The 70,016-nt window shown below is 38.1% G+C and overlaps 1 protein-coding gene and 1 long non-coding RNA gene across 8 annotated transcripts; both read right to left on the bottom strand.

Moving 5' to 3' along the window:
• Positions 1–43,197: 43,197 nt before the first annotated feature.
• LOC308199237 lies at positions 43,198–48,455 on the bottom strand. Its single transcript, XR_013954527.1, has 3 exons — positions 47,806–48,455; positions 45,475–45,541; positions 43,198–43,515 (listed from the first exon to the last, which is right to left on the bottom strand). It is a non-coding gene; the product is annotated as an uncharacterized lncRNA (long non-coding RNA).
• An 869-nt stretch (positions 48,456–49,324) lies between these two features.
• Positions 49,325–69,049, bottom strand: PTGFR (prostaglandin F receptor). Of its 7 annotated transcripts, none has more exons than XM_080601532.1 (3): positions 68,954–69,049; positions 66,836–67,683; positions 49,325–51,583 (listed from the first exon to the last, which is right to left on the bottom strand). In XM_080601532.1, the coding sequence occupies exons 2-3, from the start codon at positions 67,622–67,624 to the stop codon at positions 51,278–51,280; spliced, it is 1,095 nt and encodes a 364-aa protein (XP_080457658.1). In that variant the 5' UTR covers positions 67,625–67,683; positions 68,954–69,049; the 3' UTR covers positions 49,325–51,277. The 7 variants fall into 7 exon arrangements, with proteins under 7 accessions (XP_080457658.1, XP_080457662.1, XP_080457660.1 ...); XM_080601536.1 differs by having other exon boundaries at positions 67,157–67,683; XM_080601534.1 differs by having other exon boundaries at positions 67,157–67,683; positions 68,823–69,048.
• Positions 69,050–70,016: the final 967 nt, after the last annotated feature.

Genomic DNA, 70,016 nt, shown 5'->3' with positions numbered 1-70,016 from the left:
GCTCCCACCTCCCATGGGAGAATGCAGGAGAGATGGGGCCAGGCAGAGGCTACAAGAAGCACAACCCTGGATCTGACTGGAAGAGACATGGGATGCAGTTTCTGCTCGCTGACGTTTTCAAACATCTAGCATTAGATAGCATATGTATTTTTTATATATGAGAAAGCCAGAAATAATCAAGGACAGAGACTGGGACTAGGTATACATTGCTCTTGGCCAAACTCTATAACCATTAGCTTAGACAATGATGCCAGTCCTCTTGGCAGACCTTATTTGCAATGTGCTGATACAATTACATTTCAGTGCTGCAGCAGCTTGAATGCCACTAGGTACGTGCGTCTATACCACCTCTCCACAGCACAGCTCAGACACTTTTCTCTTCTATTGAAGCCACTCAGTACAAACTATCTTACAGCTCCCTGGGTCAGAGATAATATTACGGATTGTTACCTATAACTTAAGTAACTATTGCTTCACTATTATTATGCATTTCTAAACTGGAACTGTATATATCCTTGATATCCATGGCACTATCCCCACCTGGAGCAGGAATCCTTCCCTTTTAATTCCAAGGATGTTCCATGATTACAGCAAGCATCCCTTTAGCAGGAAAACCACCCCTCTGTTTCAAGCAATTACACTGTAGAAAAAGAAAAATAAAACTAAGAATCCCCAACCCAGGAATGAATACCCCATTGCCATAAGGATTTTTGAGCAAAGATGATTTGACAAGGAATAGTAAAATGTTATGATTCATCTGCCCATGTCTTTATTAACACACCTCACCCTCCTTATGATGTGGTGAGATTGGCTAGATGGCTGGATTTCCAGGTCAGCACCCTAAGGATCAGGGAGCATGCAAGAGGCAGCAAGTCATTGCCTCATCCCTTTGGGCTGGATGGGAACTTCAGAGCAAAAAGCCCTCCAACTTCAGCAAAGGCCTAAGGACCCACAAGGCTTGTTGAAGTGGCTCGGAGCATAGTAGCTTTTATGAATCCCATCCTTGAGCATCTGGAAACAATTTAGGAAACACAAGGTATTGATTCTATGGGATATCAGGGCACACAAGAGTTAGATACCTGAACACCAAACATTAAACATCGTACATCTCATTAGGGACTTAGCCCTCAGTTTTTCTCTGCACAGTCTCCTATCTTACTGAATCACTTTGAGCACAGGTGCATTTAAATCATCAAGGCACTTGGATTTTATAGGGATGAAGAAGCACCTAAAACTCAAGTATCAAAGACAACTAGATGATCTCCTTGGAGAACATGAATCTGTTTTAGCTAGTTCTCAAGATGAGAAACTTGCACAACAATAGTCATGAGTTGTTATTTCAAGGGTTAACCACCATGCAATTTGTACTAGTGGAAATTTCAGACACTTACAAATAGAAAGGAGATAGAGTAGTGCAACACTAAACATAGGTAACCACAGTTTCCACAATAAATACCTATTTTTTTTTTTTTTTAAACATTAGTCTGTCTTTGATTCACAGTCCACAAAAGTCAGATCATTTCCAAACAAGTCTGCTACATTGAATGTGCAGTTTCTAAAAATTGCTGTTATGGCTACATTACTATTGTGCAGCAACTGTTGTTTGCACACCAAATTAGAGATCCATTTCCAAAATCAGGGTCAAATTTACAAACTCACATACAGAGCATTGTATCTTATTGTAACAGGATTTTTTTCTTCCCACTCTCCTGTTTAAAGTAAAGTGAAAATCCATTTTATCTTCAGCAAACCTGAAATATAATTTTAACTAATAAAACCCCCATAAACATAGCCACTTTCATTATGTATGACTGCAACTATCATACATAGATAATAACACTTGGCATGACTGGCAGCAGCAAGGTAACCATGGACACTGTTCTTATGAAGAAGAGATAAACTACTTCCCAGTAATTTGGAGATGCTTCCTCTCAAAGGGGAAAGTGAAATATATATATATATATATATATATTTACAGATACATTCCCTTGTCCAGTGTCATAGTAGTCATAGTAGTAACATTAATGTTGTTATAGTTTAACAGTGGTGCTTGGAAACACCAGTCTGATGTCAGGGCTGCTGAGGTCAGAGCACTACCTGAACAGAAACAGTGGTTCTTGTCATCATAGCCCAGATTTGCAACAACAGCAACAAAAGTCAAACAAGTAGGAGAAATTTCGTTTTAACCTATTTTTCAGATAAAACAAGAGAGGCACAAGATGGCAAATCTTTAACTAGGATAAATCAGTATAGCCTCATGGACTTCCTGTCTCTGGCTTGACTCTTTCTGTGTATCTACTAAGCACAGTAAGGGTCATCAAAAAGCATTGGACAAGTCAGTCCTGCACAAGCTAAAGTACATTCATGTCCTCACTAATCCTTTGCATTAGATATAAGTTTTGAATACATATTACAAATAAGAGTTTCTATAAAGAGTGATCATAGAGCAGAATATTTTATTGACATTTTGATTGTCTATAAAAACCTTACAACGAGTTCTGGAATTCCAGCAAATTGCATCCCTTACAGAACAAATCAGTTTTATCTGTACATTTTCCTAGCCAGATTGCTTTCTGTTCTCTTTGCATGGGTGTCGTAAACTGGTATTTGAGTTGACCCAACTCAAACCAGCTGTTGTTTTTCTTGTTTAAATTATTTTTCTTTCACGCCCTGCTTATGCCCTGTGCGTTTCTCCATACTGACAGCTTTGCCAGAATAAATCTTCGCTGTTCAGCCAAATGTGAAAAGAGCCTGCAAAAAAAGGCTAGCATCCTTTTCTGGTTAGGCATGCCTAGCCTAGACTGCAAAGCCCTGACTAGTGTGTCAGACTGTTTTCACATCTCTAATTCTTTGTTACCAAAAGGTATCTTTGAATTATTAGGTTATATACTTGTAAATAACAATTATATGTGTGTGTATATATATATATATATACACACTGATGCTACAAAACAGACCTGTATGTGGCACTATGTATATACTTTTCCTTAAATGTGTACAGCATCATCTAGTCTCAGGCCCAGACAATTTAAAGGAATCTCCAAGATTTTCTGGCTTACCCACATCTGGACAAATTAAAAATGATACAAAAGTTCCAAAAGTCAATAAACCCGTGGCTCGCTGTGGTCCACAGAGCACTTCCTAGCACTTGTTTTGAAGTGGTATCTCTTGTAGTGGTGCGTGGTGAGAGTTGCAATTTGTGCTTATGCCTGGAAATGAAGATCTGTGGAAGAGTTATGATCTCTACTGCCAAGAGAATGTTTTAATTTCTGGCATTACAGTCTCTTGAAAGTTCCTAACCTAGCCTGAAGATGGAGAGAGAGGGCTATGGTTGATGCACGCTTGCTGGTGTTCCCTAGAGTGCCTGAACTTCATGCAAAACTCAGCACTACAGTTTTCACAGATAAAGCAGGATGCAGACTGATAGTGTGGTCTGGCATATGCATAACTGAACAAATATGCCTAAAGACACATTTTAGTCTTAGCCATACAGCTGTAACTTGGGAATATGTTTTTGAACCTCTGTGTATGTTGACTGGGATGATGCTAGACATGGAACTTCTTAAAGAATATGAACTTCTAAGTCTTGATGCCATTGAATGAAGAAATTGACAAAACAAAGCTATATTCTTCTGCCAAGTGACGTCACCCCACTGTTTTTATAGCCCTGAAAGTCTGCTCAGTATTTCTGAGACTTCTGTCATTTCTAAAGCCAGAGTCAGGTGGCTGAGACACGCATATTAAAATAAGCACCTAACTTTATTTCCCCTTTTCTGATCACTTATAGTTTTGATCACGAATATTGATCCAACAAAGCAATCATCAGAAAAAAGGAAAGAGATTTTTAAAAAACCATTGTAAAGGATTTATATACTAAACCTTCAAATGATTTTTTTTTTTCAAAAGAACTAAGTGATTAAACAAGTATTTATGTTGAGAGAGATAATAAGCTATAAGTATCAGTGTAAGTATTTTTATCCAAAAAAAAAAAAATATATATATATATAAGGAATGACTACACTGTAGGTAAGAGAAAAAAAAATTGAACTCAATGTGTTTACAGGCAAAGCCCATAGATAAGTAAAAAGCCCTGCTTGTTGAACTTTTTTTTTTTGTTATACTCAGAGAAAAAAAAAATACTGGAAAGCACTGCTCTGAACGGAGAACTTAAGGCTTCCCTGAAGTTAACAGAAGTTCTCCTGCTGGAATCAGAAATTCATCTTGCAAACACCAAGATGACTGCATCTTCAGTCAGTCCAGTATTTTGTTACCATTTCACTATATGCATTGGCTTCACAAACACAAGAGGATGACTATGCTTATGTGCTTCTTCTACTATCACAGTTATTGCATAGCTTTGGCTCTGTAAAGATGAATGTTATTTGTCCAGACATTTTGTAATAAAGCATGTGACATAATAAATCATCTCAGATTATATAAGAAAACATTAAATTACATCATAAAGAACATCTGATAAGAAGAAACATCTGGTTTCTTCTTACTGATATTTCTCAGTATACACAGAATGCAGATACTTCCTTTATGTTTTAATTAACACCTCACTACAAGTAGCTGTGTAAGCATAGGTAAGCATAATACCTCAAAAGTCAAGAGGCCCTCGGGAGGATGGCGAGAGAAACCCCATCCATTCAGACCCCATCTCCCTTGCCAAATAGGACGGTACCTGGACAGTAACTTGTTTGATATGGGCAAATCAGCAAACGGGCAAATTAAACACTGACATGACATTGAAATCTGCTCTGAGCTCTTTATGTTTTGCTACCTTTGTGTGCTCATTAGCAAGTGCATCCTTGTCCTTGTCCTCTGCCAGAGCTTTGTTCCCATAAAAAAAACAACTCCTGCTGTAACAGGTCTCAGGAAACAGAGATCACACTCCTTTGTCTTCGAAAACTAATGTTCAAAGTGAAAAATAACAGGAAAGCCAGAAGTAGCAAAAGAAAAACAACACTTCGTGCAAATGCAGTCTGTGGAATTCACTGCCACAGGACATCAGTAACTGAAATATTGCTGATAGTTTCACTGCTTACACAACGTGCAAGCAAAAGCTAATCAGAATTCATGTCATGCGATGTAAGATCTCAGAAAATGAACTTTCTGTATTTTCCATATTGTGATGATATGTGCACCACTCTGTGTGAGACAGCTGCTTACCCTGAAGTGCTCTGCAGCGGTTATCTTCTAAAGATGTCACCAGGTTACCACTTTGAATAGGCGCAATTGTTCCTGCTGCTCTGATCCACTGTTCTCCAAAGACACACCATCAATATAGGTTGTAAATTTCAAATGTTTGTTCCTAAATTTTTGCTTTAATTTCCACTAATATGTTTATGCTCCATCCCAGAACTTACCAGCACTTTGTACTGCACAACTTTAATGCTTTGGGTTTTTGGAAATACATTTCAAAGTATATGGAAGTACCATTGCCAATAATACATTATGAAACATTAATGCAACTATCAGTTTAAGAATCAGGAAAAAAAGATGTGTTTTTTTTTGTTTATTTGTTGTAAGTTTCACTAATTCACTTATATGTACCATTAGAAAGAATAACATCGCTTCCAGCACCTTTTAACAAAATGACTTACAAGTTCATTCTTTTAGTTCTCACTAATTAAAAAAAAAAAGGGGGGGGGTCAAAAATGAGGAAAATGAGGAAAATTATGGTTTACATTTTCTTTATTGTCTTCAAAAGACTTTTGTTTAGGTAATTTTATTCTCTTAAACTGAACTTTAAGATGTGGTTGGTTTTCTCTCTCTGCTCCCATATTTTTTTCCCCGGTTCAGATCATATATTTCCTCCTTCTACTTCAAGTTTGCTTTTTCCTAGGTACAGCTTTGTTCAGCAGCAAGTAGGCAGTCATTCTTGTTTCTTTACTCCCTTTACACCACCACCACCACCACCCTTCTCAATTATATTCAGTATTTTGCAGATATAAATTAAACACCTTAGGTGAGTTGAGACACTATTCATAAGATCCTTCAGCCCACCCCCACCCCAATAACAATAATCAGAGACAAGGTGTCCTTGTTCTTTCCTTGCTACCAGAACATTCAGGATTGACAACTCTATATGGAATTGCTCAGTTAATCACACATGTTCTGGTGGAAATTATTACCTTTATTACAAAGCCGTGTATAGATAGAACTAAATGCTCATCTTTGCAATAAAGAATGTGCTCTTGTGTAAAATAATTACTCCATTATCAGATGTGCTTTAAGTATTGTGAAGTTGCTAGTCATTTTTTCCTATTCTGTGAAGATTATAAAAAAAGAACTTGAATTTCCAAAGTACAGGATTTAAGACTATCAATTATTTCCTTCATGGGTCCCTCCCCTTCCGAAAGCAAGTAATCTCTTCTGAAGAAGGTGTCATTCTTATGACAACAGAGGGATTGCAATATCACACGTTCAGTGAGAACATTAGACCTGATTCAAAGTCCAAAAAATTCGAAGTACGTGAAAAATATCCTATTAACATCAGTAAGCTGTTCATCAGATCCTCTGAATAAAAGCTTCCCCTCACTTAATGTCCTGCTGATAGCTGTCAGGCCCTCGAAAGTTTTGACATTCTGGTTCTAGTTACACCAGCTCTCACTTTTCTGCTCATCTTTACTAGTTAAGTCTATTCAAGTCCTTCCTTCCTTCAGAAGCATGGTTAGTAAAGCTTAATTTTTGGCTATTTACTTTAGTTTGTTAAAATGATAAGCATCATAGGGACCATGCCTACAGTAATACCAAAACAAAGTCTTATCCCTTTTTTGATACGTAAATTTTTGAAACCAAAGAGTTTTCCCCCATGCCTTGCAATCCATGTGATACTAAAACTTGAAAGAAATGACTGTTTTGTAATTATTATTTCCTGCAAAAGACAACCATTAAAATGACTTACAACTCTGAATATTATATGTAGCTGAACTCATTTACGCCTTCAGAAACATCAGGAAGTTCTTTGATTCGATAAACACTTTTGAGAACTGATGGGCTAAACAAGACTTCCCTGCCAGGTGTCCTCTTTTATGAAATAAAGCGTCACAGGAGCAAGTCAAGAAAAAAACAAAATTAAGACACTTATGAGCACCAGGTGTACACAGAAGAGAAATGAATATCACAGGCAAGTACACAAAACAGGAAATCCAGGCAGGAAAATGACAGTTAATAACAGACTTTTCAAGTACAGCAGATAAAGGAAAGAAAAAAGAATAACATATGCAAGATATCAGGCACAGTGTCTTACATCCACTCCCCCACAATCCAATCCAACTACTTACACTTTGTTGCATCCAGAACCATCAGAGTAAAGGTTATTGATTTAGAAATGGAAGCTATACTGGAGTCACAGCTGAAAACGGAGCAGCACTGGAAAATACCCCAGTTCCACTGAGTACTGAATATTTATCCCCTAGAAGAAAAAAAAAAAAGGCCCTATTCAAGACTAGCCCCAAACCCACAAACTGTCCATCCTCTTTGCTAAAAGACAACAAACATCAATAATTCAACCTGCACAACCCAAATTTGAAATGCAATAATTCAACCTGCATAACCCAAATTTGAAATATTTTCTCTGCCTTTGCCCAAAAAGAATTAGAATAAGAGATGCACAGTGATTTCCATTAGGGACTAATTTTTGATTTACTACTATCACACATTTCTCAGTAATACTGCTGCAAGCTTCTCCCACAACCCTCACACTCATAGCAGCACCACAGAAATGCCATCAAAGTTAGGGGAAAATAGGTAACAGCAGCTAAACCCAGTAAAGCTAAGCTATAAAAGCAGCAAAAGCTATAGCATTCATCCCCCCATTTCCACTCCTAAAAGAGGTTGTTGACCTTGCCAGTGTGCTGGATTAGTCCACGCTATCATGGCTGGACTGTTCCCTGTTCTTGGTTTCCTGGTGCTAAGCAGAGGTGCAATGCAATATTTTGGCATGGCACTGCAGTCAGCAGGAAACACTTCCGTGTTTTGGAGCTGGAGTTCTTTCTTTTCTGGCCACATTGGCTATAGCATTTTCTGGATGGTCACCATTACTTTGAAGGACACAATGTATTTTCATCCCAGAAGAATACATTCTGCTCCTCCAGCTCATTAATGCCAATCTCTTCTACAATAAATAAACTCAGTAGCTGGTCTTCACTGGCCTCTCCTGGATGATTTATGTCATCAGCTTGCAATAAGTCATGCTGAAGTTTCCCTGCCCTAGATTCACTCCAACATTGTAACTAGTTTGGTGACTTCTTTCCAGTCTTTCAAATCCATTATTCAGCAACCTGGTGCTGATAGTGCACTTTCAGCCAGGTTGCTTTCATCTTTCATTTTATTAAATGCAAATTGGATTTGAAAATGAAGGCGGACACTGCTGTAATCATACTAGCACATAACAGTGTTATTCAGCTGTCAACAGAATCCAGCCTAAATAGATCATGGCACAAGAAAGAAATTGTATCAATGACTGCTTTGTTTGTATTTAAATATTACATCAAACCTATACTGTCACAGGGGACAAAAAGTGAGCGCAAGTTGCAAACGTAGCATTCTTATTTTACATCCTTTCTCTTTTACCTTTCTCCTGCTCCTTAGCAAATCCAAGGGGATTTCTTATAGAGAGAAATTTGTGCATTGTTTGCCAAAAAGGTAGCAGGATGATAATATACCATACAGCACCAGTGCCACAAGGTCCCCCTTTATATTACTGGTTTAGATAAACTAATTAACTAAAATATGAAGAGCATGCTTTACACATAAATAGCCTTAAATTCCAAGGGGTTAAAAATATATCAATAGAAAATACTACACACAGGTACTTGCCATTGATATTGATTTGCCAGTCAATACCTTATTTATAATAGATAACATGATGTGTTTTTATCAAAGTAACTATTAATTATTAATCCATTATATTGACCATTTCTGAACTGTATGTGATCATATCCTTAACATAAAATATGAGCCAGCTGTGGCATAAATTTCATGCACACTCTGTTGATGGAAGCCCTCTCTGACAGATATATCATGGGGCATCAAGCTGTGCTTGTGTTTGCCCCTGACTTCATTCCCTGAACAAGTCACCTCACTTCTCTGTGTGTACTCCTTCCCCACTCTAAGAACACAAAAAAATCGTTAAGTTGAAAATGTACCTATTATCAGGTGTTTTTCTAAAATTCAATTCCTAGAATTGTGTGATCATGTAAAAGATTTAATTTAACAAGCAGGCACTATGTGTCTTACTCACTTGTTTAACTCTATTTTTGATTTTAAAAAATGCTAGGTTATAATAAAATTCCTTCTAGTTTACAGGAGCGTATGGGAAAATATTTCTTTCTACTCAGTGATATTTTAAACTTTAAAATATCAGTGAGTGCTAACCAATTTTTTTTAAATTACTTCAATAAGGCCTGTTTTCTGAATTGGTTGTTATTTTTTCCTATCCTTGCTAACATTTTAATATTAAGGAACATGTCAATACCCACTATTTTTTGTTATTAATATGTAAATATGCTGAGGCTTTACTTACACAGGGCAGTAGATAGGTGGTTAACTGTATTTTATTTTATTTTGGAAAGGAGTGGTTATTCCCTACAAGGAGGAGGTAGTGCAGCTGCAATCCCTCCAAAGAACAAACTCAGCTCTCTGAAATGTCTTGGCACAAGACATAACATTTAGCACAGTCATAGATGGGGAGGAAAAAAAAAAAAAAACTTGTATTTTTCTGTAAGTGATCGCATTTTAATAACAAGTGACAATGCAGTAAATAAAACCTCTGCAGACATAAAACTCTGAGGTTACTCTGTCCATCTGTTCCTTTTGCCTTTAGCTCCAGAAGCCAAATCTTCTTTTGCTAAGCTCAGACATCCTAAGTGGTTCTCTCAGCTGGGTAGTGCTGTCTCCAGCTAAGTCCCCATGTCTGTGTATTTTAGCCATTTTTCTTACTGAGAGTTTAAATGGAAAAGTCAGATTGGGAAAGTGGTAGAACCAGAGCCCTGTACTGAACATCACTGTGTGATGGGAGGGTTGATCATCTGGCCTGAGGTCTGGCAAGATGCACCCAATGCTTTGGGTATGGAGTCAGAATCGTTCCTGACAGGTCTCATTTATTCCGTACTTCTGCACAAGCACCAAGTCTGTTGTCAAGCATCTAAATGTCTAATTTCAATTGCAGCAAGCAGCTTTCTCACCCACTGAAGAGCTCTAATTTTGTGCACTCACCACTTACTGCAAATGCTGTCAGAAATGGAAATGAGCAAGTGGGAGAAATACTTAAATCTTGCCACTCTTTTAGTGAAATTAAAAAAGCGGAAAGGAGTAAATAATCCTGTTGATGCAATCAACCTTTTGTCTTGCCTCTATCCTAGCCAAGACAGAAAACTCAGCTGTGCAGCCCAATCATGCCAGTCCCTCGTACCCAAAGGGTTTCAGAGGTGATCACTCCCCTACGCCAGGCCACTGATTCCTCCGTTCCCCTGCATGAGTTCCCTGAGATAACTGAAATCAGGTTTCCTCCCTCTGCTGGAGAAAAGTTCAGTGAGATTATAGAAATATTCAGCATGAAGCCAAGTCCTGCAAATTGCCCTTGGACTCCAGTTACTTTAAACCTCCAGGAGATGAAGAACTTTATCAAAATGCCCACACAAGTTCTCACACACACCCACACTGACAGTACTGGGGGAGTTGGACTCCAGTGTTCAGCAGTTCAAGGATCTTCTGTGTTTCAGGTGGAAAGTGAGGAAGTAATAGTGCTCTGTATATGTGTATGCATATATTTATATATATTCACATGTGCTTTCATTTGAAAAAAGAAAAAAAAGTCTTATTAATTTGAGCAAATTCTAACCTGAAATTCTTCAGGATTTCTGTGTGCTGTGTTCACTAATTATATACATATATAGTATGCTTTCTGCCAGACTCTATATTCCACATCACAGAGAGCCTCAGAGAATTTCAGCATCACAAGAAAAACTTATGAATATCTCTAATAAGGATTCTAATACTTGTATACTCTGGCAGATGGAGGTAAAACATCTTTCCTTTTCAAAATAATTCTCAAATACACTTCAATGACACAAATCACTCAACTCACGATCCCTTAATTGTGCCAAGGATTTCTTCACTCATACTGCAATATTTGGGGCTGACCTAATGAGCAATACTTACTTTCCCAGCTTATTTACATCAGACAGAGCTCTGCTGTGATTTAAATCATGAGTCTGCAGCAGAGGGCACTATGAAAGCACCATATGCCACAGTCCTGCACAGAAAGAGCTGGAAAGGGTGAAGGGACATCCCATCCAGGGGGCATGGGTTGCTTATCTCATTTCCCCTCCTGGAAAAGTGACAGTAGGAAAGGTGGTTCCTCCTCTGAGCAGTCATCCAGGAGGGATGCTGCTTTATCACACCATGTTCCTAACAACTACTGAGTCTTTACTGCACAGCTGCTGTTGATGAGACCTTGTTCCAAGTGAGACGTCTCATGAGCTGGTTAACAATTAGCAAAGGGAGGCCATCTCTCTGGACACTGCAGCTGGCAGCACTGCTGAGAAGATGAACAGAGAGCAATGAAACTGGGAGTTGGGAATCAAAGCACATGCTACTAGCAAAAGACACATGCCTATACCACAGGTGATCAACCCGTGGATAGACTTGGTCCATAAAGTCTTCTTGGGACTTTGCTGGCTTAACTTTCAAAAAAGTCCCAGGGACAGACAACACTGTTAAAATATGGGTTTTGTAATCACTGATTTTCATTTAGAATCTGAAGGCATCTCCCCCCTACTTTACTTTTCTGCACTATCAGATATTCCTGAACACCCTACAAAGAGGCTAGGCCTACAGTGCTGAGACATTAACAGCAGTGCTCTTCAGCCAGCATCTATCAACAGCTCCTTGCAGGAGGAACAAACCCTGTCTCTCTCCCTCTGCACAAGTACTTTACTTTTAAAGAACAATTTTAGAAAGCAAGTGAACCATTGAAGAACCATTAAAAGAATTAAGTTATCCATAAGCAGCATTAAAATGACACAATAAGAAACACTCAATATTATTAGAAAAGTCAGTTATGTGCGGACAGAGGCTGGCTGACAAATGAGAAAAATGTTTGTTTGTTGGAAATGATCTACCACTGTCCTACAGCCAATTGTACCAGATGGTGGGGCTGTTTTTTTGGAAATATACCTCTTCTAGAACCAAAAAAGCCCAGTTAGTCGCCCATGGTCCTATAAACTAAGCAAAGCTGTGTCTGGACAGTGCTGTTGGCTGATGGTTTGCATTAAGGAAGCACTAAATGAAAGTTCTTGGGTTCTTCAGGAAATATCTGGAGTTATGAGGAAGCATCACCACCACCACCACCACTCCCCCAAAAAGGGAAATGGAGTAATTCTGAATGTGGATCACAATACAGAAAAGATCATATTCAACTTTCCATGTCTGTGATGGAAAATACATTTGATTTGCATAGGCAGGCTTTGCTTTTAATTCAATGGCTTTGGTCTTTTTCCAGAACAGCAGCAGAAAGATAAAGAGCTACACAACATAGAAAACTACCTTGCAGAGAGTAGGTCCGTTGGATGATAACCATGGAAAGGATGTTGATTCTTGGTTTGAAGTACTATTTAACAATAGCTAATAGTGTTCTTAACTCTGGTACCGTGATGGTATTTAATCCATGGATTTCAAAGAGCTTTTCTACAATATAGAGGATGAAAGAACTTTCCAAAACAAATAGGCATTAAATATTCATCCAGGGAAAACTCTGACTGCAGTTATTAGTCTGCAAAAGCCCTCCCAACCCGCAGAACTCATCATGATCCTCATAGCACTTTCATGGCATCACAGCTAATCCTGCTGTCTGTCACACAAGGATTAATGACCCAGTTAATGACCAGCAGCAGAGCAGCTCCATTCTGAACAACAGACCAGGATAAGCTTCCAACAACAGCAATCTAGCTGACAGTATCTTCAGGTACAGAATAAATTTCTGGGAATATTTTTTTCTGCACACACAGAGAATAAACTTTCTCTGACCACAAGATGGCCCTCATAGTATGTTTTTCTGTGCTAAAGCATAAAAAGTTTTTGCTGTTTTATTATTCATATCTTGTAATGTTCTGGCTTCGTGGGTTTTTGTTTGTTTGTTTGAAGTAACCTTTATTTTAGCATAGGTACCTTTTGTTAGCAGAAGACAAAATGAGAAGCCTGAGTCTGTCAGATTAATTCACAGCCCCTGGGTGAGTGACATTGCCCCAGGCTGAGTTTGTGCCTATGCTGCCTCAGGACATGGGACCTCACGCTCTGGGCCCAGCACTGTCCCAGGTGCACATTATCATTACCCACTGCAACCTCCACACAGCCACACATCCCACAGTGTCACCCTTGCACACTTATGGCCAGTGTGAGAGAGTCAGCTGTGTGTGTTTGGAGAAATGTCTTCCCAGCCCTGTAGGATGCTTTGCAGTTCCTGATTGTTGCTGTTTGCACAAGAATCCTTGGTATGCCTTCTGGAGGCACATTCTACCTGGCATTGCTTCAGCTGATTTTTCCCCTCAACAAAAATCATGCACACGTGCGTGTGCACACACACACACACACACACACAGAGTCATTGCAAATTTCAGTCAAAAACATTTAGAACAGTTGATTGTTTCTAATTTCACACTGGGGGGGTATACTTTAGGATTCCTCTGTTTCCCATTGCCAGAAAACAAGCTGAAGGTCATTCCTTCTTTTCTAGATGCCTAGGGTTTAACAGGGGTCTGCACACTGGGGGCTGAGGATGCCAAATGTTTTGCACAATAAGTCACTGTGAAGTATTTCTAGAGGAATTTATGCCACCGCACTGCCTCTGCTGCTTGGTTGCATGGGCAGGTGTGTCAAACATAAAGCTTTGGCTTTATCTGCTCTTCATTATTTCCCAGCCATCTGTTAAGAGGCAAAATAAATGGGCTTAGTCTCTGGATGCAAAATTAAGCAATAAAGGTGGGAAGAAAATTTTATGTAAAACTATTAACCAAGATTAATACCAGTGTGAGTCTATTTGATTATCTTCGTGAATGACACTGCCCAAACCAGACAATAAAGTAAAAAATGAAATAGAAAAAATAGTGTTACATTGGGAGGAATAAAAATAAAAATAAAAAAATAAAGAGTTGACAAATAATTTTTAAATAGTTTTAAAAAGAAAAGATGCAATTAAATAATTCAGGCTGTCTTGAGACAAGTATCCATAAAAATAGCAGTATCAAGAAACAAATACATGTTCTTTAAAATGTTTTTGTTTTTTTTTTTTTCCCTTAGGGGAAAAAAAACCTTTCAAATTTCAGTTTTTATAAGATGGAATTCAGTTTTCATTGTAAAAGTGGGATGACCTGAAAGAGCAACTTGCTCAGGGAACCTATTACTAGCTCTGTATAAGGCATGATTTTCACCCATTGGTTGAATTCTGATGTTTTTATCACAGGTTTTCTACTGACATGAAGGAAGCTATAGCAACAGAGAACCACAGGGGAGAATCAGAGAAGGAGGAGTCTGGTGAATGTATTCAGAGTTGCTGGTCAGGAGTCCTTGGCTATCTCATATCACCAATGAAAATGCCTGCATCAACTGTGAGGTTATGGCATGTGAAGAGTTAACATTAAAACCTTGGAGGTATCTGCATCTCTCTATGAAAAAAGTAACTTTTTCAATATTCCAGCAGCATCTACACTAATCAGTTATTTCTCTACTCTATGCCTTAAAACTGCAGCCATATAACTTCACTGTAGCCCTAAAACCATTTTCTGTTTCACTGAGTATTAGACTTTTGTTGCTTTGGTAAATCTGTTATTTTACAGTGCTGTCAGAGTTCCTGGCTAGTGGCACACACAAGTTTTGCTCTTGCTTTGGAGCTACCAGACCATCAGAATGGATTATGCACTTTTCTGGGAGCATAATTTGACCACTTATTACTGGTAATGAAACAGAAATAAAGAACATTATTTGGCTTCCAGGGTCAAAAAAAAAAAAATGAATTTGCTAGCAGTTACAGGAAAAACAGCATTCTTTTTCATTTATACATTGAACATGCTTCCCTTTAGTTCCTGGCACACAATTTCAATAGACCCCTGAAGCACATTCAAGATTGAAATTAGCCCTTAATGCAGATCAACCATGGGGAGCAGGGAACACTTTGGTTTCAATATTTCAAAGATACGTTTCCTAAATTTCAATAAATGTCCTTACTCCCTTTCCAGACTAACTTTCAGGGTTCTCACACTAACCTGTTTAGCCTCTCCTCAGACAGTGATTGAAGAAAACATATCTTTTCTCTTGGTGAATATTTGATTCGGCAGGCTTCTTGGACAATTTCCTTTGCCATGCACTTCAGGCAAAACCCTGTGGAGCTCAGGGTGCAAGGATTCATTCAACTGTCTATTATCTAGAACAAGAAAATCTAGACCTATTTAAACACGAAGGCCTTAAGTCTTTAATCAAAAATGTGTGACGTACACTTTTACCCAGAGCAGTGTTGGATACCAGAGCAATCCAGCTGGCACCTTGCTTCCAGCGCCAACATTGTTTTACCATCTGGCACTGAAATTATGCAGAGGTAACAACCTGTTTTGCAGAAGACACCTGTTTTCTGGGAGCACTGGTAATTCAACAGCTTAATTCACAGCAGTCCATAAAAACTTAAAATGAAACTCAGCAAACAGCTTTGTCTAATTCTGGATGGATGGCTGTAGTTTTACCATTTCTTGCATTATTTCTACATAAAACCGTAAGCTGAAACTCGTGGTGGGGCCGCTTGCTCTTGCCCTAAGCCCTCACATAAGCTGTCTTTTCAAAAAGCATTCAAGTAGAGCAGCAAGTCCCCACTTTTATGGGGTGTTTTAGGCACTAGTTTCCCTTTGTGCATGCGTTCCTAACCAATAAGTGTGTGTTACAATGTCAGTCCCAGCAGGCTGGTTTTCCTCCACCTAAAGCATTCTTTTCTTTTTCCAAGTTATACCTTTTTGTGGTAAACTCCCTGATGTCAACCAATGTGTCACCTATCACACATGCTGGAAATCAGCCCTCCTCCCTGCTCAGTATACATTAGCACTATATTCAATTCTACTAGTTTCTAGCTTGGAGATAATACAAAAAAAAGAGTCCATTCACCCCTGCTCCTCAAGGTGCAGAGAGGAAGCACTTGATAAGAACATCTCAGCCCCAAACATTTCAAGGTGACAGGCCAGTTACTGCTTCTTTTTTTCTTTTTTCTCTTTTAAACATTTTAAGGAGGGCTACAGGTCAGATTCACATTAAGGTCTTTTTCTTTGGAAATGCTCCGATTCTCACAGGAAGCACAATGGTTCATACAACTTAATTTTACCTCTAAAAATTAACAAGTAAATGATCATAGAATACCTGAATAGCTTTTCAGTGATCAAACCAAGCCTTTCAGCAGACAGCGTCTAACTTATGCAGCTTTCTTTTGTGTGTGAAAAATCCCATTTTCCTTTGTTCATTTAACTGAAAAAGTCACCAGTTCCAGGTTGTTACTGAGGCTGTTATTATGTGCTTTAGGTTTAGAGCAGTGCTCTTAATCCTGTGAAGTTAACCTACTGCAAAAAGCTTTCCCATTTTCCTAGGAAGCACCAAACAAATTATGAGGACAAAGAAAAACAAATGTTCAACAGGCCAGAGACAGGAATGTCATGGATTTTAAGTTTTTGACTTTCATTGATGTCAAATCTTTTTTAAGAAAAAAATAAGAGAGGCTTATACAATCCAGGTGGCAATATGTTCAGATAGAGTAGAAGAGACCCACAATTAAAGTACTGCTCTGCTCACTTTAGTACTGGAATGTCATTCTTTCCTATGCTGTATAGTTGTCCCCATTAGAGGAACTTTGGCATCTCACTCTGTTCTCTGAAAATTGTGGACTATTCCTAAGACTTTCCATGGAAAATATGCTCAAAACTGATGTGTGTACACATTAAATGAAGCTATATAAGCGCAAAAAATATTCCAAAAAACTAATAATAAGAAAAAGGGGGCAGATATTTTGGCATGCTGAATGCTTTTAATTGAAAATTTGGCAAAAACAAGAACAACAAAAAAAAAAGTACAGTTCCAGATGATTCTGTTCTTCCTAAATCTTGTCTGGGAGTGAGCCAACATGAAAAGGAAATTAGAAAAGCAATGTGACTACATATTTCCCACAATACAGGTCACAATAAAAATGAATGAATTTCCTGACATTAGATGTTCAGTCCCATTCCTTGCTGCACCCTGAATATGTAAATTCCTCCCAGGATGGAAGAGGGGATAAAGAAGATTCCACAGAGCCTTATCCACTGCCAAAAAGAACATAAAAAAAAAAACAAACTCCAAAACAGATATGAGAAAATAAAAAATAAAATGTGTTTTATTTTTGAAACACATCTTGTTAGGGTTCGTTTGGGTTTTTTATTTTTTTTTTGTCAAATGTATCCCTTGGGTTTTGAAGAACAGAGATATCAGTAAAAATTATATATTGTTAACATTATTTAAAAATTAATTTCTGTATCTCAAGTTGTTCTGTCATCTTTTCCTCTATGGCAATATAGAAGTGGTAGATCAACATGATCAGCATTTCTAAGGTGTAGTCATTTGCTAGTTATTCTACAAGAGGCATATGACTACATCTTTCTTAGTTAACATTAGGAGAACTGTATGTATTGAAGTAAATGTACAGTAACTTAACAGAAATAGACATATTTAATGCAAATACACTATATGCAGCTCCCATATATACTGGTATTTATATACCTACAATGTGTTTTAAAATATTTTTAGCTCTGGATAGACTATTCAGCTGGGCTTTATTCCTTTTTCAGGAAGTAAAATAACTTCACTGAAATGTTTACAGACATGCAAAAACTTTATACGTTATAGGGAAAAAAAAATCACGTTCTAGTGGATTTTACTCTTATATACTCTACACTTACAGGGCAGTGTCCCACTATTCAGTCTGTTTGACCGTATTTAAGAGGTTCATTTATGTCAGTCAACAAGAGAGAGAGATCTGGACGCTCTTCAATGAATTAAAGATACAAGATCCTACTGAAACTGAAGTCACTGTTTGAACTGAAGTTCAAACATGAAACAGCATGTATATCTGAAAAGACATGACAAACTCTCTTTCCTTATTGTAAGCCTTTGAATAAAATATCAGCACTCAACTAAAAGATCTGTAGAAGTCTCTTTCCAGCCCATCATGAGCATAGCTTAAAAGCCTGTTGAACAAGCTCTCTGCCCAGCATTTACTGTCTGAAGCTACAAGAATTTTCAACAAAAAGAATGAATAAAAAATATCTAGGGCTAAATCTTACAGTTTCAGATCTTCATTGCTAAACATTTTCATGAAGTTAAATCTTAGCTCTAGTGTAAGCATCGTGAAAACAGCTGTTAGACTACAGAGAGATTCATATTTTGCCATCCCCTATATGAGCTTTTATTGATAAGTACTTAAAAACTGAGTTGTCACAATTATGTGGTATTAGAAGAACACACAGTAGCAGTACTGAACTATTTATTACCAGTGAACTGATTCAATGCTTATCATTCCTTCACATGAAAATGTCCTTGATTTGTGTCCCAATTACTATTTTCTCATCACGCCATTTGAATCTATTCAGCTATGAAAATCCAGCACTTTTCTGAGACTACCCCAACACAGTCTCATCACAGAAATGCCAACTTTGGTAACCATCTGAATGTTGAATATTCATTTGATTAAGCTAACATATATTAGGCCCAAGCCCTGCATCACAGAAATCAAACTGATTTTTACAAGTGACATTAAAATTTTCATCCTGGAAGAAAATCAGAATTTGACTGTGCAAGTCCCTGTGCAACCTAATCTAACGCCAATGTTAGACCTGCTTAAACTGAGGGTTTAAGCCAAATGATTTCCAAGGTTCTTTCGTACTTAAATTATACTGTGAACCCTCAGGGAAAATAAATAATTCAGTAAGTCAGTAGGTAAAATGAAAAACTTTCACGATAACTACAGGATTGTTGAATAATATTACTAGAAACAATATTGTATAGTACAGAGACAGAAATAACAGCTGAAAAAATATTTTGTTGAATAGTAATTCACTTCAAAACTGTGAAGTGAACATCAAGGCACACGATAGCACAGGCTTCAGAAACATAAATCCCCCAACTTCTCTAAGATTTTAAAAACAGCTTGAATGTTCTACTTCAATTCTGTCCTTTCCACAGATATGAGAGAAAGGACTGTTCAAATTATGGGAATGGCTTTAAGTTTTAAACAAAAAATAAAAAAATCAACATTCTTATCCCTTTGAACTCAGGTGATATTAAAAGCACCAGGACACACAAAGCACGTCTTACTCTTAGCTGGACATCTGGATGTGCAAAAACTCAAGGGCTGAGCAGAACAATTCAGAGTTACTATGAAAGTGTAAGGAAAGAGCATGGAAACTTCTGGTTCAAATGCGTCAGACTTGGCAATTTCAATGACAATAAACAGCAATACCATAAAACACATTTCTTCATAGAACAACATCTGAAAGCCTCAAAACAGCAAATATTAAAACATTTCCTAGCCTAAAATATTGAGCTCCAAAGTACAGCGTTAAGGTTAACTTAACCTGTCAGTATAAATGAAACTTTTTTTTCAGGAATTGCCAATGATACTTTTCACTTCCGGGAAAAAAAGGAAATAATAATCTATTGAATTCCTAAGTAATTTCATGCAAAAAGAGAGAAACATAATTTGTAATCACAATCTTTGGCCTCACTTATGGATGAATCTGTATTTATAGACTGCTGCTCTGAATGGAATAGAGAGAAGAGTTAGTTCACTGAAAAATATCATTAGCTGTTGGGGCCAGCTACCGAATACAAGATGTAAAAGTCACCAAGATAGCAAGAGAGAAGTAATCTGTGCCCATCCATGCCATATGATTCACAATTCAGATTATTTTAACACTGTCATTCCTAAAAAAGACCCATGCATTCAAATGTATTTATAAACAGCAGAGTCCCCCTCAAGTTTATGTGGGAAAAGTTATGCACCTTATTTGAATTAAACTGTGGGGAGGAAAAGAGAAAAGAAAAGTAATACCTTTGAAAATTGATTTTTTTTTTTTTTTTTTTTGGGAGAACAATCACATCAGAGCAGGAGACAGCTCTGCCTGTGTCCCACAGCAGCTCACACTGACTTCAGAGGAAAAATTGAGAGATGCTACACTACACAGCCTGTTCTCTAATAATGTTTTCTTCTTCAGGTACTGTGTTTACTGTTACACCAGCTACCAGCAGAAATGAAGGTTTAGACCTCTCCTCCATGCTTGTGTGAAAATCCTGCCATGTTGCTCACTAAGAGTATATCAAAAGTATAAAAAAAAAGTATATCAAAGCAAGCATAGTTGGGTTGGGGAAAGAGGGAGGGTGAAAAGAGAGAGAGAGAGAAAGAACTTTGTGGAAATTCCTGACTCTATTGCGTTAATTTTTGATGTTTTGTGTATAGTTCAACTTATCTGCATTTAAGAAATATTAAGAAAAATTATGAGATTAACTCTGAGAGGTTTGACAAGAGATTTAATAGCTGCTGAAAATGCAAGGGCTGTGGGGGGTATTGGATTCTTGGAGGAAACAAAGATCTTCCCAAGATAATGCACAGATGCCTGGAAACTCTTTTCACTCCATCTTTATATAAATGACAGTGTAGCAAAGAACTGGGGAATGTTCTGTCATCCTCCTTCCTGAGGATGCACATCAAATGAGATAGCTTTCCTGTTCAAAATCTATTTCTCAATTTTCAGAATTGAAGACATCTGGGTTTCCTATGTCAACTCATAACATTTTGAAACTATTTTGAAATAAATGAAAGATAATTTTCTGCTGCTGAATATTCAGACAAAGGCTAAAGAGTAATTTCATAGTAATCAGAAACAAAAGATTATTGATCTGGGGAAAAAAAATTAAAATGGATTTTTTTTTAAAAAGTCAGAATGGCTTTCAGCAGTAATACATTACTTCAGTTTCAGCAATGTTTCCAGAAAAGGTCGGCTCTCTACATAATTGGACTATTTCTGCCCAGGGCACAGAATCAGGCCGTGGTATTACAGGGTCTTATTTCTTATTTACTATTACTGACCTTCAGCACATCAGTCTGTCTGCGTAGACCACGGATGCCGGCTTAGAAAGGCCTTGTGATAAGCAGGTGAAAAGGATTTTATCACATCTTAGTCTAATCCTTACTAATTAATGACAGAATAATTGGTTCAGTCTTATTGCTCATTAGATTTTGATAGGTTAAATTGGTTTATCTTCATGGCTTTATTGAATAGACCACTCCTATGAGATTAACATCCAGTCAATAAATAATACAAAGAAGTGTTTTTCTTACAGAAATTTAAAGCATGTGTGCATGGCTTTATAACACAGACTTCACAAATATTAGGCAGAAAGCCTAATTTAATCTGCATTCAGCTGGTTCTTTCAGAGATGAGCATGTGAACCTTGTTATTTTGGTTCTTTGACAGAGTGTAAGTGTCTCCAGACATAATAAATCCTACCTTCCAGTTTGCAAGCCAGTAATAAAGCACAGAACTTGGTAAATGAGCCCAGTTTCTTTACTGCAAGTCCTTTGAATCCACAGTGAAATTCTACTGGTTCAAGTTTTTCTTCCTGTATAAATCATCTAAAGCTAGAGTTATGCAAAGATGTATGACTTTGCTTCTCAATATGAAAGAGGAAAGAAAAAAAAAAAGACAAAAAAAACCTGTCAGCTACAGAATCTCTTATTCTACTAATACTTTACTTAGAAATTTTTTTTAATTTCTAAAAATTTTCTAAATGGGCACTGATATGAATTGTGGTGTTAAGATATAGTTTGTCAGAGATGTTAAAGAACATGAGGTATCAACTTTCTACTGAGATCTGGATTATATGCATAGGGATTTGTTTATGAGAAATAGTTTGCTCTTTCTAAGCAAGCAAGAAATATTGAAATGATAATGTGGCAAGTAGGGTTAGGAGAGCCCTTTTTCAGTTCCATATAAATGTTGTGCTTCTTTCTAATTCTTTTACTTTAGAGCATAGCAAGTTACATTACATTTCATTTGAGCCTTTCAGACTGAAGCAGACAAAGGGTAAGTTTACAGGCATATTTCCCTAGTTAAATTTAAGGCCAAAATAATACAAACAAACAAAAAAACCACCACACACACACACACAAAAAATTAATTTGCTCAACTCATCTATACATACTACCTGCTTTCCCGAAGCAACTCAGAATAAATGATACCTAGCAAACTGTCACTAGACCCTAGGACACCACCAGACAACTCCACATCCACGTGTGAGTCAACACTCAACCCCTGCCCTCCCACCACAACCTTGTCACTGCTTGCTTCTCATCTCTAGTCCTTCCCCTGCCCCAGGACGTAATTAGTGAGGACAGGAGAATCAGCTGGCAAGACAAAAGTACACAATTACATTTACACTGGGTCCTTCTGCATCCTCTAATTTCCAGCAATTATTAGAGCTTTTCTCATATTTTATTCTCTTTTTTGTTACTACAGTAGTTAGACACCAGAGTACTAAGGCTGTTTTTTATGTTTTTTTCCTACTTACCTTACTGGCAGTTCAAGTAGACTGATGGCACTCCTAGAAGCTTTCTCTAGACATTTTCTGTGTCTATATAATCCTGAATTTTTTCCAATGTTTTTTAATTTATTACAAAGAAAAACGATGACTCCAAATTCTTGAAGATGTTTTGAAGCAATTTTTACTAATTTTAGAAGTACTTACTATAACATACTGAATCGCTGCCAAGACAAAGCATTGCAAGTGAAGACTTAAAAAAAAAAACACATTTTTTTTTTCAAAATCTGTAATGAAATGCAGAAATATATTCAGATGATTAACAAGAATCAGACACAATGTTTCTTAAGGACTCAAGGAAAGCAGAATTGGAGGTTATTGGATTATCTGATGGACATCGCTATCACCGATAGTGCCTCACTTTCCTGAAAGAAAGAAGTTCTGGTTATCTAGTCTCTGTAAGAGCTGAAGAACACTGAAGCTTTCAGCCAAGAATATATACCACAATGCTGTGAGACAGACAAGATACCACCCAAGGTTCAAAATTATTACGCGTAGTCTGGAGTGAGGCATCTTTTGAGAAAGAAGAAACTAAACAGACATAATACAGCATAACTGAGTGAGTTAGCTTTGATGTCCTATGATGCCAAGGCCTGCAGCTCCTAACATAAGCACAGCCAGTATTCATAAGGTCTGTGTGAACCATTCATGTACCGAGGGAAAAAATAACCAGAACAAACAGAAAATAGTTGCTGCATATGATAGAACAGCACTACAATGGAAGTAAAGATACTTGGAAGGAGGTGTGTGTGTATAGTTGTAGACCATTATTTCGGCATGGCACCAGATTGCCCCATCTATTACAGCATTATAACAAATACTGTAACCATCCATCATGTCCACTAGAAATAATGAACACACAGTAACTAGTTAATTATAATCAATATATTATTAATTATAAGTGCACAAGTTATGCCCAATTAGCATGAAGAAATGAAAGCCACATACCACTAAAGAAAATAAGTAATCTGTTGTGTTCACACTAAGACCCAGAGTGCACACTAATATCCATCTTATGAACTTGGATCACAGCAGAACAGAAGCAAGAACTGACCATCGAGCTTCCACCTTTACAACAAAGAAGATAGTATCTGAGCACTCAGAGGGTGTATAAACACAAACGTGGGCTCAAACTGCTGAAAGGCCACTGTATCTGCTCTATCTGTGTAATATATATATGTTTACATAAATACATATTTAGTGAAAAGTTATAGCATATCTTTCCTCTTTCTTCTGTGGCTTCTTTGGTCCTGAAGGACCTCCTACTGTAACACCTAAGAAGGAGAACTGAAAATGAAACAGGAAAGAGGTGAGAGAGCAAAGAGTGTGAAAGAGGAAATAAGAGAGAAAGTGAAATGCAGAGAAAAGAAAAAAAAAAAAGACACATTTTGATGTTTTTATCATCAACTCACCATTAATCACTACAGTTTCATTTCACTCTGGTCACTAGCATAAATGATGAAGATGCTAGCTATGCAGAGGACAAGGGAGGATAGTTCATAGCTGATCAGAAGAAGCATTAGCCAGTTTAAATTTACAAAGAGGAACAAATGTACTAACTGAACCTGCATTACCAAGCACTACTGAGAAAAGGCACACAATGGAACTATTGGCACAGAGAAGCTCTCAAGAGAAATCTATGAAAATACTTGCACAAAATAGAAATCCTATTACCATAACAAGGCAAACAAAAGACAATTGTTCCATACACCTGCGTTCCACTCATCAGTTCACTGATCACACCCTCGTGATTCAATTTTGTTAGAAACCTAATGATCTCCATGGCAGCCTTTCAGTATTAAGCAGACATTTCCTGGTAAATCCTCCTCAGCCAAGTTTGTTAAAATGTTGCATTCATGCATTAAAAAGCATATGGTACAAATTTGTAATTTGAGTTTTGTGTCTTTGCCATTGCAGTTGGAGGCCACCTTTCTGCCTCCAAAGGAGACAAGAAGTAAATACAGACTCTGATTTCCTGTTGGGTTTGCCTTGTTATGGTTTTACTCATTCATTTTGTCATGTAAACACATTCACAGATGTGTCTGACAACCTGCTGTATGGCAGAAGGTCCATTATATGCTTTTCCTCAACAGTAGATTATTTGTGCTGAGGACAGCTTGTTTGGGGTGAATGCTTGCTCCTCTTCACCTACAGCACTTACAAACATTGAGGTTGGTGTGAATTTGTATCTGAAAGGCCAAGTTCCCTACCATCTGTCAACCCATGTCACCCCATGTCCTCTACATGCTAGACAAATCAGAAAATAAAACAGAATAGAGCAACAGAAGACTGGGACAGCAATAATAAAATGTTAAATAATTGTTCATGGTGCACCAGAAGTTCAATGAAGTTAGAGGGAAAGTACAAGTTGTAGACACAACTGCCTTAATTATTAAGACAACTAAGAATGTGCAATCTTTCAGCAAATAATGTTTTTAATGTACCAAATTGTACATATTACAGTGTGATGACCCTGAACTTAAAGGCCTTAGTCTGTTAGGAGTACATTTGTGGCTCTCAGTAAAGAATTTTGTGAATGGCTTAAACATGCATGGAAAATTGACTTTTGCACCAGTGTAGCCCAGGGACTTTGCACCATGGCAGTGCCAACATATCTCAGTCTCTCACCGCAGCTGCACTTCCATGGAAACAAACTCAGGGAGTGTATTACGCAGCAAGGTTTTGGTGGTGGGAGGAGCTGCAGGGGTGGCCTCTGAGCAAAGCCCAGCAGCTGCCCCATGTCAGATCAGAGGCAGCTCCAGCCAGCTCCAAAGTGACCTGCTGCTGGCCAGAGCTGAGCCAGTGAGTGACGCTGGTTAGGCCTCTGGGAGAGCAGATTTAAGAAAGGGAAAAAAAATAAAAATAAAAAATAAAGAAAAACTGCTGCAACAGCACAGCAGGGAGAGAGGAAGGAGAAAATGTGGGAAGGATGGCATCCTGTAGGAAGGACCCCCTACACTGGAAGAGTGACCATGAAGGAATGGCAGAGACAAAGCTTTATGGACTGACCACAGAGTGACTACAGCCCCCATTGCCTGTGCCACTTGGTGATAGCAGGTGGGGAAGAAGTTGTGGATGGGGGAAGGTGTTTTTAGTTTTTTGTTTGTTTTTTGTTTGTTTGTTTGTTTTTGGTTTTTTGGCGCTGCTCTAGGCTGTTAGCAATACACAGTGAATTATATTAATCTCACTATGCTGAACCTGTTTCATCCCTGATGGTAATTGGTGAGTCCTTAGCTCAGTCCTTGAGCCCTTTTTCATTCTATTTTCTCCCTCTCTTCCTTTGAGGATTCAGAAGGACCAGAAAGCAGGAATTACATGTTGGCAAGCAAAAGTTAGTCTAGTCTGAAGACCAAATGGTATCCTGACACCAAAAGCAAGAAAAATATTCCAAATAATGAGAGAGATAAAGACAGAAATGTGAACTTCAAACTTCAAGTCTGTAAAGCAAAACATAAGGGTAAAATATCACTAAACAAATCCCAGTATTTGGGGAAAGATGTAAGAACTTCAAAGGATTCTATTGCTTTGCAAGAATTTGGGTATATCAACAGAGTTTTCACAGCATAAACAGAAAGGATAACAAGACTACCAGTAGCTCCAAGGAATTTTTCAGAGAGATGAAGAATAATATTAGCGCAGAAGAAGAAAACATCTCAAAGTCAGTACAAAATTTAAGTTTAAATGCATACATTCTTGGCTTGATATTACAGAGAAATCAAATGCCCACGCCAAATGAACAGTACAAAGTGCCAGAAAGTTTCCATGTCATGGCGGAGCTGTGCACATTTCTGCCACCTCTGGTTATCTGGAATTCATAGCATTGTTGCTGTACAATAGATATAAACAATTTGTCCACTGATGCTTTCTAAAAGAAGGTTTTTTAAACCTCTTTAAAGTCTCAGTTAAACAGATTCAAAGTTTAAAGATTGAATACTATTTCTGTAGGAATCCAGCGTCTTTTGAAAATGAATGATGTCACAGTTAAAAGCACTAAGGAAAACACAAAAGCACATCTTCTTTACTACAAGATTACAAACCACTTTTAAGCCCCAACTGTATAGACTCCCTACTACTCTAGGCCTACAAAAGACGACAGCCCCAGGCTTTCTCCCAGGGAGGTGAACAGAGGGCAGCAGAGCTCTGTGTAGGCTGTGCATTGCTTTCTGCCCTGTCTTAGAAGAAACCTGTCCATTGCTGAGAATGGTACCATATTTAAAACCTGCACGTCCAGGAAGCTGCGTCTCCAAACTTTTATGCCAATTCCAGTTTTCTTTTCCAGGTTCTGGCCTGACAGTATTTGATTTAGGAATTATCATCCTGGTCCCTTGAATGTTTTACAGACAAGAAAATAGGAGGCCTTTTAGAAAAGGAAAAAGTATCTAAGGAAAGAGCCAGAGATGGCCTCCATGAGGTGGAGGAAGAAGTTCATGCTAGATGTATAGTTTAAAGTTACAGGCCAAGCTAAGTAAGAGCACTTGTTGTGTTTTTTTCTTTATTTTTTTTTGACTTCTCCCTCTCCTTCGTCCCATCCTTAACTGCTGCCAGATTTATATAGTTCAGAAGAAGAAAAGAAAAAATAAAAAGAGAGAGGAGAAAAAAAAAAAGAGGTCATTTGTCCTATAATATTTTCCGTTAACCTGAAAGAAACAAATCAAAAGACGCTACAACTAAGTATTTGCCAGACCTGATAGCACACCATCATGCATTGGCATGATGTTAAGCAGTTTTCAGCAAAGTAGGGTTTGAGAAACATATTACTCTAGGTTATTTCTGACAGAATTAATTGAATCATCTTTATGAATTTGCTAAAGCACACAGCATTACTGGCCTGCAAAAACTACAAAGCCTTGTCCTAAAGCAAATAATGTCATTGGTTAAAGCCTTATTTAACTGAAATCTTAAAACAGGAATGCGCTGTTTGAGAAAGCTGGTCACGTTACTCAGAAAATGCAAATACAGAGGAAGAGAAATGTAAAAATAAAATCCAAATGATGGGCATCTGCACTTTAAACTAATGATATTGTATTGGATATACAATAGCATACGCTGTCGGTGCAGATGGTAACATAAGTTGTCATTCCAGATAGACACAGAATTAGCTATATCCCTAGAACTGAGAAAGGATTAAGAAATGGGTGCCAATTTGGAGGTGGTGATTTTAAATGAGAACAAACATATAGCATACTTAGCTGAGCAGAACAGCTAGCAGATTTATTATCTCCTGACAGCTCTGAGGCTGTTTTAGGAACACCACAGTTCCTCCCACGAGACAAGGCATTGTAGACAGTAACAGTCCATTAACTGGCAATTTAGGTAATGGAGTGCTTGTAAGAATTGGGAATTATACTGTTAACTGTTGCTAGTGTTATACATAACTAGGAAACAGAGATGTGAGGAACTGCTCCTTTAAAAAACTGCTGGTGGGGAACTGTGGGGCTGGTTATGGTGTCAGAATATGCACACTAACAAAAGTGCTAAGTATGCTTACTGTTTCAGAGTTACTACTGAACACCATCACCATGCATCAGCATTACTCATTAGAAAAGGTGCAAGAGAGGAAAACAGGACTTTTTTTTTAAACATTTACTTCTATGAAGAATTTTTACTCATAACATGCAAGGAATTCAAGTACCACTTTAATAAGAAACAGAAGTCAAAAGTATTCCTTTGAATGCCATGGAACTCCTTTAAACTCAGAAATGGTTTAGAAGGGTAAAAGTACACTCAGGATTTCCAAGTGAAGTATTTTGGCATATATTTCATAATCTTCAAACTAGCAAAGACATAAAATTTTCTTCTGGTAAACTATTGGCTTTACAAACACATATCACACATCTTATCTACTTATAGATCTGGTTATCCTTAAAAGAGGAATAAATACTGAGAATCAGTAGCACTCTATCATCATTTTAAATTCCTGTTGCCAATATGGAGAAATACTGGGCCCTGTACCACATGAATTATACAGGAATCCACAGAGATTGAAATTCTTTGTCTCGCTTCACTTTTGCTTTTCATTCTGATTCTTTGTTGTCCTTAAGTGAATTAAAGGTACTCTTTGTAAAACTTAGTCATTAGAAAGCATTGGATTTAATGTAGAAATGACTGTTAATCACAGTTTGTACTGTGATTTCTTTGTTAATATAAAATTCAAACATTTTCTCCCACTTATCCTCCATTATCATCCATTATGTTTGAAATCCATGATAAAACTTTGTTTTTCAAGACACATGAGCAATTGAAGTTGATAATTTATAGATACTTAAGTTAGGAAAGTAAAAGCTATTTATATAACACCATATATACACTAGCAGATCAGTGTAACGGGCTACATTGGCCCAGTATTTTCTAATAGACCTACATTCCTTGACTTTCAAAGCCATGCTCAGGCATGTAAACTACCCAGTTTGTGCACAAAATTAAACAGGTTTCTCCCAGCTGATAAGATTTCCATGTGCATGTGCAGTTATTAAGGGATACCTTAATATGCCTCAATGAGATATCTTTTGATTTTAGTTCACTAATTATTAGAGAGGTTATGCTGAAATTCAACAGAAGAGCATTTCCAAATGCATAACTTTTGGACCAACACACTTGTACTTCACATACCACAAAATGAACATACAAGTTCAAGAAAACAGACAAAAATAAGAAAAGGCATATGACGTTTCCCAGCGAGATTTGCTCAATAAGATTTGTGACTGTTCCCTCCAAAACACCAAAATTGGGCAGGTACATGGTCAGTAAAATTTTAGGTATTAAATGACTACCCACACCCTACTTATTTTGTGTGTCAGGAATATTATTATATAGATACAGTACAAAGAGAACATTGTATTGGATGCATAGTTTCCAGACTATGCAAAAATCCCAACCTAAATTTAGGCCAAATAAATTTCATGTTGGCTTTTCCCATTCCCCTTCAAAATGAAGAAGAAAGTATTTCCTTGCAGCTGTCCTGCTACAGCTCTGTTTACACAGTACGTTAAGTTTCCAAACCTCCCTTCATTTAATTTGTTGACACAATGTCCAGTAAAATATTCTGGATCATTAACCAGGCCTAAATATTTTTTCGGTCTTATTTTACATAAACATGTGGTTGGATGATTTTATTTAATTCAGAACTATACAGTCATTCTAAAAATGATATGCTGTGTTTAAGGCATGCTTGAGGGTAATTGCATGAGGAGGGATTTTCCTGTTTTACATGTTAAACCTGTGGATCAGATGGAAAGTATGACCAGCAGCTTGTTTGCTTGTTCTGTTCTAGACCCTTTCAGGGCTTTTGAAAAAGAGGCTGATTTTCTCTTTTTAAATATCTGAGGAACAGAGCACATCTCCAGCTGTTACTGGAGATCCCAGTATCATCATCACCCAGGAAGACTTCGGCCAGTCTTCTCCACATGAGAACTTTTACCACTGAAGCAAAACAAAAAAGATGAACTGATGGCCCCACAAGAGCAATGTTTTGTGATTCCATCTTCCTTCATGGGTAACAATTTTGCAGCCCCTCTCTACAGTTATACATCAGGTGCTGGCTTCATAAACCCCTGTGTCTTCCTTGTACATAGCTGGGCTTTAAGCATCCTGTCATAATTTCAAAATTTAATAGATATAGTGATTAGCTTGTACTGACTCCATCTGTTCAGCTGTGAACTTCTTCCTGCTGGGCTTGTAAATGCAGATGGGCAAGAAAATTACACTCAGTTGTGTTTTTTTTATTGTTGTTGTTGTTTTTTTATCTGTGCAAATTCCTGATGGCTGAAAAACAAGACAAAAACAAAAAAGGCAAACAGTTAAATCCTTGCCATCTAAGTCGAACACATCTAAGAAACTATCACTTATCTACTTATGATAGTCTTGGGACGTACAACTTGAAAGGGAAAAATAGTGTTAGCCATTAGTAGGTGAAAGCTATAACAAATATATAGTAAGTAAAGTAGATAAACCAAAAGACGTCATTTCTTATAAACGTATGTGCTAAGTAATTTTTTCTATGTGCTTCCTCATGTCTTCAGACAAAATCCTTTACATTTCATAAACAAAGTTCTGACATTGATGAGAGAAAAGTATTTATTGGTATGACAAGCCCACTAATAAAGATGGTTCAGTTAATATCTAGCTCATGGGAATTCCTCCCCCACTTTCTAACTCAGCCAGAGGAACTTTAAAATTTATTATGAGTTTAAACCAATTTCAGTAGCATAATGTATATGTCCAGAATGTGCTTTGTAATACATTTTTAAGAATAGCTATAATGAAACTTACATAGCCCATCATGTAAGCAAAAATATCTGATATGAAACATCTCTTTTGGTGATCTTAATCACAAAGGAAGCCCAAAGAGCCCCAGATGTGTGCAAAGGGAATGGAGAATGACAGCTTCAGTTTAAAGCTTTCCTCCATGGATGGGGTAAACAGTTTGGGATCAACGATCATTTTATTGGAGAAGGACAGGAAGGAAGTCGAGGAAGGAAGCCCAGCACATAGGGTTTCTGCAAGGTAGTTGCATCATTTTGAGAAGCATTTTACTCTGCCCTCTGGACCAAGACTGAATACTGGCTTGCATGTCATCAGTATGGCACATGAAGTTAATGGTGTAGGTACAAAACAGACTAGTATTTGCCAGTAGTTTATACACCTTAACTTTCTGTTTCTTGGCCGGGTGTAATCCTAGCCAAGAATTCTGTCTGTCTGCTTTAGGAAGTTGTATCTGCCCTTATGGAAACCTTCTCCTGAAAGACTACATTGAGATCCAAAAAATGGATTTCAGTCATACAAATCCAGTGTTGCAGTCCTGAAAAAGCCTTCACTCACAAGCACCTCATTACTACAAGGACATCCAGCAGCCTCTCATCTTTGGCAGAACAATCTCTTTGGCATTCAGCTGATGGTTAATTCTAATCAAGTTTCAAGGTTCACTCATTTTTCTACCTATATCCCTTGCTGATCCCCTATGCAGATTTATAACATGCTCAATACAGAGCTACAGGAACAACCACCACATATGTGGCTTCTACAACTTTTTTGATGCAACTTGAGGGAAGACTTTCTTCCTCATTTAACCCATCTTCCATTATACAACCACCTCCAATTTATAACCTTCACCAAAGGCAAGGGAAGTGATTCTTGTGAGAAATATTCCCCAGTATACAAAAATGGTCAATATTTGAATCGTAATCAAAATCAAAACCAACAGGGACTTGAGCTCTCATATTACCAATAAGCTGCCCAACCACTAAAGGCATGAATCACTTTGTGCCACTGGAGACTTTCTCCACTGAATAATAAAAACCTTTTGAAATAACTTGAACTGTTTCCTTCTCATCTTACCTGAATACCTCAAAAATTTCCAGGTGAGATCATGATCCCTCCAACATCAAAAATGCCAGTAACGCATAGTCAAAAACAGCTCCTAATGCATGTTATATGTACACAGTCTTATCTGTAAATTAACTTTTAACTGAATGACCACATAAAGCTGGAGGCAATGATTCAAAAGGAATCAAAGTTCTAATAAGGCAATGGCTTGATGTTTCCAGCTGTAGCATTTTAAGGTTTTTTGTTTTGTTTTCTGATAGGAAACAGCAAAATGGAAAACAAAGAACTTCATTTAGAAATAGCACTTACAATAATAAAAAGCAGAGTGCAAGGAAGAATAAACATATCTTGTTTTTCTTTGTCTTTTAAGTGACTTAGAATACTTCAATGCTTTGCAACAGTATGGACAATGATTTTAGTGTGGTAGTAAGAAGTGTAAAGTATCACATTTTCCCATGTGGTTTCCTAACTAGAGCTGAGAAATATGATGGTCAATATTGTACACAATTATATGATAAATTAGGTAAATTGAAATCAGTGCAGAGTTAAAAAAAAAAAATCGGAGGTGAATTTATAAGTAATAAAAGTATAGCAAAGGAGGATTAAAATATGTCAGGCTAAACTGGTGAAAATAACGATCCTTTTACAGAGGATAGAAACATTTTGTTTCTCACTCAGTACCAATAAAAGTACCTATTTGTTATTTATATCGAAGAACCGTATTTTATTTACACAGAATATTTTTCTATAATTGATTGTCACACAAAGAAACTGATCCTTGTCAATATTTTAATAGTTATAAAGGGAAGTACAAGGCTTGGAGCTTTCTTCAATTCTTATAAATTAAAACATGTATTCTTGTTTATATTATATGTGTGCATGGGCATCTGTTTAGGTACAGACACTCCTAGAAAAAAAATAAAATAATATAATATATATTATATAGTATAAATTATTATATAATAATAATTATATAACAATTGTATGTTATATAATATAAATATTAAAATAATTTGAATCATTATTACTTCAATATTGCTATTATGTTTTCATATTGCATTATTCTTTATTTTAGTATACAATCCCAAGAAAGCATATATTTCTGTGATAAAAATACGAACATCTACAAATAGCTATATAGATAGGATTAGTTTACTGCTAGCAGTTATGAGATTAGTAGTATCCTATGTGTAGGCAGATAAAGATAATTCTTTTATTGGAAACAATAATGTTGTCTCTAAAATGAGAATTTTTTATATATTATTACATTTTTCTATGTAAATAATCTAAACTTAATTCCACAAGAAAAATAGGAAAGGTAGGAATGTGTAAATGCTTTATTTTTATGAGCTAATTATTCTTTCCAAAAAAAAAAAAAGTTTTATGAAGTTTTCTCCGTCTTTTGTGCTTGAAAGTAAATTTTATTTCCTCCCCAAAATTGCACCTTTGAGGTTAAAAATAAAATAAAAATAAAATAAAATAAAATAAAAATAATTTAAAAAAAAACAGCTTAAACCTTTTCATCATATTGCTTCAATGAAACAATTGACTGATGGATGCTCACTTGTTGCTGCTATTATTTTTCAGTGTTGAGAGAGGGAAAAAAAAAAAAAAGTTGTTTTTACTTCACAGCCTGGAAGCTCAAACCTCTAGCAAGTAGTGCTCCAAGGACTAGGATCTGTGTGCAGCTGTTTAAACTGTGTCCCACACTGCATCATTTCACGGCAACCAGATTTTCCTACACAATGCCTTTGTGCTTTCTCCCACAGGAAGTTCACAGGAACTTCATATGCTGTTCCCTTCATCGAAGGCAAAAAATGTGTTGCAATTCCAGGGAAATTCAACCTGGATACAGCCCAAAGAAAGAATATCTACTTTCTGGCTGATGAACACCTTTTCAATTTATTTCTGCTGGGATTTCATACTAGGTTTTTATGAGGGCAAGAAAATAAAGGGTTTTTTTTAATGAGGGCAAGCTCCTCTATCCCCTCTACAACTAATAAAAAAATCTTCATTAAATCTTCAAAAAATTAAGCAACCAGAAATTAAGAAATGACTACATTAACACTTCCTTTGCAGCCATAGTTGATACTGTGTGTATGTGCACCACAAAACAATCTTTAGCTATTTTTCCCACCGGCAGTGAGCCAGATAGCATATCATTCCCCAGTCCCATCTCCACAGTCAGCTGAGATGCTTCAGTTGAATTTTTCCCAAATTGACTCCCTTCCAAAAGCCATCCAACATGACTTTTTTCAAGCAAAAGGTTAATGTTTCAAACTTCAGTGAATGCAACTGGTTATACTTTGAGTTCTCATAGCTCTCTCAGATGGTCCCATAGGAAAGGCTCTTACCTCTTTCCAAACATGTATACAGAAAATGAGTATCTTTGGTGAGGATTCGAGGATGCCAGATTCATTAGGAGAAGAGAAAAAGGTCCTGCCATCAATAAGTCACCTATCCTCCTTTCCCATACAGGGAACAGAAAAGGAATGGGATAGAATAACATGGGCCGTATTATGTTATTTCAGGACTAGAGTTATTTCAGGACTAAATGAGACCACGTGGTATGACTCTGATCCACGCAGCTGCTCGTCGTTCCCAGTTGAACAACAGTTACTCTACCTGACCATTTTGAGGTTTGCCTCAGACGCTATGAACTCCCATTCAGTTGTGCTGACCTGACCCATGGCATCCTATTTCCTCTTTGATCTCAAGACAGAATACATTTACCTGCCCAGCAGGTCTGACTACTGACAATTTCTAATCTGTATTTCTGCTCGCTCTTTCCTTCCAGGTTGGACATTCAACATTATACTACTGTTTCATACTCATAGAAAATTCAAAGTCAGAAACAGACAGGTATCTTCAGCTATTTGACCCAGGAACTTGATCTAAATTCCTGTGCCACATAATACAGTCTGACAAGAGATCTGTGTCAGGTGACATGAAAAGAATTAGTAAGCAAATATTATGTCTCTTGCAATTATTAAATCTACTGCTAACTAATGTGATTGCAATATCATTTATACGATACAACTGTGATGCATAATTACATAAAACCCTAGTATTTTAATTCCACTAACTGGTCGGTTTCAGTGTATACTTATTCCTACCGTGTTCATTTGAACCATGTGTATTTACTGTGAGTCTATTTCTTGAATTCAAGGCTATCTATGGAATTCCATTACACCGTTTGTGCCTGCCTTACAAAGCTCCACACTGCATGTATGCTGTTTCTGTTAGTCCTTTGATGTTATTTGAAGCTAGATACGATTTCACTGCACTGCACACCACAACATGAAATGTTGGCATATACTTAAATTGTTTTGGTTTTTGTTTGTTTTTTTTTCCCTCCATTAAATGCTTTTTATTTTCATCCTGTGAAAACAGAATCAAACTCAAGAATCTTTCTGTAGATTTAATAATGCTTCCCTTGTTTTAATTGCAATTTAAAAGCATATTAATACCTATCTACATACCTATCTTTATTGCGCCAGCTCAAATGAACTAATTTCTTGCTTTCAACATATTATCACAAAGCAGACAAAAAAGCACGAGTCATTCCTTTGTCGAGCACAACTGTAGCTGAGGTGCATGAATGCTGCTGGCAACAGTCAAGCAGCATTTTGCTAATGACTTCCAGATAAGGGATCCTCTTCCAGTTCCTTATGGATTTTATGATTTGGACTCTGAACTTTTATAAACTGCTGTAACACAAACCATCCTCTCCCTTCCAAGAAACCACAAATTAAATAATTAAGATACAGGTCTGAAATATATTCATCGGTTTTACCTTCCAGGAATGAAAAATAAATAATATTCTAGTCACCAAACAAACACTGAGTATCACACAATTTGCTTGTAAAAGCAGCAAGAAGGCTAGCTGGCTTTGATGGAAGTTGGATGAATCCTGGATCTGGCCTTTAGAGCCCTGTCATTCTTAGGTTCTTTGCATTTCAGCTATAAAATTTCACAGGGCTTTTTCTGGCTGAGCTTGAATCATACTGAAAAAAAAAATAAAACCTCTTTGTCTGTCTTTACTGCTGTACCATGAAATATCTGCAAATTGACATAAGTGGTTTTACTGAGGTACAGTTGATGCTAGATCCCTTTGTCTTCTCACCAAGAATAATGACATTAGGCTGAGGTGCTCATCATTAAAAACTGTCTGCTCAAAACAGTGCTCAGATATACTCCTGAACGTTCAAGAGACTCAGAAGTCTTTCTTTGCACATAAAAATAAATACATACATTTAAAAAAAAAAAAAAAGAGCAGCATTAACACAGAAGACAGCACTTGAGTTTCCACACCAAATTATAAGTTGAAAAATAAAATAAAGTGTATTTCAGCAGTCACTGACTTCTGAATTATAATGGAAAGTTGAACTTCGCATAAACATGTCACATCCTTAAGGTTATTTCAGGCAACCTTTTCTGTTAAATATAATACAAGTAAATGTGAACTAGGTGTTCCTAAAATAAAATTTTAGGAATTCTTCCCCAAAGAATTCTCATTAGTGTCTTCTAAACTGTGTCTCATTCTACATCCATTGCAATTCCCATCATTCCACAAAAAATCAAAGTTGTAGATAGATAGCAAACATCTTGTGCTTGGCATTTTATCCTGAGCACTACCGTGATGGTTATACAACCAATAAAAATAGTACTAAATGAAGCATTTTTCAACTTCAACTGAACACAGAAACTTGTGCCACCTAGTTATGACTGAATAGCTATTTATACCTGCTACTAATATTTAAAGAGAGAGACAGAGAGAATTTTTCAATAAAAATGAACATTTTAATTCTTTTTCAGGTTCTCTTACTTAACGCTTATTCTCTTGCTTTTCCTAACTACTTCACAGTACCAGCATTTACGTTCTGCTTAGACTGCCATAACACTTTTAACAGGGAAGATAAAAGCTAGTTACATTCATCACGCCAAAAGGTTTGAGTAAATTGGAAAGATATGCAGTCCAGAGAAACAAGGTTTGCATAATAAAAACGTCTTGTTTTGACGTTGAAGAAGGCGTTTGTTTATTTTTTGGGTGAAAGACAATAAAGACTCCTGATGGGCTGTTTTATAGCTTTGGGATGTTTTTAAAGAACGAAGTAACTATTTTTATGCTTTGTCACTTTGTCTCAAGAAGACATTTATTAGGATGGACATTTAATGAATCAGAGATTTTGGTTACATATTCCTAAAGTTATTATTGCAAAGATTTTGATAAATATTTGTCATGTATTTCTAGCCATAGGGAATTTTGAAATAAAAAGTGATGCTAAATATACAGTTCTATCCAGTTAAACAAATTAAATGTGCTTGGATGCATATGGAACTGAGACATTTAAAAAAAAAAAAAAAGTTTAAATTAAAAGAATGACTTCTTAAACATTCTCTTTTAAGTTTTCCCCACCAACTTACCTTCAATATACGATAATTATATGTTTTGTAAGGCCAATATTTTTATGAGCTCAAAAGGAAGCAAAGCTTGCAATGCTTTGAATGTAATTAATTTAGATGAGTTGAGAACTGTAGCCAGTGCTTAACACATGGTAATTAATACTAATTTGGCCTCAGTTGATTTTTTCTTAGGTATTTTGATAATGTTATTTCCAGAACAACCAAAAAAAAAAAGTGATTGGATTGCAGCATAATTAGACAATATGATCTTCAATTATTCCTTTAAGTTCATGACGAAGCACAGACACCCAATTCACTATAAATAACTTTCTGACATAACTTCACCGTCATTCACCACTTAGAGACAAGAAAATTATCTATGTGCTACTAACACACTTTCCAACAGACTAAGCGCTGCTCAAAGGTTGGGAAAGCTCAGTTTCCTTCCTGGCACATCCTTAGAACTGGAAGGATATGCAGATTTCTCAGGCAGAGCTTTGAACAGCAAGTGTTCATTTTTAATGGCACACAAAGAAAGAGCCAGAGAAGTGTGGAGCCTGTGCACTCTTTTAAAACATTTATTCCTGCAACTCCCACATAGCCCATATTGTTCTGGTAAGTAGCTTGTTAAACACTGGCACACTGCCTCACACATGGTGCAGTTAGTTAACAGTGAACAAGTTTTGCAAAATTTCAGGGGGTGGGAAGACTACTTATTTGTGTTCCCCAGATAAGCAGAAACTTCCCTCATAACCATAGTGGAAATGGAGTCACACCTAGTAAGGATGACCTTCTTTCATCTAAGGTGAAGGATTCATGGTGATCTCCTTTCCACTTGATGGCAGAAGTTTACTATATTGTCTTCAGCACCACTGATGTTACTGAGCACCATTGTTTTAACCCTACTCACATGTCTACTTTTCTCTTAGGTAGGCCATGTGGATGTAGACTGTCATGTTTACTGAGGAATTAGAGTGGGACTAACAGACATTTATAATAGTCACATTGCACTAATGCAAAACTGCAACGTGAACCATCACTGCTTAGTACCGGAAGAATCATTTACCACAGCAGCACAATTAGTATAAGTCATCAGAGCACACAGGCTGATAGAACAGCAACTATGAATTTGTTGTACTGAAAATATAGTCTATTGCATATAATGCCATTGCACCCTCTCTGACACATGCATTTGTGTGGCAGCAGCCACACAAAGGAAATGATAATGTTTCTTGTTTAGCCAAACTTTTTACTTTTGTCTTCGTTTTCTCTGCAACTACTCACAAGAGGTGAACCACACAATGGAATTACACCCAACTTCTTGACATTCTGAATCTCATAAAAATTCCACAATCACTTTTTGATAAACATCCTGATCCACTGAAAGCTCTTAATTATTTCTATTATGTTACTTCATAACAAGACACATTGCGTAGCCCTCAATCACAGAAAGTCCTTCAATTTTTACAAAAATTTTATGCTGCAAAGGCATGATCTCTTCTTTTTATTTGTGTGGTTTTTATGTTGTACTGTGTATTTTTGCTATGTTATTGTTGCAAAATCATCTAATTCATTTATTGATAATCTCTAAAATCCTCTTCATGACCAGAACTTTTGTTGAGTTCCTCATTAAGTATGAGTTTGCTGCTCAGCACTCTAGCTCACAAGCTTGTTCTATACTTACTCCTGTCAACTTCATTTACAGATTCTTGGTCAAGTCATCTACTGCAGCTTCTTTAGACACCTCTTGGGTTGCCTTTCATCAGCAAATAATGAAGGTCTGAAGGGAAATTATCAAGGAAAGTGTCTGTTGCTATATACAAAACTGCTGACCAAACTGCAGCTTGAATTTTATTGAAGTAACCCATGGCAGGAAATCCAAGCATCACAAATGAATGAGGAATTCCTGATCTGCTCCTCAGAGCTGTACCTACCTTCCACAGAAGCTTGTTTCAGAGATTTGCTTGCTCTGACTACTCAGATTCAATAAGGCCTAACTTAAGTGGGAAAATTTATAAGTAGTTATTGCTCTCAGGTGATCTCAATGTCCCTTAGGAATAAGGGTGCAAAGAAGAATACCTTATTGGAGCTGCCCTCTGGGTAGCATATTCGCACAGAGCTGTGTTTCAGGTGAAAAGTTTTATTCTTAAATTAAATAAATAAATAAATGCACTACTGGACTGAATTTTTTGTCCTTTTTTGCAATGAAAAGAAACCATGTGCTACTCACCATCACAGCTTCAGAGCCACCTTCCTCACATCAGCCAGCCAGAGAATAAACAAGAGCTTTCATCTACCTCAGACATTGCATGGTGAATCCACTAATGCTGGAGGCTTGCAGGGCTTCTGTCCTGTCCACCCAGCCCAGCAGCTTCTCTTTCCCTGGGGACACAGCATGTCATGTACTGCATGACAGCTGGCCTTAATGATGTCGTCCTCCGTAGAGCTCACCAGCACTGCTGAAGTATCACATCCCAGCCACGGCAGTGTCACCCAGAAAAAGGCAGGGAGCATTGACAAGCAGGATTTATCTGGGGGCTCTCCGGAGCAATCTGCAGCATAAAGGCAGGGAAGCATTGCCACATCATCCTCTCTCCTGGAGAGAGCACAATTATGAATGGTGACTCTTCTGGCTGGGATTCTGCAGGCATGTGTATGACAATGATGATTTAACCCACTTTCTACACTTTTTCTTAACTCCAGCCAATTTTTCTCCTTGTTTGGAGATATGGATTATGATATGGAGATATGGACTAGGCTCATCCATCCAGGCCATGATACTGGCCTCTGCCAAAAGCTATTCTGAAATCCAAGAAAACCACATCTATATCTTTCCCCCTCTGTTCTTTGCATAATTTCACTGGAAATAAATATGCTAGACAACATCACACTCAAGATTTTTACCTTTTATGAAGTTTTACTGGCTCATTTTTGTCATCCAGGATTTTTCCAAATGTTTCATGACCTCACTTCTTATTAACATATCCAGGATCCAAGCCTAGCACTAGCACTGAGATCACTCAGAGACTTACTTACAACAGTCTAATATCATTTCTGATTTTATTTACAACTTCCAAGCCTTTCGTATGGAAGAAAATAAAATAATATTTTTTTAAAAGCATGCAAATAATAATTTTGAATATCATCAGCTGCTCCTATTAATTTCACTGAAATGACTGCTTCATTATATTTCGCTGCTCAACATTTACACAGTCACATGGCTGTAATTCTGTATTTGTATGGAAAACGTGGTGCACACACACACACACACACAGAGAAAAAAAAAAAAGTTCTAGTGGACGAAAGGCCCCCAGCACAAAAAGGATGTGAGTCTGTTAGAACAGGTCCAGAGGAGGGCTACGGAGATGATCAGAGGGCTGGAGCACCTCTCCTATGAAGACAGGCTGAGGGAGATGGGGCTGTTCAGCATGAAGAGAAGTCTCAGGGGTGACCTTATTGCAGCTTTTCAGTACTTAAAGAGGGCTTATAAAAAAGATGGAGAGCGACTTTTTGCTGAATCAGATAATGACAGGACAAGGGGGAACAGTTTTAAACTGAAAGAGGGAAGATTTAGGTTACAGCTTAGGAGGAAGTTCTTTACTCAGAGGGTGGTGAAGCACTGGAACAGGTTGCCCAGAGGTTGTGGATGCCCCATCCCCGGAGGTGTTCAAGGCCAGGTTGAATGGGGCCCTGGGCAACCTGATCCAGTGGGTGGCATCCCTGCCCATGGCAGGGGTTGGAACTAGATCATCTTTAGGGTCCCTTCCAACCCAAACCATTCTATGATTCTATGATAATTTACGCTCATGTATAACTTCAAAAAAAACCCTTTGACTCAGAATGCTATTTGTCTACAAGTTCACACACTAAAATAAGTTCATTCTGATAAACTACTGACTTTATAACACTAGCAGAACTATTTACAGCACAAACTACTAACCAAAACCAAGCACATAGCATGCTGATGTAGTAAGTGATTTTCCATCATTGGGATGTTGGTATTTCCATACGTCATTTAGGGCTTTTTTTTCTCTTCTTTTTCAAAACATCACCCTCCTAAATTAGTTACATTGAGAAGAATAATTCTTAATAAAGAAGTATGCAAGTTAGAAGAATCATTCCTTCTTAATTACAGCAAAAAACAGTTCATGCTTGATGAACTGAAGGGTTTTAGAAAGGAAAGCAACCATTTTTTACATATGAATGATGCTAACTTTCACTTGACAATTGCCTTTCCTTTGTTGGAAAGCAGAAATAATTGAAATTAAGATTATGGGTTCATATGAGAAACCTGTTTCTCCCACATATGTATTATCAAATCATCAACTGCATTAATTTCAGATCACTGAAAGCATATAAATAATGTCTTGAGAAATAAGCTATTTCCCAAGAAGACATTCATGTGAGCAGAAATACACCGGCCAAATATGGTGAAATGTGAACATTTATTTGGAATTGAAATGAAGCAGTGAGCAATATTTAGTGAGATTATCTTGTGTCAAGTTGCAAGTTATTTGGTGGAAGGAAATCATGTAAAATATATTAGTATTTCTTCAAACACAGAATGATTTACTGTAGCTCTGTTGAACTTTCTAGAACTGAAAACTGTTCCATCAAAGTCAGTATGAACTTTGCCAATAAATTCAAGAAGAACAGGCCTACAGTAAGCATACCAAATAAAATGTAGTATTAAACATTATAAACACTTTAAAAATCACTTTACTGGTCCTGTTAAACTGAACCAATATAACACCAAAACCTAAGAATGATCTCTCACTCAAGTGGTTTAATGGTTTCTTGGAAGAGAAGATTACTTAAAGGATATGTACAAAGAATAATATTTCTGTATAAAAATATAAATACTTCTTCTATAAAAGACATGTATGAGAATAGTTTATTTATCCCAAAACAGGTGCAGAGGCAATGTTGATATGACACACAAAACATATCCCTGAGCTGCAACAATAATGCTTTGATTTAGCAAACAGACAGCAGTAGATAATGAGAAGTAGCCATTCATCTTAAATAGATTGTTTTGTAATTCTTATTTAAACTTAAATAATTTCACTTTAAAATTTACTGCATTTTTTTTCTTGCGGATTTTTCTATATTGTCCAAGACACCTTGCCATTTGCACAATATGAGGCCTTGCATGATGTTTCTGTAAAAGTGGGAGGCAGAAGATCACTGAAATAGTAAAATGTTATTTATATCTTGTCAGATTCATACACTTCAAACCTCTTAAATGAGATGCCAAAGGACTATTTGATGGCTATTTTGTAAAGCTCTCAGTGAGAAGAAAACATACCTCTCTTTATTGCAGTTTTTCCCACCAAGCTTTTACCATTATCTTTCCAAGTGTTATTAGTCTGCCATTTTCTAATTCAACTGACCATAGCATATCAGGAGAAATTATCTCCTGATTAAATGTATTTGCATACAACATGTGGACACATTTGGGGAAGATAAATCTGAAGGAGGTATTTTATTTTACAGCATATAAAATTTTATATTGCCTCCACATTCTCTTAAAAATCACCCCTTCTGGGAGAGGATGCAAAACTATAAATAAGCAATTTTAATGGCCTCTGTTAAATTTTAAAAGCTTAAATGTGCAATCAAGAAAGATATTGGGTTTGGACCACTTCAAATTGAAATTAACAGAGATAACTGCTCATCTCCCACAGTAGCAGGCATCATAGGCTGGAAAATGGATAACTACAAAGAACTTCAGACATCAGAAGTTATGGAGAATACCAAAGATTTTATTAGAAGGAACAAATTTGTTGACAGAGTAAACCCAGCAACCAGAAATTCAGTTTCATCAGACATATATATAGATGAGAGAATAAACTGTACTGATGATGAGCCTGACTTGGGACACGTGGCTGAGAAGTTGTGCAACATGAAATAATTTAGGTTGGAAGTGATCCTGGAGGTCACTGTGCCCAACTTCCTATTCAGGGCAAGGCAAGCTTTGAAGATTAGTATCACCTTGTGCTTTTGAAACATGCTTTTTGATACAGCATCCTGGAGTTTAATACCATGGCAATAGAAATCTTGCCCACCACTGAGGGGCTGGTAACAGCCAACATGGAACAGCCAAGGGTCTGAGATATTCTGTCTCCACTGCAATGGAAAAATACCAGAGAAAGAAAGGAGCAAATAACAACAGAGGTCACATCACTCACATACCAGGTGATTGTACCAAGTTCAAGGTCTCATATTCACCAATGGGCTTTGTTGCCCTGAGTTAAGCAATAAATAGACCCCAGGGCTCAGCATGACTTTCTGTTGAGGAGTGAGCACTCTGGCCACGCATTGCAGAATCATGTTCCTGCCCTGCTGTGGGCTCAGTCACAGTGGTTTGTGCAAACCAGAATATCTTCACAGATGTTGGGTGTCAATTTACCATTTTAGGAAGTGGGTGTTGAATTGCTTGAGGCAATTGTGGATTAAAGTTCTGCCTTCCTCATCTTTCCCTCATGACTGTTTTGTAGACCAGAAGGAGCAGCAGATAGAATGTGGTATTTCAGGCATCTGGGAACTCAATGGATGAAAACTAAGGCACCCTAGAAATTACAGTTCATTGCTTTTCAGTTAGTATAAAAATAAAAAATTTGAATCCTGATATGATATTTAGACTTTATCACTTGTCCAACTAATGATGCAAAAATTTCACTGTAGGCTGCTTTGGCATAGACTCTCCTGTTGGAGTCCTCGCTTCTACACAGCCGTTTTCAGTGTGTCTGAAGCAAAAATATGACTGAAATATGTAATCCAAAGAAGAAAATTTTTCAGATTACAAGTATCTGAATTTATAACTGATGATAATAGAACTTAAAGCATTTTTCCTATGCTGGATTCAGAAGAAAGACACACAGAAACTTTTGCTGGGAATTGTAGTTATATAGTAGTAAAGTTTTTCTGATAACAAATTTTAGCCGCAAGTATTTTAACTTGTCAAACTACTACTGGCAGTAGATTAAAAAAAAAAAAAAAAAAAAGAAAAAGAAAAGAAATGGAATTATCTTTGCAAACTTCTGTAGCTAGTATTTATTTTGCAACCATGGTGCTGAAATGAAACAGTTAGACAGATACATGTTTATGTTCCTGTGACCACAACACTTTTTTTTGTTGTTTAAAAAAAAAAAAGACTCAATTTCAGTGTTACTAAGAAACAAAGTCCTTAATGTATCTATGCAGTCTTTAACTTATCATAATTATAATTTTTTGTTTAATTGCATCTGAAGTGACATTTTTCATATTTAACCATTATTGAATCACTTCAGACATCATGTTGTTTGCAGTAAACAGCAGAAAAAAAGGCAGAAGTGAGGTAAATAGGTGTGTTCAACATCCAGTCTCAACATCTGGAGTTGCTGAAATGTTTACTGGCAGCCATTTTCCCCTCAGAAGGAGGATCAGTTCTATTATTACAAACTGCTTGCAAAACAATTGTGATTAACTAGTTACTTGGTATTTGGGTGTTACAAATGATTTCAGTTTATTTCCTCTTTTCTTATGAATAAATTGTACTGAGTAAGAACTAATGTTTCAAGTTTTGCAAAATATTCAGGCTCTCTGAACAGTCCTGGGTTTCCATCAACAGATCTTTTCTCAGTTGCACTGCCTACCCCTTCTAAATAGAAATCACCTTTAAAAAGTCATCAGCCTTCTACACTTGTCCAGAGCTGAATGCAATTCTTCTCCTATGGTATTTCTCTACAAATAAATAAATAGACAGAAAAATTTTGATGTTGTTTTGTAATGGAAAGAGCATGAAGAACAGAGGAAAGGGAAATATTCATGTCTATGTTCTGCTGTCCTGCTAAGATCACACCCTTTCTGCACACTCCCTGTCAGTTCAATAGCTCAGATCTCTTAAAGAGAAGCCTGCTAGTAACGGTGTGTACTCATCCATAGCATTTAAGTTACTTGAATAAGGAACTGTGGGCCATGAACATATGTTGTGTCTATCTGCATAAAAGCAGAGCACCAGCTGCACTACAGATCAGACCACAAATCTGTTTTGATTCACCAGGCATTATTAAAAAGAAAAAGTGAAGAAAAGTATGGACTACTTACTACGAAGGTGTATTGTTTTCACACCAGTAGGTAGCTCAGCATCAACACACTGCTCTCTCACACGCTCCTCAACAGGACAGGGGGAAGAAAATGATGAAAAAAAGCTCATGGGTTGAGATAAGGACAAAGAGATCACTCACCAGTTACAGTCACAGGCAAAACAGACAGCATAAGAGAGATTAATGTAATTTATTGCCTAGCACTAACAGACTAGAGCAGTGTGAAGTAAAAGCAAACTAAAAACACCTTCCTCCCCCATCCACCTGCTTCTACGTCCTCCCCCCAAGGGGAATGAGGAATGGTGGCTGTGGTCAGTCCATAACACTTCATCTCTGTCACTCCTTCACGGTCACTCTCTGCCCCTGCTCCACGTGGGTTCCCTCCCACGGGATGCAATCCTTCCCGAACTGATCCTGCGGGGGCTGCCCACAGGCAGCAGCTCTTCAAGAACTGCTCCAACATGAGTCAGTACCATGGGGTCCATCCGTCAGGAGCAAACTCCTCCAGCATGGGTCCCCCACGGGCGGCAGCTCCCCCCAGACCCCCTGCTCCTGCGTGGGCTCCTCTCCACGGGCTGCAGCTCCGGCCCGGGGCCTGCTCCTGCGGGGGCTCTCCATGGGCCGCAGCCTCCTCCAGGCCACATCCACCTGCTCCACCGGGGGCTCCTCCACGGGCTGCAGCGTGGAGATCTGCTCTGCTGTGGGACCCATGGGCTGCAGGGGGACAGCTTGCTCCACCAGGGGCCTCTCCACAGGCTGCAGGAGAACTTCTGCTCCAGCACCTGGAGCATCTCTTGCCCGCCTTCTGTACTGCCCTTGGGGTCTGCAGGGCTGGTTCTCTCTACATTTCCTCACTCCTGTCTCCCAGCTGCTGCTGCACAGTGTTTTTGTCCCTTTCTTAAATCCGCTGTCACAGCGATGCCACCAGAGTCACTTGCTGGCTCAGCCATGGCGAGCAGTGGGTCCCTTTTGGAGCCAGTTCCTCTCTGACATGGGGCATCTGCTGGGCTCTGCTCACAGAGGCCACCTCTGCAGTCCCCCAAAAATCTTGCCACATAAGCCCAAAACAAAGGACAAATAAAATGAATGGGGAAAGTCTGCAACAGTCATTGCCTTTTTTGGCCTCCATGAGAAGAAAGTAATCATCACCTAATTAGTGTAAATAAGCTTGGAAAAGCCTGAAGAAAGAATGAGTTAATGAATGTGCGAAGAATCTAAGAATTCTACAATGATAAGTAAACATAGGACCTGCTCACCAGCCTGATCTCCTCCCACCAAAGGCATGGGTTCACAAAACAGGGAACATCTGCCCTGTGAGGGAAGGCTCATAGCCCTTCCCTGTGCTGCTGGCTTCCCCCTACACACCCTTCACCTCTCCCTTGCACTATTTCTAGTAGTGCAGAGCAATTCATTGAAGAATTCCATTGTAGAGCAATTCAAATCACTATGCCTGTAAACAGCTACTCCGTTTTTTTTTGTTTGGTTGTTTTTTTTTGGTTTTTTTTTTTTGTCATTTTTGCAAGTTCAGTCACCACGCAGTGCAGTCAAAGCCTAAGTCAGTGTAAAGGAAGCAATGGCAGCACATGGCCACACATCTCGTCTTCCCAGCCATAGCTCAGCCAGCTTACTCCAAAAGTGCCCCAGGAGCCCAAGAAGCTGATAGAATAGCAGCCTGGCAAATATCTTGGGGCAGAGGCAATCTTCTACTTGACAGTCTGAATTGTTGTATTTATAACAGAAAAGACCTCCCTCTGAAGCATCCATCTGGAGGTACAACCGATCACGTAAGACTGTGTTGTGATGGTGGTTGCTCCATGTACCAAATCAAATATGACATCTTCCCCATTGTTTACCCAGCTCCAGTGTCTAAGCCTAGAAGCCATAAGACACACAATACCTGTCACCAACAGTTCTCACATCGCTGCATCTACTGATAAGCAGCAACCCACCATTGAAAATTCATTTATTTGAGAATAATGGGCATGTTATTACTGAACCACTCAAAACAGTATTAACATGCAGTAGTTTCCACCTGAGGTACACACTCATATCGTCATTTGGACAATGGGTTTGGAACTCATAATATTTTTTCTTTACTGTTATTCCAAATCACAAAGTAGTAAGTTCACAGTTATCTCAAGAACAAAGAATGCAACTACTCATATTGAATAGCCCATCTTCACCTTTGTAACAGCATTACACTGGCAGTATTTAAGAGGTCTTACCAAGTATTAAAATTAACTTACATTCAGAAGGAAAACATAGTCTGTCCAAGGAATAAACAGTTCCTTCAATATAATGCAGCCAGATTGAATTGGAAGTCAAAGCTTACCACAATCAGAGAACAGTTTTGTCATTTTCAATGCTGGCAGATCACAGAAGTTGAAAACAAAACAAAAACAAAAAAGCTGAAGTATTTAGGAAGCAAAATACATCATCACAGGTGTTGTAAATTCCTTTGGGTGCTTTCCTAAGTATCCAAGTGTTGAGAATTAAATATCATGCTAATATATGCAGTTGATCAGAGGTGTGCTGTGTTACCACTACAACCCTGGAGAAGCATACCAGCAGGTGAGGCACATCTGAAAGGTCCCAACACTTTGCCCTAAAGGATCGCCACAGTTACAGAATCAGTACCTATTGTTGTTTATTAGTGATCCTGAAATAATTCCTAACATTTCAGACTAAGGTAACAAGCAAATAAAAATACCTATATACAAATATCTGGGAGAAAAAAAAAAAAAAAGAAAAAAAAAAGCAGTATGTAGAAAGGTGGACACTTTGCCTCAAGAATCAGATTTTAAAAAGACCTTGAAACTTGCTCTCTGTCTTTGTACACCACAAAACAAGCTACAGGTATTTGTCTAATCTCAGTGATGAGCAACCTGTTACTGATGCCTTCGTTGCCTCAGCAGGCTGATTCAGCCTAGGCTGAAACCTTGTTTTGGGATAACATACTGCCTTATATAGCCTACCCTTTCTTAAACTCCCTATTAGATTAAAATATTCTCCCACCCTGAGGATTTCCTCAGTCATTAGTCAGAAATGAGATTCACTTTCAACCCAGCAGACTGCCCCTGCCTGCTCTGGAGGCACTAATTACTGCCCAGCAATGAACAGGCAGCCAGCGACTGCTCACGTCGGCAGCCAGCCGCCGCAGAGGTCATTGGCACATTGCTAGGCAGCCTGCCCTTTTCTTCCTGCCTGGGCAATACTCAAACCCTACTGTGAAGCTGTCCTGTTTTTTGTTGTTGCGGTGTGGTTTTTTTGTTGTTTGTTTGTTTGTTTGATATATATATATAATCTTATATGCTATAAAACATATAATTTGCTAGGCTTACAACATAGCACATCTCCTATGAGACCAAATACAATGATAATCAAATAACTTTCAGAGGCAATAGACTCTTGGGTGGCTGTATCCTGAACTGTCTCTGTAAGCTACTATGCCAATGGGCAAGACAAAACACTAGCAGCAAAACTAACATTTTTTTTTCAGGATTCATAGTGTACGTGAGACTAATCACCATCTGTGTAACATGTTGGCAGCGATTTGAATACAAACACTTCTATTTGCATTTTCTAAGTATGGATCATCAGAACTTGACCTTGTCTACTTCAGACCACTGATTGCACTGGGCTACTTACATGAAAATGAAGCGTATGAACATTCAGGCCTCCTATTTATATCCTCACTGTCCTCCTTTCTACTTTCACAGTTTTTCTGCTGTCAAAGTTGTGAATGGCACTGGCCGGCTTGAATCCAATGTAGGTGGGGGTTGTAGTAAAGCTTATGTTTAGCAACATAGGTTCTCTTTTTGTCATATAAAAAAAAATCATAACTCTCAAGATACAGTTTGATAACTTTAATGAGGCTCTGCAATTTACATTCAGTATGTAATAGTACACAAAATATAAGAAATCACATATACATATAAACTTTTTTTTGTTTGTTTTACAAGTTAACCATTACAGACTACACAAGCTACATTTATTCACATAACAAAATGGAACATTGATGAGCTTCATTCACTGATCAAACACCTCAACAATTTATGAACCAACATTTTTCTGCAGCTGCTAAAACAACTATCTTCCTTAAAGAACAAATAATTTATGTCAATAGATACACTGGCATCACATTCTACAAAATGAAAAGGCCTAATTGAGCACTGACTGAATACTCCCAGATTTCAGCAGAACCCACAAGAAGCAACAGTGCTGAGCTTATACCAGCATCAAATCTGTACACATTTTATGAACTCTGTGATTGACAAAATAAATCACAGACAAATTCCTTAGGGTAAATGAAGCCATTTCATTTCATTACAAGTTTATGTAACCCATATTTTTTAAACCTTTTTAAAATAAAAAGGAAATAACTTTTAAAACAAAAATTGAACTATTTAAATCATTTTTTATTATTATTATTTTCTGACTCAAACTATTCTCATATACAACATGAATTTGTACTTAGTGAATAGTTTTGGTCTCTCAAAGTGTCTTCTTGGTGAAACAATTTTTATCTACTTAGTCCAAACATATCAACAATTTGCAAATGTTGTTACTTGAAGTTAAGTAGGTAAAAATAACATTAGACATTTCTATATGAAAATAATCCTTCTGCTACAAAGTCTCTGATACTGACAATTTTGCTTCTAAAGAAAGTACAGTCACAAAAGCCAACGCTTCTTTTAGCAGCATTAGAGGTGCAGGGTATAGTCCTGTGTAAAGTCCTTGTAATTTTCTGACACCTTCAAATATACTAAATGTACTCAGCACTTCAGACACATACCCTGCAAACACTGAGTATGCAGTTTGCTTTCACAAACAGAAACCACAATCACAGCACAGTTCCCTGTAGAGCTGCTCATTTGTTCACACAATTATTTCACATGAGATACGCATGACCTTTTACAAATGGAGCCTTATGAGGTACCTTATGAGCATTTCAGTATACATATTAGGGAAACCCTTCAAGAAATTTTCCTCCATTTAGGAAAAAAAAAAAAAGCCCTACTCTTTATACAGGCTAACCACAGCTTTATTCTGTTAATTTCAACAAAATTTATTGAAAAGGCTTAAAACTCACTGATAGAACTAAAAATGTAACTGCAAGCAAGCTGAGTTGATCTGCTTCTAACTGTGTTCCCACAGGGAACCTAACATTTTATCAGTGATTGGAAAGGAACACTTACACTGATGATGTTTGCAGCTCTCCCAAATATTCATGCAACAGTAAATAATTAGGAGGTCAAGTCAAGGAACCAAGCAAACTAGATCATTTAGTACGCTGGCCAGAAGCAAAACATCTTTTCTACATTCAATTGTAAATTCCTTGCCTATAAGCAAAGAATACGCTTAGGTAAAAGGATGATGCACTTTACCCTAGGAAGCAGTGACTTTGAAAAGGATTTGGGGGTATTACTGGTAGGTACAGCTACCCCCTTTAAAAAAACACCTTGGAGATCATTTTCTCACTTGTATGTTTTCTTAAGAATCCTGCTAAGGTAAAGGACTCGGTAGGGGTCGCTATAAGGAACCCTGTTCACTTTAGTACCTGGAAGTGAAAAATCCGCGATGATTTATCATTCTACAACCAGTTTTGGAAGGGATGTATACTAAAGTGAATTAAAACATTCAAGCATATCTGTTGGAGTAACAATGTCAAACTGGTAAGCAACAAGAGCAAACCACTCACAATTTAAAACAAATGCCAAACCACTGAGCCTTAGAATTCATTGTAAGGTATTGCCCGTGTATGAGCACTGCTTCCATCATCTCTTCTTACACCATATTTAACTTTATTGCCCTGTAGAACTGAGTGGCTGTAGATTTATTTGTTTGGAACTTACTGGTGACTCAGATATTGCTGCAACCTTTAAAGAATTCTTGATGGAGCTGAGCTCCCACATGTGTAAGTTTATGATGTGCATGCCACAACATCCCCTCGTGATCTTGTACAGGTTTTTAAGTACGGCTTTCCGGAGAAGAATGTACACCCAGGGATCTAAAATCTGATTCCATGTTGCCATTCGGAGAGCGAAAAGTATTGTTTCACAGGTCTCCTTTGAACGACTTGCATTTATCCCAATTCTGGCCATTGTCACCTGAAAATGGAACATTTTAAAATTATATATCAAAAAAAAATATGTCAAGTGAGCATGTAAATAAGCGAAATCATTTCAACATTATCTCTAATATTCACGCCTTCACAAGACTGTTCCAGGGCTGGGTTTTTTCAAGGATAGAGGCCACTGTTAGATCAGGACATTTTTACAAAGGGTATTTACTTTTTCACATTTTCCAAGCCTGCATAAAGAATACAGCACCTTGACTTTATCAAGAAGATTCATACATTTTAAGCTGCAACACAACACAATTTATTTACACCAGAGAAGTAAGAGGTTCAGAGGTTTCTAGGAAAATTTAAGCCATGGTGACAAAGACCACCAATAACCTTCTTCTTGCCAATGGAGCTACTGAGGGTCTCATTCACCTGTGGAGGCAAAGAAAATGCTGCAACACATGCAGAGGCATCCAGCACCCCTTTAGTTTCCCAGTCCAGCTCAGCAGGATTACTTGTGGCAGAGGATATCCAACAGCTACACCAGCCCAGTACGGCTCTGTAAGCCGTGCCTGGCACCCAGCTTTGCAGGGCTGCAGCCTAATCTTTGAAACACCAGCCCTACTGAAACACACAGTACTGGGGCTCCTGCCCCACAGAGACCTCTTTTGTAGACTTTCCACCACTGAGGTTTTGTAACCTGAGTTCGTGCATGAAGAAAGCCTGACTGTACAATGCCAGGAATCTGCCAGATGATGGTAAATTATCTCTCTCTATTATTAATGTTAAAAGCACATGAAGACTTTTTTGGTAGAAAGATGAAACACTGTAAGGCTTTCAGTTCCAAAGCATTTAAAGTGATACAGTTAAGTAACTAAGAAATTAGATAGTTTACAACTGATGTTACGAGTATACTGATTTATTGTGTGATGAGAGGTAGGGCCAGTCTGTACAAGTGCAGAGTCCTATTTTCACAAAGGAACACTGGAAAAAAAAAGAAAAAGAAAAAAAAAGATAAAAAAGTGAATGAAGAGAGAAAGAGAAAAAAACTATTGCTTAGGATTCCAGCAAACCTATTTTTACTTCTTTAAAATGATTCTCTAGGCCCTGTTTGTAGCTTGCAGGTCACCACATCTAGGTATAAACTTCCATAGGGAAGTAGAGTGAATGCATAAAAGGAGACTGTGCTTAGTTAAGGATTTGGTTAAGCATTTCTACATGGATGTCTGTCAGGGCAGAGAAGAGAGCCCACAGTACATTCCTAGGGAAGTTGGTAAGACTGGCAGAGGCACAGCTGGGAAACGGTGCGAGGAGGAGGAGGAATGTCTGAACACCATGCCAACACAAACAGCTACAAGTCAGTTCCCTGAATCTGCTTTTCACCCCACAACCGTTGGGTGCATTCCTCTCTGACATCAGCAGACCACCCAAACTTGGACAACTCCTTTGGCTTCTGCACAGGATGCTTTCTCAGGATGGTCCTACATTTTATTTATTAGAGGTCCAACACCACAGGCCAAACTCAGACAGAGTACTCCTTGCTCATGCAAGCAGGACTGGACAGCAAATAACAGCACAACAGAGTTCAGACCAACATCCTCATCTGATATATTGTATGTTTGGTTTAATACAGATATCTAGCTTCCTAATCTGCTGCTTGATGTTTCTGTCGGTACTTCAAAATTCCATTTGTTCTTCTTCTCTTGCATTCTGCAAACTTAATAAATGCCAAATCCAAATGAATTAGAATTCATTTGGAATTAATTTCAATGCCTGGAAGAGGAGGCAGCAGAAGTGGCCATTTAAGAGTAGCTCCATCTGCAATTTGAAAAACTATCATCATTCTTACATCTGTTTTCTAGGAAACTTGAGAGATTCCTTTCTATTTAGTATTTGTCACCTCTAAATGAATCTATTCATTTTCTGTTCAACTTGCTGGCTAAACATAAAGTCCCTCTGTTTTGATTATGTATTACCTTAAAGTGCTATCTAATGATAAGAAAATTTGATATATAATCTTACGGATTCTGATAAGTGGATAAGCTTCATCCAGGACATTTAAGTCACTTCTTGTGAATACTGGACGTGCACAAAACAATGTATTTGAGTACATGTAGAAAACAGAAACTACAACTTATTTACATAGCTAATGATTAAGCAAGTCAGCTGTGAATCCCAGTACTGGAAGTATTGAGATAAAATGTTAATTACAAATTTTGTTTCATACAATAAGTTTGTTCTAAAATTATTTGGGAGTGTTATTCAGAAATTAGAAACTTTCCCTTTTATTTGTATCACTAAAATCAATACAAAATATTATCCCAACTTTTTAAGTTCTGTGAGGCTGACATTTCTATATAGGCCTGGAATAAGACAGAGAATCTCAGTCAAGCTCCAGGCATGGGTGATTCCTAAGTATTTTTATCCTAAAACGCTTGTGCCAGAGCAGCAGCAGTGACAGACATGTCACCATCACATCATCTCTGGGTATGAAGTGAAATAGCTTTTCTGTTCCTCCAAATAACTTGCACTGTCCTGGGAGCTCTTCCACATCTGAGACAACACATAAGACTCCAGTCAAATAACACCGACTGCACACAAAGAGAGGACAAAGAGGGGAACGTCTTGCTACTGCAGCTTTTCTAAAAAGCCATCTGATGATTTGTAGAACAAACCCTAAACTCTAGCTGAAGAGGGTTAGAATGGAGCAAGGTCAATATAAATTATTTATATCACACTTTCATATTCATCCTTATTTAATTTCAGTTTCAAGTCATTTTAAAACTATGAATGATAAAAAGGCTTAATACACTACCATCTCTTTAAAGTGTTTCACTGAATCAAAACATTCAGGCTGTCTGTATTTGCTCCCTGGGTGCGAGAAAGTTGTTACTGAACTGGCACAAGTCACCAGCTCAGGAATGGGGACCAGAGCTTGCTGCAATGCTAAGCCAACTTATGAGAGCGGGACCTCCTCTGAAGGCACAGAAAGGTCATTTTTCTTCTTATTGGACTAATACCACTCAATAATTAGTTCAAAGTGGAGAAACCAATTCAAAGAATGATGCAATTTTTTCCTTTCCTGCAGGTCCACCAGGTTAATATGATTAAGGAACTGTGTTGTTTATAGACAGCAGTACACAAGTGGGAAGAAGGAAGAAGCACAACAGGACAGCATCACATCTGGTTGCCTTTGATCTCTACAGCTGACTGCAATATCCATGCTGATCCAGCGGCGTGACTCAAAAAGTTAATCCTCAGATGGTAAATAATAAATGTAACTCATGACATTTTCTAACATATTTAGAACTGTAAAAATCCAAATAGCATTTTGCTGAGTTATACAATGTTTATATGAATACAGCTGTAATACTTCTCCCTGGCTTATGAAAAAAAAAAAAGAAGTATCACATGATATAACCAATACAATTCAAACTTTCTTTAGGAAAGTAACAATAAAAGCATCAGTGAAAAACAATGACTTTTTAAACCAAGGCTGCCTGCTTGTAAGATATAAAATTACTCTGACTCATGTTAGTCTTTGCTGGTTTAAGGTAAGACCTGAGAATTCCCTATCCCTATAAATAAATACAAAGAAGTCCAAATTTGTGTCAGTCAAGGACTTGACACAATGAATTAAACTTCTCCATTCTTTTTTTTTTTTAACCTCTTAGGTTTCACTAAAACCAAAGCTTACTTTGCAAGTTCCAAAAAGTCAGATGGAAAAGTTTTAAAAACATTTTGAAATCATTGACTTCTACAACTGCATCTAGCATCAGAGAACTGTCATTTCCCCTAGAGACAGAGCTCAGTGCAACAAACTGAAAAATATATATATATAATAATAACTCCAGAGCTTCACACCACTCTCCAAATATAAACAGCATGTCTTTAATTTCCCTTCCAATTGGATCTCAATTAGATGAGAACAACTAACAAACTAAATGGCAGTGCTGCTTAGTCACATTCCTGTTAGTACTTAAGGACAGCCAGTCAAAACAAGAAGCAGACTTTAAAGCTAGTTAGGAAATAAGGCAAATTGTAGAACTACTTTGATGCACTTCAGCTCATAAGCTCTAAATCCATGTTCTATCCTTGACTTCACGAAACTGGATAAAAAACAGTCACCAAGAGATTGATACGGAAAGCGGAGCAGACAGGCCATTTTTGTTATTTGCAAACAAATATCAGAAATTCTCTTCCGCTGTAGGTCAACCTCTAGTCTCCGTTTCTCTGTGGGAACCTTGCAGACCCTCCTAAACCTCTTCCTCTTTCTTTGGATTCCAGTTAAAGCATTTCTGAGAATTTCCATCAATGTAAGGAAGTCCATTTTTTTTCCCAGTATTTGCAGAGTACTTGTATCACTGCCATCGATGCCTGTGTTGAATCCAGAGGTGCACGTCCGCTTCTCCTAAACCACAGATGGTATTCTGACTGTGTTCCTCTCCATGGATACAAAAGCATATTTAATTTTGTATTTAAGTATAAAAAAAATAAAATAATAATAATTTTAAACTTCCAGTATTTTTTGGAACTTCCATTATTCATACATGCACACAGGGCACTGTGGATGTTTGTTATCCAGCAACTCAGCTGCATCTGACTTTGCTCTATAATCACTCCTTGCTGAAGACATTCAGTTCTTCTGGGCTTTCCACTCTCCTCAATCAGGCTCAGGTCTGCAGAGGACTTGCAAGTTTATCACATTCTATTACTGTGCCATTAGAGTCAGTGGGATAATTTCTCCATCTGTGTTTTTACAGCTCCATGCGAAATGTTTATGTATGACAATATAATTTCTGAGCAAACATTTGGAAACATCATTTGAAATGAGATTTTTGTGTATGCAAGAATTTATCAAAATTACTGAACAAAATATAAAGTGCCATGACATTATACTCACTCTTTATATTTTATTAACTGCCTTTGGCATGGTCATGTCCTATATAAGGCAAAAATGCAATTATGAAGTAAGCCTCATAAAAAGAAGGATTTTTGGTGTGCACAAGCTAGCAAACATTAACTGAAAATTGAGCTTTTATTTTCTGACAACTTTTTCTTTGGAGGCTAGCTGTCTGCATCTGTTTTACAGTAACATATATTCAGCTTGGGCTCAAAAAAAAACATTCCAGGCCACTTCTTTGTTTCTCCAAAAGAATCCAGATAATTTCAATAATGGGATTGATGGTTCTTTTTCCTTTTCTCCTTTCCTCCTCCTCAAAGTTACAAATACTTTGGTTCAGCTAGCTGACTATGTAATTACACTAGCAGCTTAATTGATTAACTTATTTGAACAGAGAGAACAATGAATATGGATAGGGAAAAGTTTAGCACTGAAAAGAATAAATGACTCACTTCGTAATGAAAAGACATAAGTCTCCATATCAAAGTCAAATAAACAAGCTGTTTCTTGAGCTGCATATTTTAAAGCTACAAAAAAGCCTGCCTCCACAGGGCAAAGAATGTATTGCTGCCTAACAAGACAACAAAAATCTCTTGCACAGAAAATAAATTTTACAGATAAAATGAAAATATTCTTTACTCGGTAATGCTGAAACTTTACAGGACAACTGCTATGTGTTCTGCGACCAGAAAACAATAGAGTATTCTAATAAGGACCATCCTGAGAAACACAATCTAACAAAATAAGTGTTTAGAGTAAAGACTATATGTAGTCAGAATCCATCCATTCTTCCATTAGGGTCAGTTGGGAAAAGTTTCAAAGCCAGGAACTAGCATATCACTTCTTTTGTATTGCTCTGTTTTTTCAGGCTTTCACATGCATTTAGAAAATAATCACAATTTTATTGGTTAAATAAATATTCTCACTGTTTTAGAAGGAACAGAACTTCTCTCACTGAAATGCTACAAATAACCCAAAGGAAGAATGACAATACTTAATACTGGGAGGAGAGCTGGAGAAATACAGAAAAAGGAGACAGTATACAGACAATCAATAGGAGGAAAAAGGAGCTGCAAAGGTCCACAATTATAGAACGAATTCAGTATTTAATTACTGTTATGCACAGGATCAAATCCATGGCTTACAAGCGGACTGGCTTTTCAAACATTACTACACTGTTACTTTGGTCCAACAATCCAAGAATTAGGCTGAATTCTCCAAGGATTCCTTGGACTCATCGCTCCTTGGTTTCAGAGGAATGGCACATATACACTGGCTTTCAAGGCAAATACCACCAAAACAAAAGATATCCATACATACTAGAAGCATGATAAGAAGGGAGAAGAATTCCACGGTGAGTCAGTCACACCACATAGTGGCCTCTTCACCTCTTCTAGAGCTCAGACATGCAGATGGCATTGATGTGTCATCATGCCTGCAAGACCTCAAGTAATGACAAGTCTAAAAAAGAAATGAACCTATTGCCTACCAGTAGAGTTAGACCTTCAGATTAATAGTCTGAGAAATTATGGTGCTGATTACATGGGTGTTGGGAAAAAAAGAAAAAAAAAAAAGAGATGTTAACTTGTAAGTATATTTTATGCATGTTTATGTTTACAATATATACAGCATATCCAGTGGAGAAAAATTTTATCTTTTTAAATATGGACTGAAGTACTAGTTGTTTAATGACTTGTACTATCTAATTTGCAATATTTGCAGATCTGGCTGGAGGCAAAGGAAGTTGTGGTATGTTCCCTTACTGTTATAAATATATATATATATAACTTTATTAAAGCAACTTATTCTATACATCTCTCTGTAGAAGTGCACTGACAAGCTATGAACTGAAATATCAGTGCTAATGAATTAGTATTACATTTACCAAGTTGGAATGTTTAATTTGGAATATTTTTATTTTTAATGTTGGCAAATATAAGGGATTTCTGTGCAGCTGGATGACCTTTAAGGTGGAGATGGAAGAAAAAAAAAATCAAATCTCCATTTAAGAGTGATTTATTTCTCACTACTTCTGCAAACCCATGCTCCTGGTAAACATAAATGACTATTAAATACATTCATTTATATTTCTAACACACTAATGTATTGCAAACCCTAAAACAAACTGCTATCACTTATATGGACCCTTACCTACTCCCTGTTTCATCTTTTTGTTTTAACACCATTCTGCACAGTGAGGTAGATGGGAATGCAACTGTCCACATCCCCACTGGAACAACAGTCTTCCTCCCGACATCCTCGCATCCTAATGTTGGTCGTAACTTAGGTGATGAGGTTGCTCACAGGCAGACTCACTATGTCCTTTACATCCTCACTCACTCCCGTAACTTCAGGGTGGCCATGCAGCACAGGCACAGTGAGCTAACACGCAGTTCAAGCCACCTGAGACAGCTGGCAGCACACGGGTCTGGGATGGCAAGCAGCTGGAGATCAGTCATTAACTTCTGGTCCTCCAATGACAAATTCTTAGTTTCTGGGAATTTACTAGTGAGGCCCTATTTTCTTTAAAAACTCAGTTTCGGACATATTTTACATAAAGGATCATCTTCAGCTTCTTGCATGTAATCATGGAAAAACAGCTCCAGTGCTGTTGAAACCTGTGCTTTGGCACACACAGCTCTTCATGGGGCTCATTAAAAAGAGGACCTAAGAAAGAGCTTAGAGCTGCTCTCCACTCCTCTCCTGCTCTGTTTGCAACAGATAAAGAGGAATCCTTTGGCAAGAGGCAGTGCTTTACCTCCAACACAGCTGAGGTTCATTCACCTCGTCAGCGGTTTCACCTCACTCAATATGAAAATAAATCCAAAAGAATGAACTGCAATTCCTCAAACTTCACTGTAATTCCTGGTGTAAATGATTTTGGCAGTGTTCTGCTACCTGACCATTATGATGTGTAAGAGCAGCATTCACAGATCCCAGCACGGGATTGTGCTCCTGTTCTGTAAACTGTAGGCACTATACACGCATACACCTTCCTTCCTCAGGGAGTTTATAACCTAAGTAACCAGCCGTCATTTAGCTATTTCTGAATATTTAAATGTAAAATTTAAGTCTTAAGAGCAGGTGAAACAAGAATGAAAAGACCTGAATCAGAATTGCTCTATTTTCAAGCTAAACAGCCTATTTCGCAGAAGTGGATCCAAACAATGCATTCTCTCAGACATCAACAGATTCTGCACCAGTACTGAGATAAATAACTTATGCTAGAAAGCATTTATAATCACCATGAAAAACTTAAGATCTTGAATTAACACCATAATATCACAACAAATATCTCACAAAATATATGAATGTATATTGCACACTGAAGTCTGTCCTGTTAAACCTGGTGAGTACAGAAGAGTTTCTGGAGTTTTTCCGTGTGAGTGTATTTGTCCCGGAGACTTTTCAGCAACAAGTTTACCATTTAAAGGCTTCTGATAGTCAGGAGAAAGATCTTTCCTAAAATAACAATCCAAAAATGGTTATGCAGTGTATGACATTTTCCAAAAACGGTTATGCAGTGCACGATATTTTCAAGCAAGAAAGGCCTGAATAAGTGTCATACCTAAGAAAGAGAAAGAATCCACTCGTATCAAACAAAACTGGAAAGCATCTCCAATTGACTTACTTCTCAATATCAATCACAGCATCTGAAAACTTTAGTAACTGAATAAAGAAGGGGAGGTTAGGTAATAGTAATTTGGCTGAGGTTTTCAGAATTTGATTTTTTGAGATGGCAACTTGAAATTTAAAAAAAAAAAATCTGATAGTCACTGACATCTATCTGGAATTAAATATTGTTTCCATTTTAAACTTCATGGTTTAATACTGTATACATAATATGAATTTAAAAATCAAGTGGCAAGCAATTTTGAAAGAAAAACAGTACCTCGTTGTTTTGAAAATGCAATGCTTTCACACAGTTGGAATCCTGCCTTCCGTATTTTATCTCTCCAAAGCAAACCAACCTCATTGCATTCTGATGGCACTGCATTTTCAGAAGAAGGCTTTACGTAAGTTTTTCTAAACAGCACAAGTAAACATAAATAACAAAAACTATAATTATGTTTCTCCAAAAGTCTCTAGTAAAGGACAATCTGTCAGCCTCAGCTCTTCTTCCTTTCCTCATTCCCATCCCTACCACAGGACAATATGCTGACTACTTTCCTTTTCTTCTCCAGAACTTCTTTATTGTTGAGAGAATATTTCAGCAGCTCAACTCCCTGACTTCTGTGAGAGGGAGGTAAACATTTACATTTGCATTACAAACATAGCCACATTTAATACATTTTCTAAGTAGTCTATGATAAACTAAGCCCCGGCCCACAGTTAAAAACATTTTTAAAAAATGAATCATATTTCTCAGAAAGGCAAAGACCTTAACAGCTCTACAAACTGTAAAAGGTGAACACAGGCACAGACCAACTCTGAACACTAAAATAGTAACTTTCAAATCCAGTATCACTTTAGGTGCGCATACCCTTCAGTATGACTCAGTCAAAAATAGTGTTCCTTTTCCCACAATCTCATTAATCTCTAAATCAGCAATTTATTCCAGAATATATTTTGGGCTAGAATGTTTGGAATGGCACAGTAACATTTCAGTGATACAACCTTGAGTATCAGAAAGTCATTCAGAAAAACTCAAGCAAGAAGAGTAATTGAACTTGCACAGCGTTAAAAGATACATTGAAAAATTTGGCAAACAACTAAAACTTCACGATATTAAGGAGAGTGAGAGCCCTTATCCTACCATATGGTATGTTTTTTCCCTGAGATTGTAACTTTTACAATGGCATTCAAAGCTACAAGATTAGCTGAACTGAGTATCTCCTTCAGTCTTCAGAAACAGATAACTGAAAACTGAAAGCCTGATTTATTCTTCCAAAGACCACTCTCTTTGTTCACAGTGCCTGTGCAGACACAGCAAGCTCATGGTGGCTGCAGCTTTGACCAGCAACATATATTGCCAGTGGCTGTGCAACACGGAATGCCCACACAGCAGCCACCCAGGAGATCTGGCAGGCTGTCCCATACACAGCCACAAGGCAGGGCACGGACCTGCATCTTGGGACTTCTTGAGTCTGCTGCTGCTCAGCTGCATTTCCCAATTATGAAAATCACCAGCCAGAGTGCACAAGAGAACTTTTAGGTAGCAATATTTGAAGGCAAACACAGCATTAATAAAGCAACAAGCCTCTATAAATGATCTCCATTGCATATATAATTATATGTAAATATAAAGGAAATTCAAACTGACAATTTGTAAGAGAATACAGAAGGACACTTCAAGGGTAACACAGGTATAAACTTCTGGAAAAGTGTCACTGTGTATGTATATATATGACCATGCATACAGAAATACTAAGACGAGATGCACAGAGGATTACCATGTACAGCAAAGTGTCGTACATTATATGTAACTATGTGGCCTAGAATTTAGTTAGTGTAAAACCTGCAAGCCATCAACCTCCTTTATCATGCATCAACCTCCTTTATCATGCAACAACCTCCTTTATCATGTATCAACCGTGAGCTTGTCTCAGCACCTGAAATACCTGGTGGAACGACTGGGGCTGTGAGGTCAGGGTAAGGATATTGCACCACGAGCTTATTAGCATAGCATGGGCAGTGCTATGCTAATATTCTCGCCTCCTCCAGCAGCACGACCACTAAGGCTGGACATCTAGGTTGGACTGATTCACCAAAATGGAAGCTAAATGAAGCCCTACGTGCACAACCACCAAGCCTCGTTGCATGTGACAATCTGAGGACAAGAACTCAGAACAAGTTTAGAGCAAAGCAATTAGAATAACAAATTGGAAAGGTAAGAGATGACTTGAGAAATGATGGCTAGAAATTAATCTAGGCAGTAAAAAAAAAGCAACTGACTACGAGCTGATATAATCATATGAAATAAATAGCTGAAATCTTTAAAAAAAAATAAAAGGAGCTGCTATTTTTTGAGTTAGAGGGGAGGTAAAACTAGAATGAAATGATTCAGGTAGTTGCATAGAAAAAAAGATCTTAACAAAATTAATTTAAATTTAAAGGTAAAAGTACTTTTCTCAGGCTATGTTCCAAACATGAAAAATATTAGAATTTTCTCCATGTCATAATTTATTTCTGTAGGCGAATGCACTCTGAAATAAACCTCTCCTGTCTGTAATTACAGGAAATTCACTTTGCTTCCCCAGAAACAAAACTTAAAATGTGTTTATCCCTTGAGCCCCACAGGACTTGATGTACGAAAGTCAGAATCTGCTGATGTGAACGCAGCTCCAAAACCAAGCTGTTTCATGACAGGCCAGACATCAAGTCACTGCCAAAAGATCGGATTTATAAAACAATCTGTTTCATCAGCAATGCTTGTCACAAAACACTCCAGTGCAGCTATTCGCTTTGGGAATCCAAGCCCTAGGAACTGCATCTATCCAACAAAATTCGTGTATCCTTAGCAAAGGACTAAGACTAGCAAGGATGGAAAAACGATCGCTTACTACACAAAGAAGTTGATGTCGCTATCTTCAGAACATATTTTCCTGGAATCACAAAGCTAAATGATTTGGACTGTTAGAATAAATGTGCCTCTGTGAACCATTGACCACACAGACTCTCAGAAAACTCATGAATTTCACTAGCTGTTCTGTGTCAGTTTCCTGCCCCTTTCAATTCCTCAAAAGGAGATAAATGTTTCCCCATAAAGGAAGAAACAGGTTGGTAACTCCCAGACAGCAGATCCCTTACTGTCTGCATTTAAGAATTATGGAGGAATTTAAGGAATAACATTGACTCTGTGGACATTCCTCTTCTCACCTTGGTACTCCATTAAGGAAGGATTCCCACTCAGTGGCAGAAAACTTGAGAAAGCTGTCTGTTTTGAGATGCAAACAAGACAAGAGAAAGCTTCAGAAAATAAATCAGCAGGAAATCCCTGTCCAACAGTCCCAGGAAGAGATCCACATGATCCAGACAATGGGCTCCATTTATGAGAAATGCTCCAGATCTCCAGGAGTCTTAAAACAGAGGTGGTGATAGATTATAATATACTTTTATGTATAATATTAAATGATATTTAAATATTAAAGTATTTAAATACCAAAACATCAAAACAAGTTCATCACCCCTGAACAGGTGCAGAAGTCAAGCTCAGTTCCACACCAGACACCGTAAAGAATGATTCAGGGTCTAATGTTATTTAAAGGTGATTTTAGCACAGGGCAGTGATTGAATACATAACTCCGCTTGAAAAAATATATATAAAATAAAATGTAACAGTAAAGAAAATCTGCACTGGATTACAATATTGGATAGACATGGCTATTGGGTAGCCATGCACGTATGACAATTGACGTAACACCAGACTAGATTAAAAACAGAAGAAAAATAAACAACCCAACCCCCCTGTCAGATGGCCAAATAAATCTAAACTTTCGTATCTGCAAACCACATGTGGCATAAACTGTATTGCCTTCCTCTGCTTTCTCTTCCAAATGTTTGTTTGGTTTCTAATAGCTTTGGTTAGACTGAGGCAGTTCACTCTCAAATAAGGTTTTATTGTACACAAACAGTATATGTATATAAACATTTTATCATATGTGACTCTGTGGGTAGAGAGCATGGGTAAAATTCTCAAAGATTGACACTGACTTCTAGATTTCATGTTGAGAAAAAAATCATACAAGCAAATGGATGTAAAACTAACATGTATTTACATACTTTGAGAAATAATTGCACCTATGGATGCCTTTCAAGAAATACTTATATAGGTATATGCTGAATAAATTATGGAATCTAAACCATTCATTTCATAAATCAAAAGCCCTGAGAGACTGCAGATAAATAGGATGTGTAGATCTGGATCAGCAATCCATCGTAAACCATATGCCTTAACAAAGTCTAGATCTCTTTGTTGTAGCACTTTAGTAGGTTCTTGGCAAAACTTTATTCCACTGAATCTGCATGCTCCACTCCTGTCCAGTAAAGCTTGCTATAATGGCACAGTGCTTACAATTCTCTTTCTATTCAGTGATCAGAATGCTATCAAAACCGATTAAAATTTGTAGTTCAGAGACTTAGCTTTGATGCGTACTCTATGATCCTAATAGCTAAGAAAGATAATACCACAAAGGACTCGCTCGCTGTTGTTGCATTTCCCAGACTTTCCAACTCTGTGACTAACACTTTAATTGTTCGCTTCCTTCAAACTTTGTTTCAAGATCTAAATCCAACCTTACACTGACTTTTTAACTTCTCATTTCTAACATATATTTGTCCATAGTGCCAGGATAATTTTAGTGATTGTTTGGCTCATCTCATTTAAAGAGATCTAGAAGCAAAGCATCGAGAGCCTGCAACACACAGAGTGCCAGAAATTTGCACCCCGAATTTATACAGCACCTGATGAATAGACCAGAGTTGCTAGTATATCACCTTCACCTGCAATCCATTCCCAAAAATTACCAAGTACAAAATTAAGCAAGAAGTCATTCACAGGTGTATATCACCAGCTGATTAGAACACCAAACTCTGAAACAGCCCTGAAAAAAAAGATGTGCTGGTATAATAATTCATTGTCGACTACAACCTAGATGAAGGCCAATACTTGTAACGTGTTGCACTGTGATTTTATTAAAGACTGTCAAGATTTGAAATATATATACAGTTTTATAATTAAAAAATTGAAAGGTATAAAAAAGTTACTAAAATCAAACTGAGTAGTTGCAATTCTGTGTTCCTTCAAATGTTGAACAAAATAACTCTTGAATTAAAAACAGCTATAGCTTTTTTGACAGGCAAAGTGCAATCTGCACTTTGCAACCTGCAAAGTGCAAGAAGGACAATTATTTTATAGGAAAATAAATGTCAGTGGAGGATAAAATACTGTTTTTCCATGAAAAGTAAAGCCACCCCTTCAGTCACTTGATAACCTAACCATTCTGTGGCTTGCCCCAGATGAATTTCAGAGTGTTGGAAGTTACTGGAAGAAAGCTCATTACATAAGCTTTCTGCACTGCTCGGATGACTGTTTATCCTGTGTATTCAACAGTCAGGACACTGACAAAAGCCAACATGAATTTAAACTATGTTGTAGAGCAAGTCTAGAAAAATCAGCAGAGAAGCAGGGGCAATTCTTTCACTGTTCAACAAAACTGACAGAGGTTTTGTGCATTTCAGAGAGGCGGACTTATATCCCAACACTCACCTTCATGTCCATGGTACTGGGTTAATTGGCTACTACCTGCCAGATAACACCCAATTGCTGCAGCTAGGCCATTATCAGTAGCTAATTTAGAACCAGTTCAGGTACCTCCACACTATACCATAGCCAGTCAGTAGATGAGATACAGCTGGAGCCGATTCTGATCTCAAATTTGAATTTCTATTTTTGTAAATCTCTAACTAAATTTGCTCCTTGTTCACGTCAGAGGAAAACTATGGGACACTGTTTCTAGGAAACAAAATTAAGATTTAATATTACTTGTGACTTAGCCTCTCTTACCCTAGCAAAAAATTCAAACTGCTTCAGTCAGGTTTACTAGAGTAAACAGAGTCATTTTCCATACCGCCTTCAAAATGCCATCATACCACAGAAGCCGTCAAATTCTTTCCCGTATCATAATCCTATTTCCTTTAACACTACTCACTGACAGAGCACATGCTATCCCGAGCAACACTTACCACTTCGGAAGAGTCACAGCATTTACCAGCAAGCAGTCCTAAATTACAACTGGGACAGCTGAGAAAAAGCCCTAAGTGCACAGAGAAGTTTTGCCCACGATCTGTCCAGATTACAAACCCAGCTTGATCAGGTCTAAACCGAATTTTTACATTAACCCACTGCCAACCCTGTTTTTTTAACATAATTCTTAAACAAAGTTCTTAATATCCCGCTAACGGAGTGGAGGATTTTTATGTTCTGAACTGTTATCTTCTGTAACACATTTCGCAAGTAGCAGTAAACTGTAATAATAACAATGAACAGACTACCATAAATAAAAAAAAAATGATAGGAAGCACAGTACAGACTAAACAGAGTTACCACTCCAAGATTTCACTGAATTTTTGGCCAACCTCAATATTTGCTTTAAGTTATTCTACCACCACTCTGCTACCACTTTCTGCTTCACAGCACTGGAAATAAAGCTTTCAGAGTCCCTGCACAGTTTGTTCAATTTTCTTCACTCTTGATCACAAGTGAAGAATAATTACTATTTTTGTTATAGATGCATAGGGACATATGTCACGGGCAATATGCTGTAAAATTAATACTTTAAAATGTGAATGGATCTGTTATCGCAGCTAAAGCACCTTTAAACCTGGAGATAAAAAGTATAAGTTTTAGACAGTGATGTGCATTAAAAATTGGCAAACACATTAGGCTCTTACCAGGAATGGACTCCAGCAAATGCAAGAAACACACATTATAGCCAAGAGCTGAATGATCATTTCAAAATGATGAGATCTGCCTTGTCTTTGTTGACTTTTAAATTTGACCCTTAAGAGGGTAATTCCTGTGACAGCATTGCACAAGAATGAAATAGCAAGGGCCAGTAACCCAAGGCAAGAAAAAAGTAAGAGATAAAATCTGTCTTCCCAGTCCTCAACATGTTCTGTTTTATAGAAGCACCAGGTCCTCGATGCTTGAATTTGATAGGCTCTAAACCTAAGAATAGGCAGCAAAGCTATAAGAACAGCAAACAGACATACCATAGTCAACATCATTTTCACATGTTTAGAAGTCATTTTTGTAGAATGAAATATTGGCTTAGTGACTCCAATGCAACGTTCAACAGCCATCACGCTGCCCAGGAAGAGCGGGCACAAACCAAAAAAAACCATGCAGATGCCAAAAACACTGCAAAGAATGTTGGACTGGTTAAATCGAATCCAGTCTTTGTCCGACGCATACACGAACACTGCAATGGCTCCGTTGATGAGGTGGCCAAAGAGATCTGTGATGACCAAGCCACTAGCAAGAAGCAAAAAGGATGCTTTCGATTTCTGTCTAAATCTCTGGTATGCTTTCATGAGAATAGCTATAGCAAGACTGTTGGACAAAATTCCCACTGTCATGAAGATTATTGAAAAGAAAACCGAAATCTTCTTCTCTGTGTGGCAGGTTGTGTTTTTTAAGATTCCAAATCCAGCCAGCCCAGGTGATTTTGAACTGTTCATGGTTAGGAGAGGAGAAGTAGTGTTCAAAACATTTCAGCAGTCTTGCAATCAAAAGGCATCTGTAATATTAAAAAAAAAAAATACGCACAGAGTGTAAAAGGCATGCCACTGTTCAAATGACATTTGAAGCAGAAATTCCACAATGTTAGTCTGTGGTACAAATCTAATTTTCCTGTTTTCTGAGCGATATGATATGTCATCATATTTTAGTGCAGCAGCCACAGGAAAAAACAATTATCTGCACACATGACACAATATAAGTGTAGTTTACAGTATTTTCTGCAAGCCTATTATACAGATAATGTATGCCATATATATAATGCACATGTACATATAATCAGAGAAATCATCAATACATTACTGTGGTTAACCTACGTATATAAAGAAATGTTTTTGTAACGTACTCCTAGAATGAAAATATTTATCAACCCAACTACAGTCAAAAGTGAAATACTCCAACTAGAGTGTTTTGAGATGCTAATCACACTCTATTTTTCTTCCCTCACTGTTAAGCATTTATTTTCAAAACAATGTCCCAACATCTTCCAAGTAATTCTCCTCTCACAACTCAGCGTTTTAAAGCTTTAACGTAACCGGCCCTGAAGTCCCCAGCTTGCTCGCTGAAGTACCAGTGTGCACCGCAGCCGACCTCTGATACCGAAGCCAATTCTGCGAGCTACTTTACGCCTTATCTCCCATCTCTACTCTCAGGACATTCCTGATAGCAAAAACTTCCCACGCAAAAAGGAAAAAAAAAAAAAAAGAGCAGGCTTTAGTAAGGCAAACAGGCAGCGAAGTTATCTCAGTTACTGAGCCAGGTCCGACGAAGCCGGCTAAGCCCACGCCACCCGCGTCTCCGGCGTTACGGGCTGCTCAAGGGGGGCGCAGCCGGCAACCCCCCGGCCCAGCGCCTTCCTCGCCTACCTCCCCGCAGCGCCCTGCCAGCGTGGCGACAGCGGTGACAGAGGTGACAGAATGACAGAGTGACAGCAGTGACAGCTTTGACAGTGGTGACAGCGAGCCTCCCGAGCACGTGGAAGGGCTGTTCCCACCGCAGCGCCCCTTCGCCCCCAGCAGCGCCCTTAAGTGCGCGGCGCCCCGGGGCGGGGCGAGCCCACCACGCCGGACACCAGCGCCACCGGCAGCCCCGGACACCGCCACCGCCTCCCCGCCGTCCCCGCCACCGACCGCCGCGCACCGCTCCTACGCGATCCCGGTGCCGGTGCCGGTCCCGATCCCGGTGCCGGTGCCGATCCCGGTCCCGATGCCGGTGCCGGTCCCAGTCCCGGTGCCGGTCCCGGTCTCGGTGCCGGTGCCGCCGCCCCTCACCTCCGTTCCTTGGTGCCGGCAGAGGCGCGGCGGAGCAGCGCGGTGCCCCCCGGCCCGCCGCCGCCGCCCCCCCTGCCGCCCGCCCGGCGCCGCCCGCCTCCCGCCCTCCCTCCGCCTACCCTCCCTGCCTCCCTTCCCTCCCTCCCTCCCGGCTTCTCTCCCAGCAGCCCAGGGTCGCCTTTTCCCAGCCCCTCTGGGCTGCTCCGGCAGCCTCCGCTGTGGTTCGGGCACCCAGAGCCCCTCAGCTGAGGCCTCACCCCTGTGGGGCTGCGATCGGCCCCCAGATCGGAGCAGGGGAGATGGAGGAGAGCAGCCCTCCTGCGCCAGTCAGCACGGAGCAGGTGCTGCCTCTCTGTGCCCCGTTGCAGAGAGGGCTCCGGTGACGGGGACCGGGCTGCCTTGTCCTGTCACAGCACCAGGGGACGAAGCCACGCGGCAAGGTCACCACAGCCAGGCGGGAGGAGGTGTTGCCAGCGGTGCTGAAGCCACAGCAGCGACAACAGCTCATGGGGCAACCGACTTCTGTTACCAGCCAGGTGTCCCTTCACTTTCCACACAATTCTTCCCAACCATCCCCTTCACCGGTGCACAGGGAGCTCAGGAGGGGGCAGCCCCCAGGAACTCTGCCGTGGGATGTAGAGGTGCACATCACCAGACACACGGCCCTCGCAGAGCTGACGGCGTTCCTTGGGGCATTTCTCCACTGGTGCAATATGACATCAACATGGCCAGATGAGGAGTTAGTGATGAACAAGACATAGAGATCCAAGGGTTCTTGGTTTCACATCACATACTCAGCTTGAAGTTACAGATGACTTCTAAGTTCTCTTTCATCCATCAATGTCCAGGACTACCAAACAGGCCCGAATGGGAATCTTTATTAAAAACTCTTACTACAGAAATACGCCAAAATATAAAATTAAGGTCAAAATATAAAATCAAATTGCAATATATTACAGAATATTTCATGAGTAAGAATGACGGAAAACGTGTATCTGCTTACATTAAGACAGAGCCTTGATTTGTACTACTGCTAGCTCCACAAGGCAATTATTTAAAAATG

The sequence above is a fragment of the Anser brachyrhynchus genome (genome assembly GCF_964034855.1).
Source record: "Anser brachyrhynchus genome assembly, chromosome: 8".
In the NCBI taxonomy this organism is placed as follows: domain Eukaryota; kingdom Metazoa; phylum Chordata; class Aves; order Anseriformes; family Anatidae; genus Anser; species Anser brachyrhynchus.
This window is presented reverse-complemented; position numbering and strand designations above follow the sequence as displayed.

What these genes read in the sequence shown, in the direction of transcription:
- PTGFR (XM_080601532.1), bottom strand. Translation starts at nt 67,624, where the DNA reads ATGAACAGTTCAAAATCACCTGGGCTGGCTGGATTTGGAATCTTAAAA. An exon ending in TTTGCTGGAGTCCATTCCTG is followed by an intron (nt 51,584 to 66,835) that starts GTAAGAGCCTAA and finishes TTCCATTTTCAG; the next exon opens with GTGACAATGGCCAGAATTGG.